The sequence below is a fragment of the Lycium ferocissimum genome, chromosome 9 (assembly GCF_029784015.1).
Source record: "Lycium ferocissimum isolate CSIRO_LF1 chromosome 9, AGI_CSIRO_Lferr_CH_V1, whole genome shotgun sequence".
NCBI lineage: Eukaryota > Viridiplantae > Streptophyta > Magnoliopsida > Solanales > Solanaceae > Lycium > Lycium ferocissimum.
Genome location: NC_081350.1, coordinates 9,232,215 through 9,304,303, shown reverse-complemented (window position 1 = coordinate 9,304,303; position 72,089 = coordinate 9,232,215). Strand labels below are relative to the sequence as shown.

Here is a 72,089-nt window from a genome sequence, read left to right as displayed (position 1 = left end):
AAGTATTATCTTGGAGATTATGTGTGTACAGGTTATGCATGAGAGTAGTATGATGAGTGGTGCTCGGTAGTCATCTCCGGGTACCCATCATGGCCCTATAGTCGCAATAGACTCCGACTTAATGATTCGTCCTTTGGTGTGTTTGTCAGATCATCAAAACTACGACATATCATAACTCATCAATTTCCCCCTTTTTGATGATGACAAACTTGTAATTGATGTTCCCCCTAAGGACGTGAGCATTAACATCAAGTGTGCATCAATTTAACTATATCCCCGTTTCACAAACTCGCAAGACTATGCATTTGGGACTTCCCCCTAAGAATGTGGCATGTTAACATCAAGTGCAGTATAAAATGATAGAGTATCAATATTCCACATCAATATGACAATTTGATATTGTCCTATTTCCCCCTTTTGGCATCATTAAAAAAGATAAGAGAATAGCACAAGCCTGGTTAGTTCGTAGTGATTAACTCCTGCATCACCCGGCAACTCAATGATCGCAAGAATCGTAAACAACTTAACAATATGAAGAGATAACATATGCACAAAATAGAAATTGTCATTGAAATGTAGCAACATTGAAGCATAAATATACAAAATAAAGTTGCCATAGTCATCGACATGCATCTAAAAGAGACTTTATTTAATTAGGACCAGTGGTAGGCAAAGTGACCAAAAAGGATAAGGAGAGATGGGATCATGGTTTGCAGGTTTGATAGTGGTTAAGAGCTTTAAGCATCATGTCCACCTCTAGCATCTCAGCTCGATTTTCCAAGATTTGCTCTTGAAGTCGTTCAACTTTCTGTTGTATATTTTTATTTTCACCTCTTAACTTGGTAACCTCTTCCGTAGCTGCACTTCTCAGACTGTGTCCTCCAACCTTCAACTTAGCATTTTCCTCGCTTTAATGTGCATTTTCAACTCGTAACCTCTCTATGTCAAATATTTTCTCATTTGCGTCAACGAGACTTGAGATTGTAGGTGCTCCCCCTATTCCCCCTTTCTTTCGTACAATGCCACATTCCTCTAGTGCTCAACGAAATATCCGTTTCTTATTCCTTTAGTAAATTTTCGAGCAAACAACTTCTAAAGTTGATCAAAACTTTTGGTGAGAAAGCCATGCAGTGTAGACCATGCTTTCCATCTTTTGTATTTACGACTTTAATCATATACTCAATCATAATGGAGGGTAGACTGACTAAGTGTCCTTCATCCAAGATCTCCATCTAGAACAGATCCCTCTTAGATGCAATGCACCTTTTCTCAGCTCTGGGCAATACCACTTTGTTGATCAACTCAAAAGGAAGCTGATATTGTGGCTTCATTTGATTCTTATACAGAGTGTCAGTGGCCATTTGCTCACCAATCTTGACTATGAAAATTTTGAAGTCATCTGAGGCTTTGATATTTTTGTCATTTCCCAAAGATTTTGATTCCCTCAGTTGGAACACCTAGAATCTCGCCCACCTGAGTTTCATCCAAAGTGAAATCGACTCCTTTTAACTCGTCCGCACACTAAGGTATGGGTTGGCAAGCAGTATTGTAGATTTTGCAAAGAAATCGCTTACCTCTTTTCTCATAAGCAAGAGCAAGTGTGTGCCCTTCAAATAGATGGTGCCATTGTTGGAGCTTTTAAGATTTCCATGAATTCATTCAATCCGATGTCCGCTATTTCAGATCAAACACTCTTCCAAGTAGCACCTTTTGTCCTTCGTATTCTTGATTCTCAACATCTCTTTATTTTTCTTGAGTGCCAGAAAATCCGTAGCCATGACCAGTCCCTTCCTGACTTCCACCTTTTTCATTTTGGATGGACTTGTTTCCTCAATTTCAACGTCCTTCCTTTTCTTAGGAGATTTAGAGATTTTCTGAGACTTGTGCAATTCAGCCATATCTTTCTCACTTCTCAATTTCACCTTCTTTTTAGAGCTTTTTCTCTTCTTCCTTTCCCTGGTTATCAACCACATTCACCTCCACTTCTTTGTCTCTTAGCCTTACGACTCTTCTTCTACTCTTTGGACTCTTCTCCTTGTCAGACTTAGAAGTGGAGTCCGGTTGTGTTTGAGTTCTGAGTTAGATAGTGAAGTGTTTCTTACTAGGCTGTGAGACCACTTTCTTTTTGGCAATATGTTTACTTTTGGTAATGTTTCCTTTTCCAGATGATTTTGAAGCACTAGATTCCTGTTGACACCTAATTTTCACCTCATAAAATGCGTATTCCAATTTTCAAATTTTCCGAGTCCAAGACGGAGTAAGAATGCCTCTTAAAAAGTTTGAAAATTTAAAAATCCCGAGAAAATCGCAAAAATTGACGTTTAATTATTATTTTGTAAAAATTGACAATTACAAGAAATTACGAGTTATTTACTTTCATAAATATAATTCAAAAAGAAAATACATATCCCGCTCCGTCTAAGTCGGAAAAATTGTTAATTAAGATGACGTGTGAATTACGGATCATTTTGACCGCATTTTTCACATTTTTAAATATTCTCCGGAACTATATCAATATTAGGCTCGTTTTGAAGCTAATTTTCTAAATTTGCGAGTGTCAAATTTTAAATTAGCCTAAAATAACTATTTTATTTAGTTATATGTTGTTTATATTATTTAGTTATTAGTTGATTTAAATTAAGAGGGAGGGAGGGGGGGGGAGGGGGTTTAAATTAACTTTTTTAAAAGCTTAAGGGGGAATTTGTTTAAAAAAAGGGGATGAAAGTTTGTAAAATACAAACTTTCACCCCCCCCCCCCCCCCCCGACATCATTTTTCACCGGCTCGACATTACCTTCTTCTCTTTGGCGATTTGAGGCGTCCACTAGGGTTCCACCTCCATGGCTATTTCACGACCATTCTCTCCAAATTTTTGAGGGGTTTGTTTCTAAATCATGAGTACTCGTGATTTAGAGGTTTATTTTCCTTCGAATTTTACTTTTTATGATCAATTGATTCATTTTTCGTGGAAGTTACTCGGGTCTTTGCTGTGATAGAGTTGCCATGGGCGGGACCTCGAGTCCTTAGCCATCTTGTGCACTCTATCACATGGAAGCAAACACCCAGGGGGAATTTCCCGATTTGGGTACGGTTTAAGGGTTTCTATCCTATCCTTGTGCGATTTTACCGTTAAAATTTATTGATATTTGTCCTATTTGATGACTAGGCGTACTATTCTGTTAATTCTTAGTTTTACAAGATTTTCATTTGAATTTTTTGGTACAATTTGCTGTATTTTTGTTGTATTGTGTGATGTGTACCATTTCTGATTGGTCATGGTACTAATTGTGGTAATTTTGTTGAAAATTCCTTTGTCCTTTGCTAAATTTCGAATTTGTTTGAAGTTAAGGTTTAAGATTTAAGGGGGGGAAATCTGTTGGAGGGATTTTTTCCTCTTTTGTCCTTAAACCCTATTCTTAATACTATATATAGAAGGTCTCATGACCATTGGAGGGATCCGGAAAAAAAAATTCTAAAAAAATTCATAACACAAAAATCCTACTAAGTCTTTACCTTCCTACAAAATACTACATCATCAAAATACTACTAAAATATTACTATTATACTACTATTATACCACTGATATATTATTATTATACTATACTATAAAGGTTACACTACTCTAAAGATACCTACATTACAAAAAGAAAAGACTAGGTTGCTTAAGGTTCTTTTGGTTGTTGGCTTGAGGTGTTGATCCAATCTCTAGCCTTTGATCCTTAGGTTGCCCCAACAAAAGGTAACATTCTCATTTTTACCTTATTCACTCTATTTTTGAAGTTGTTTTTATTTAATGAAAATTACTTATTGAATGTTGAATGAACTTATATGTATATGGATGTTGTTGTATTGTTGCTGTTAGCTGATGATAAGGTTTAAAAATAACTAAAAAAAAAAATGGAGTTGTACAACTGGTGTTTACTGTTCCATTGATATTCTTAGTTTCTGGAACTTATTTGAAATTGGTTCTGTGTTTGGAAGTTGTTTAATGGCCATGCTTAACACTGCTTTGATAATAAAAGATTTTAAAACAAGGAAAATAAATAGTGTAGTCCAATGTTGTTGTTTTCAGTATCTCTAAGTTTGTTTTGGTGAATACATTAGTGTAAAAGAGGTTTAAAGAGTCTTTGGAAGGTTCATTATAGGGTAATAAGGCTAAACAAGTAAATGGATGTAGAGTTGAGTGTGTATCTTGCTTGTAATCTCTTATTTTTGGTCAAAAAAAAGTGAAGGTTGAAGTGATACTCCTCTATTTAGCTATTATTTCTTTGAAGAGTTGCTATTTCTGAGTGTTTTTAGTCCTGTCACATGTGCTTAGCTTACACTTAGTCTATTGGATGGTTCTTGGTGAAATTCAGCCTACTTGTTTCCCCTTTTGGGGTTGTCTGCTAGTGTCTCCTACATTTGTAATCTTCCCAGGACAAATATGTGTCCATATCCTTGTTATAGATAGTTGAAAACTTGGCATGATGGAATTCTGTGTTGACCTGAAGATTTATGCTATTATTTTGAGTACTCCATCACCATTCTGTGAACTATGTGCTTATTCTAATCTTTATGGTGATTTGTCTAGGCTTATTCCAAATGGTTAATCCTAAATAAGTCGAGTCTAACTTGATTGAGGCTTTTAAAGTAGTTAAGTTTCTTTTTATAACAAAGGGTTAGTGCAAAAAGTGAAGTTGAACTTGTCTTTTCTTTACAAACAACCTGATGGTGTATCTCACTGAGGATTGTTGAGGTTTGCTTTTGTGTATTGGTCCTATATGGTTGCAGAGGCTTGGTTTAAGTCTGAAAAATGGTTTTTAAAACATAAAATGTGCTGAACCTCTCTGCACTTTCTATAGTCTTGAATCTAGGGTGTTCTAGGACATTGACTCTCAGTGTTGAATTGTTTGAACTTTTGTTCATCCTTTAGGCTAGGTTCCCTTTGTTCCTTCTTGTTTACACTAAGTCTAATAAATGATATGGTAAGGAAATCCCTTTTGTGTCCCTCTTTGACTATCTAGTCTCATTTGAATGTTTCTCTGAGTCCTGTTAAAGTGCTTAAAAGAGAAATAAATGGTACAGCTTCACCTACTTGTGAATTTTAAACTGTCAAACATACATGGAAATTCTCTAAAAACTGGGAAGATTGTTAAAGTAAGACTTTCTTTACAACTTACAACTTGTGTTTTAATTGGTCCTTTCACCTGCACCTTATTCTCATATCTTGTCTGATAAGGTCTTTGAACCATGCTTGCATCACTCTCCATGATAATTCTATCCTTTTTATGCTTAGTGTGTTACTATATTGACTCTTGTCCATTAGCTTATCACCTATATCAAGAACAATCCACTCTAAGCTTGACTAAATCCTGAACCTAGGGCAACTATCATGTACCAAGTGTGACCTTTGTAGACTCTAACTGCATATGTGTTTCCTTTTGTGCTAATTCTGGGAATAAATCAAGGCCAAAATGTCTTGGAAATTCAGTTGTTGACCTGCCTTGTACTGAGGCAGCTTAGAGACTAAAAAATGGTTAATAGTTGATTTTGATTGACCTTGATTGAACCTGTAACACTTGTTGAACTTGCAAGACTGCTCACTTAATATTTTGCACCTGTTTAAGGGACAAAACTAGTTTAAAAATGGCTCAGAACCTTATTGTTTGATCATGTAACTTGTTTGAGTAAAGAATATCATCAAAAATGACTTGCTTGGGATCGATTTGACTTTGTTTAGCTTAAAATGAATCTGGTGACTAAGATAATCTCCACGGTATGGGCTGCTGGCCATTTGAACCTTGTTGAAAGCTGTTTAAAACTAACTAATAGCTGTGTTGATCACCTGTGCATTTTCTGCAACCTATCTATCCTCATTCCTTGCATCTTATATACAAAGAACTTTATTGTTTGATTGTTTGACACTTGAAACATTTCTGAACTAGACCCCTCTTCTCTTAAAATCTGAACCGTGCTAGTATAATGGTGAAAGATAAGCTTGTAACTACCTTTGCTTGTAAAACAAATGACTAATTGAAACTGTGTGTGAAACTTTATGTTCATTTAACTATTCTGTGTTGACTTAACTGCATTGATCAGCTTTGTATTATGTCAAGTATTTGAAGAAGTAAAATATGACATTGTCTACTTGATTATGATCCCTGAAACTGCTTAGTAAGAATTAGAAGCTTTAAAGTAAGAGATAAGGCTAAAAAAGGAACTCTGATGGATCTGCACTCACCTAGTTGACTCATTAGAATAGCTTAAACCTTAAATGACCCTAATCATGTCTGAAATTTGGATGAAACTAAATTTGTGATTCGATCTTCTTGTCTGAGACTAATTATGAAAAATCTGGATGTAAATGAACCTAGAATCATGCTACTTTGAAGCTAAATGGTTTTTTCACACCTATGTCTATCCTAAGGTCTAGTTTTTTATAAACTTTGGAGTTCCTATGCATAATCTCTTGCCACTACTTGCTTTTTTTTTTTAAAGCGAAAATATGTCTATTGTTTTTCTTGTTTGGCCCATAATGAGGGACATGAATACTTTAGGACTTACATTGGGACGCCTTTACTGTATTGTGACATTGCTATAACTGGTCCTCATATATGCTAATTGACATGTACTATGCATTAGAGCATTTATTTTACCTACTGTGTCCAGTGAACTTTGGTCTTGCTGAATCTTTTCTCATTAATCTGATTCCAAGTTGTGTTTATTTGGCTGTGCTTTATTAAGTTTGAGAGTACAAATCTGAGTATAAATGCATGATATAATGTGAGTTTTAGGTGGATATAAGAGGGTATGCTCCTCTTGGTTGTTTTGCCCTCTATATCCTAGGTATATGAGAGGTATATCAGGTATATTAAGTTGCCTATACTTAGTAAATTTCAGAGAAAAGCATTGTATTTAAGTGGTATATTCATTGATGTATATCACAATCTCTATACTTAGAAAATTTTAAAGGGGTTAAGGGAGTATGTCAGTGGTATACCAGTGGTACATCGGTGTATACCATGCTTCTACACTTAGAAAAATTGAAAGATGAAACTGGTGTTGGGCCAATAAATGGGCTTGGCCTTGTGAAACTATTTTCAGTTGATTTATACCTACTTTTGGGCTACTGAATCGTTCAGATTTGGTCTTTTAATTATTGGGCTTAGCCCAAGAGTCGTAATTTATTCTTGGCTTTGTAATAATTAATTATAGTCTAAATTCCGTGCTTAGTTTAAATTATTGAATGCATACTAATGTACTTGTATACCCTTTTGAATTTGACCCCCAAAAACCGTTGGTGGGCTTCTACGAGGCCCACTACGTATCTAGATCGAGTCAACCCAACTTGGAGCAAAAATGGAGCATGCGTTTTGGACCCGAGGATTTCCCCAAAGGCATAACATATTCTTGTTGGGCTTGGTCAGTCCAATATCCCTATCTCTTTATTTATTTATGCATTTAAATATACTTGTGTATTTATCTATAAATTGGAACCCTTAAGGTTATCCCATATTTAAAGTTGCCTAAACCCGATTTCTAAAACTATGTAAAATCAATTTTACAAACTTTAATAAGACTTATGACTTCAAATAGATTGACTTAATATGATTTGGACTAAAAATGACCGATTTCATAAAATTATGGGACTGATTTAGACATTTACGAAACATATGGACTTGAACGTATGGACTGATTTGGACTAAACTTGTGAGACTAATTGTGACTATTTAGACTTAGATTAAAATAAAATTTGGCTAAAACTTGACCAAAACATAGAATAAAAATGGACTATATAGTATACTATTAATATATAAATTATAATAGTATGCCTAAAAATTATTTTTGTTAAAAACTATTTTCTGTACTAAAAATACATATGCATATATATATTTTCAAAACTATTTGGGGTGCACTTACGTAGGGTCCTACGTAGGCTAAGAGCCTTCAGGTATTAGCCTAAGTGTTCTAGTCCGACACCCCAAACGCCCAATTTTGGGCAAAATTTTACCACTTTTGATTCTTGAAATGCACTATTTTTAAATAAATGACTAATATTTATTTGCGAAAATATTAAACAGAAACTATTTTTATCACAAACCAATTTATATCTATATAAACATATTATTAGAACCCGTAGGTAAACCGCAATTGAGCGGATCCTTAATACCGGGTGCCTACACCTTCCCGGGGATCACCGTAACCCTTACCTAGACTCTATGTAGATTAGGCTTTCTTTTAAAATAATCATAAAACAATTGTTTTAAATGAACCCTTTTCGACTCGGTTTTTCCTAATTTCCTAAAAATTAGGTGGCGACTCTAAAAAATAAGCTCATCTAGTGTACCATTACGTAGAAGTATATTTTTTTCCTTTTTTCCGGTACGATTGACAACCGTACTTCCCCGGGACACTTTCTTTTTTAAATGAGGCAAGTGCAAATACAAATCGAAAAAAATATGACACGCTACAATTCCCTTCCTGAGCATCCTTCCAGAGGGACAACAACGGAGGACAGAGGTACAATGTCCAAACAGTGTTCCTCGGGACCAAGTCCCTTATCCATATACTCTGTTTCACCACTGTTCCTCTGTTCCACCTCATTTTCTGCCAACTTTTTCTCAATCTCTCCAGGTTTCTCTTGTGTTTCCATGCTTACTTTTTCAGATTCCTTTTCAACCACTTCTTTCTCAGCAATATCACTCTCCTTATTGATTACAACATCTTCTGCACTTTTACTAGATTTTTCCACTATCTCATTTCCATTTGCTGCATCACCTGACACATCCCTTCCTATTTCAACCTCGGTATCTAAGATAACATCCCTTACAGACAACTTCACCTCTTTCTCACAACTACCAATCACAGTATCGATATTTTTGAAACTTTTTACTTCTTCTGTACTGGTTAAGGGGTTGGAATTTCCTAATTTTTGAGGTTGTACTTCTAAAACCCTTTCCTCATTCTCATGCATCACCTCTGCTTGCCTATAGATTTCAAAGACCTTTGTTTCGACTTGACACCTCTATTTCATCATCATTATCAACTGTTTCTTCTGTAAGACCAAAGAGTTGGGAGGTAGTAACGGTTTTGGCACTGATGTCAGTGTCGGGGTTGTCAGAAAAAGTGGATTTTGTAGATTCAGAGATAAAGTCTTTTGATTTTTGTTTCTCTTGAGTTTTAGAGGGACCGGGAACAGCTAGTTTAGGTGAAGGCACATTAGGTTTTTGGATGGTGGAAATGTGATCTTTTTGAGAAAGGGAGGATGATAGTGGGTCTGTTAGAGTGAGTTCTTTGGGAGGTGAGAGAGTGGGGTTGATTTCTGTTCCAATAGAAAATGAGGACTCAAGGTTAGACATGGTTTATTTTGAGCGAAGAGATGAAGTGTAAGGGTTTGAGAGATTATGTGAGAGAGGAAAGATGAATGTAAAAAGGCTTATATGGGAGGAAGGAATCGATTTCTATTGGTTTGATCAAAAAAGTACTTTTACAGCCTGATCGGTTCAGAGCAAAGAGACGTTTGGCTTACAAGAAGCGGGAACTATTGAAGACATGGCACTTAGGCAAAATTAAAAGGTATGTAAATGCTTAAAAGGACTACTAACCTGAGTCATACGGACCTGATCCCTTGACCTTTATGAGGACAGCTTAGACAAGAACTCTAAAGATTGTAATGTCTCCAATGTTAGGTTGTCGTGGAATTGCCATGTGAGCATGCCTGTAACGGTATAAGAATGAGTTAGATATCTCCAAAAAACACTTCGGCATTGTACATCTTTTCTCAACAAGCTATTTATAGAGGAGCCATTTGATGATTTTGAACACCCACAGCATCACTGACACAATCTATGTAGCTTCAAGCATCGTTTCAAGGATTTAGATGACATCACTAATTGCATATTTAACTCCTCTCCATGAGAGCTCTTTAAATTCATACAAAATTTAGTTCAAAGGACTTCAAAGATATCCAATAGGCTTGTGATATCTTCTGACAAGTGTCTTCCATCCTTTGGGTACAACAAGAATTTGCTTGACACTTCAAGGATTTTAACATCGTCTCTCCTAAACCTTTGTGCAAATCCTTGATTGTACTTGAGTATGGTGCCTTTTTATGGTTTACAAGTTTGCAAACACAGAAGATAATTTTCCCTATTTGTCATCCCTTTTTCAGAACTTTTGTCCATGAGCTGGACATCCCTCTCTTCTCTCCTCTCAAGTCATCTTTGTGAGGAGCTTTTGATGTTCAACGTGCTTGCCTTGAGTAGTGAGCAACCTTATCGAGCTGAAGTGATAGCTTAGGAACTCAGGTCCTATAAACTGAAGGGACTAGGTTCTTTTGTGTTCTTTGGACACCTGGTTGTACCTTCTTCCTTTGCTATCCTCTGCTTGAATTATTATCTCAGCCTTACGCCCTGTCCTCCTCTGCTTTTGGATCTTCGTTCCTTTTCAGAGGACTTTATTAAAAAGTCCAAGGAGGAATTCTTCATACCCTTAGAGTTGAGCTCTTTTCAAGTATTTTTCACGATCATTGAGACAGAAGGATTTGTACTCACATCTCTTTAGACAGTTCAGCTTGATTTTTTATTTTTATTTTTGTACTAACCAGCTCACAATGAATCCTTAGGAACAGGATCTCAAACTTCATTTAGCATAAGCCTAATGAATACCACTTATCATCAAAGACTGCCTTGACAAAGATCTTCACGAGTCTTGTCTTTCTTTTCCCAAAAAGATAGTGAGGAGTTCTAGAGACAGAGCACACACAGATTACCCTTGTCTTATCTTTAGCACACCACTTGTTGTCATTTGCTGTTGATATCATATGAACCTCGTCCTCCAGAATTTGTGCCCTTTTCATTTATATCATTGATAGGGACCAAGCATATATCTGTTGACAATATAAGATTAGCCATATTGAAATCCCTATAGCTGACCCATCTTAGTACACTTGCAATTCAACCCTTCAAAGATGGTTTGCACATTCAAAACCGTGAGAGAGCGTCTTCCCGACTTTTGTTCACATAAAGAGTGCATTATCTCTTCATGTTACCACTCGACACACTCCCACCTTCAAAGCCTTGAGTGAGAGAGGATTAACCATTTCTTCAATTTTTTGCGCTCAGAGCAGTCATATTCACTAACACCTTGTTGACTGCTCCTTTCTCACTCCAGACCATTCTTCCAATTACTTACAGAACTTAGGAACCCAAACCAGCTTGGGTCCCAAGTAATGATAGGATAGATGAACTAGATGTCTTCTTGTCCATGCAGGTAACAAGCTCTTCTTTGTACCTAGTTTAGGGAAATTCGTTGTATTTGAGTGTATTTGACTGTATTTGAATACACTATTCAATTGTATCCAACCTTATTTGAGGTCGCGTGCATTTGAATGTATTTGAATACATGCAATCTTAATTTCTTTGAATACATGTCTATTCAAAATGATTGTATTCCATTTTATTTAAATACACGAAGGAGTTGTGTATTCAAGCGTATTTATATATTGATGTATCCTTTTGTTTTGGCTGTATTTGAATGTATTCGAGCTTCGATCAGCAAGGTCCTAAAATTGGGCAACTTACATAAACCACTACCTTTTAAGAGTGTTTACAATCCGTAGCTACTCCCTCTGTCCTAAAAAGATTGTCCTCCTTTCCTTTTTAGTTTGTCCCTAAAAGATTGTCCACTTTCTATAATTAGAAACAATTTAACTTTATGAGATGATTTACAGCCACACAAATATCTAAGGCTTGTTTTGGACCACACATTTTAAAAGTCTTCCTTTATTTCTTAAACATTGTGCCAAGTCAAAATAGGACAATCTTTTTGGGACGGAGGGAGTACATTTTATGATATTTACATTTCGTGGCTAGTTTAGGGCAATTTATTGTATTTGAATACACCGTTCAGTTATATCCAACCTTATTTGATGTCGCGTGTATTTGAATGTATTTGAATATATGCAATCTTAATTTCTTTAAATAAAATGACTGTATTCCAGTTTTTTAAATACACGAAGGAGCTGTGTATTCAAGCGTATTTATATATTGATGTATCCTTTTATTTTGGCTGTATTTGAATGTATTCGAGCTTCGATCAGCAAGGTCGCCGCCAGATGTCGCAAAGGTTGAATGTATTCGACTATATTTTAATGTGTTTGAGCTGTCGCTGGCTAGTATTTCGCCGCTATAGAGTGTATTCAGGTGTATCAAACAATGACGGGTAAACTTGTGTACAAATAAGAAAAATTCAGATATAAAATTTCAGATACACTATATTTACTCGGAAAAATCGTATACAAACATATGTATATAGATCATTCAAACAACACATACAGTCAAACCATCTAGTTTGCTCAAAAATACAATCAGCCAAATACATTAAACTTATATTTACACCCTAAAAATGACGAATACACTCAGATCTAAGATACAAGAAGGAGAAGAAGCCATGGAATACACTTAAATATACTTAGATCTAAGATACAAGAAGGAGAATGACGAGCAGGTGTATTTACTCAATTTGAGATTGTCTCCACTCCTCAAAAACGAATACAAGCCTCAAATCCAATCCCTCAAAGATTTGCTCGCTGGTGGAAGAATTTCTGTCAGTGACTCGACGGATCCGCCATCGCTTTACGGTTCTCGTCTTCGGGATCTGGTTTTTCTTCGTCTTCTTCATGTACTATTTCTTCTTCTACGACATCATTTCCGTATTCTTCTTATTCAACATCAGGTTCTTGTTTAATGTCTTGTGGTACTTCTACTTCTTGCTATGTAAATTCGGAAGCTTTAGTTTTTCTCTTCTTAGCCCTGGTGAATATTGAGGTAGAGAGAAGAGAGTGAGTGGAAATTAGGGTTTTCTGATTTGGGGGCTAGGGTTTCGAAGGAGAGAGAGGATGATAAAGAGGAGTATTGGGATGAAAAGAGAGAGAAAGGAGAGAGAGGCGAGGGAAAACCTTAATGTAGTGGAATAACTTTATGTATTTGATATAACTACGATATGTAAATTAAAAAATCACTATAGCTACGAAATATAAACAAATTAAATAGTAGTTATTATCAATATACCTCTTAGAGGTAGCTATGGGAAATAAATTTTCCTAAACTTTTTCTCTTCATGCATGACGTGATTTGATCCCATAAATGAATTATGATCTCACAATGTCATATTCTTGAGCCAGAACTTCTGTATTTATTCCGTGGAAAAAAACCTGTGTTTATTTGTTCATCGCAAATATTCTTAAAAAGACAAAATTTGCCGCGTCTATATTAGACCATACCACTCTTAGATTTGAGTAGGAAAAACCAAAAGTAATACTCCCTCCGTTTCAATTTATGTGAACTCATTTGATTGGACACGACATTTAAGAAAGAGTGAAGACTTTTGAAACTTATGGTTCAAAATAAATATTGAGTACAAATTAGGAAAGAGGTCATTCATTTTGGCACGGACTAAAAAGAAATTAGATTCACATAAATTGAAACAGAGTAATAATAATAATAATAACAATAATAACAACAACAAAAAAGGGCTCTTGCCAAGCATGCAACTGTACTAACAGCTAATACCTGTGGAAAAAAAAGATCCGTACACCATATTTCAGCATCATAACAAACCAATATAAAGTATAAATGCTCATTTTGGTCGATGAAAAGGTTCCTGAATCTTGGCAAATATACGAGACGAGAAAACATGCATTCAAGAGTCTCATATAACTCACCACTATTAGGTATACAAGGCTCAGAGTCTCATATAACTCACCACTATTAGGTATACAAGGCTCATTTTGGACAACTAAAACTTCCTGAATCTTGTAAAATTCTGGGACAAGGGAAAGCATGCATCCGAAGAGTAGAATGGTTTCTATAAGAACTTCAACTTCCAAACGACAATAATAGCATATTTAGCTATATTCAAATCAATTTGCATATATAGGAAGGCGCCAACACGAAGCACAGTTTCAATACTTGAAGCCTTGAAGGGTTAAATACTATGAGTGGCAAGAATGCTAGGCAGCTCCAAGAACCAGAACCGAAGAACTCATAACCTGCCATTTCCCCTTTCCCTGGATGAAGATAACAAAATTCCTCCAAGATTTAAACCTACAACTTGTGGAAATAGAGGATATTCAGTGCAGTGGTGGGAACACAAGTTTCAAGTCTGCTTTCGAAGAACCAACTTTGGATTATGTTCTGAAATGTGGTAGTTGAGGTTAGTGCATTAGGCCACCTATCCACCAACCTGAAACCAAATTCAGACGCTGCTGAAAGTATAGATGGTTCATCAACTCTGCGAAAGACATGACAAAGGATTAGAGCTGGTGTACTATCCTCCTTATCGCCACTGCCAGATCGTATCAGCTCTTTTGCAGTCGCAAACAAAGGAGAGATTGCCTCAGCAACATAAGTAACATCTGTGCCTATTATGACATCGAAACCTCTGTCATTTAGCCTCTTGATGGACTCTACATCATCTCTATTTCCCCACTCAAGCTTTTTTGTTATTAGAGTTGGTGGTTGGAGATTCAAAGCGAGATTCTGGTTTAATAGATCAAGTGCTTTTGTGTCTCCGTCAGTGGCAACCACAAGGTTAGCAGATGTAGCAGCAACCATGGAGCAAATGCCAGCACATCCACAACCCAGCTCTAAAACACTTCTCCCTGAAACAATGGTCTGGTCAGCAGCAAGCACGGAAGCCATAAGCCGAGCCGATTCCCATAACATTAATCCAGTTGATTTGCAGGTATGCTGATACTCTTTTGAGAGGACCTTTATCTCGAAAGAATAGTCTCTGGCAGTGACATCAAGAATCTTGTTGACAAAGAAGTATTTAAGTCAGTGATTGGCGGACAAAATTTTGAAACATTTAGAAGTTACTTTATACAAGCTTTTATGGGGGATCCGAGTGACCCCAACTTTATATTTCTGAATCAATTACGACTAACCACCTGGTTCATATTAGAATATACTACCCATTATGGAGGCAAATTGACAACTGCTGTCCTTGGTTCAACTTGACTAGAAGTATCAATCTTTGAATATACGGAAATTACTATTTAATCAGGAACCTGGATTTATAAACTCGGATCAGGCCCAAAAGTAAATATGATGAGATACAACGTGAACATTATTTCATTTGATACTAAAAAGGATGTACATGCCACACCTGGATCAATGAATGAGTACTACATGTATAACATAGGTAAGATTGCTCAACTATAATGTAAGTGCTTATGTATAAAACCATAAATGCTAGTCAAGTTGCCTTCTGGAAATATTAACTCTGTTATTATCCTAACAATTTCTACTTCTTGTGAATGAAAATTCGTACCTCCTCTGTAGGAGATGAAATACCAAACATTTCAAGAGCCATCCCCTCGGAGATGTCAACTTCTGTCTCATTTGCAGAGTCTTCAAGGATAATTTTTTGTATTTCAGGCTGATCATTATTCTTACCAAGGAATTTCACCTTGCTTTCAGTTTTCCCTCCAGATATTCCACTACAAACGCGGAATACAGCTTGAACCCAGCGCCTGAAACCACAGCACTAAAGTATGTCTTTATCTAATAAACCAAAAATACATCAAAAACTGTCTATGAGATGTTAGAGGGAAACCCCAATAGTACAAGATAGCATTAGTAATGATCCTTAAGATCCTTAATAGTGTGTGGCCTAATGAAGTTAGGCTCCAACAAATAACAGTTTTAGGAATTTTGAATCACCTGTTAGTGCATTTGTTCTCCAATCTGTCACCTCTACATCACCCAGACCCGAGTTTGAGTGATAAGCACTTTGTTCAATATTTTGGTTTTCCAGCTTTTGCATTCTAATTGCCTAATTAATAATAATCGTAGTAAGAAAAGTTAGTTTCTAGTGTGTTCAAAAGAAGATCAAATTCAGCTGCGAGTATAATGCATGTAAATAACTAGATATTACTCCTCGTCTATCTTATGACCTACTTCGTAAAATTCAGAGCAACACCAATTAACTCTTTTTCTGTCAGCTCCCATGAGTTTGGATCATATGCTTTCTCATGAACCCTTTAAGTGCATTATGCACCCTGTCCAGGGAAATTTGGTCTTGTCCAAACTATTGTCCAAATCACAGATGTCTTTGCTTCTTCGTGCAAACACCCTTTCCTTGTCTATTCCAAAACGCTAGAGTAATTTTTCTACAACTTCAGCGACAAACCTCTGATCTGTTAAAGTATTTCAATATCCTACCACGGTAGGAGTTGAACCAACGCCACAAACCCAATAAATTTAAGCACTGAAAGAGCCATGTTGCCTTTGTGCAATATCAAGTTCCCATTATAAGGAAGACCTCCACAGTTCCCCTACGTGTTGCCTCTCAGCTCATGGGGAAAAATCCAAAATACTTGAGACGAAGGTCGGAGGGGAAAAGGAAAACCCTCGGAAGAAGTCTGAAATCTTTGAAATTGGAATAAACCTCAATTGGAGAAATTGAACACAAAGGAAAAAGCAATTTACTTGAATAAGCAAGAGTTGAACAATGGCTACTGGGCAGGTAGAGAAGGGTGGAACAAAGGATAACTATGGATTGCTATAAGGGCCAATACACGGCTTAGAGATTTCTTTACTATCAAGAAATGGATCTTGAGACTAACTCAACCCCAAAAGCTAGCTCAAGAGGTGAGGATTGACCAAGCCATATGAGGAGACCAAATCCCTCATCCCTTGGCCGATGTAGGACTCCAACATTTACATGTCCAGCAAAGTTAGGGATTGACCGATCTAAATAAGGATTCTTCAAGCTTGTTCCTTCACATTATGAATCCATTTTAACTTGGTTAAGAAATTGATTTAGGTTTAAATGAGGCCATACCCAGGAAGAGAACCATCACTTTCAATAAGTTAGGAAGAGAACCTCCACAATTTATGTAGCTCAAGATGATCAAGTATTAGCCATCAACAAGTGCCCTGACAAGGCACAACCTAGTCAACTATTTTACATATCTTTCACCATTTAAGAGAATCAAAGGTTCTGTCCAACATAATATGCCATAGCCGAAGAAACTTTCTTTTAACCAAGGAATCTCTAAGGGCCAACTGGCGTGCGGTTTGCAATTGGGTAGATAATGATCAAAGAAACTTTACGTAGGATAAAGTATAACATTAGGATACTAATCAAGCCAAACGTGCAAATATAATAAGATATTCAGCTTGCTATAAGTGTTACTTCCAGTACTTATGCTGATGTTAATTCAAATGGGAAACTGAAGTTCTCAGAACGTCAAACCAAATGTGGAACCATTGTTACATAAAAGCTAAGCAATAAGATGAAAAACTCTCAAATGTCCAATATTTGCATGGCCAGTCTACCTAGAGCTCATAAACAGAAAACACCACAGGTATAATAAAAGCATACAAATCTACCTGAGTATATAGACAACACTTCCTCAGTTCAATTGACATTCTTGTTATTTTGGGATGTTGCAGAAAATTTGACACCATCTTATTTTTCTACGACTTTCATAATATTCAAACTTTCAAATTCATTAATAACAAACAACTATGCTAGTATGCTTCAGTCCCAAACTAGTTGGGTCGGCTCTATGAATCCTCACAGACTATATTTCTCCATTTAAATTCATTACAGGCCAACACTATACAACTTGGTGTCCTGGCCAACTTGCGCGCACCTCGACTAATTCCACTTCTACTAGTATAAAAATATCCAATAGTGCTAAAAGACTCCTAAAAAGCCTATGACCTAATATAAAACATACTAACATGTTTGTTGAGTCCCACCGAGTCCCACATCGGTGGGATGAGGAGAAATTGGTCTCTTTATATGGTCTTCGGCGATCCTCACCTCTTGAGCTAGCTTTTAGGGTTGAGTTAGGCCAACCCAAGGTCCATAACATGATATCAGAGTCAGGCCCATCCACATTCATGGTTTACACATGTTGGACCCCCATATTAAATTGTCCACGCTCTAGATGTCTAGCCTTGGGCATGACGGGGGTGTAAGTCCCGCACCCGTGGGATGAGGAGAAACTGATCTCTTTATATGGTCTTGGGCAATCCTCACCCTTTTAGCTAGCTTTTGGGGTTGATATCCTTTATATCAATTAATTGGTATCTCCTATATAAGTCTTTTTTCTTCCATTGTGTGTTATCTTTGCTAAGTTTGCATAGATTCTAAGAGATGATACGTCCTTCAAGACAATTGTCTTCTATGTGATGTTACGTCTATCTCATCCCCTTTTTAACACCTTTAATAACCATGGTTTCACATCTATGGACCAGTGCACCTAGAAGTCAACGCAAGACAATGACCAAATCATCTACAGCAGCCTTTAAACTGGCTTTCGGGGTTGAGTTAGGCCTATGATCCTTAATAATGTCTAAGAAATATTCTCAATTAATTGGTATCTCCTATATAAATCTTTTTTCTTCCATTGTGTCTTATCTTTTGCAAAGTTTGCATGGATTCTAAGAGATTATACGTCTATCAAGACAACTGTCTTCCATGTGATGTTACATCTTGTTAGCGGAAACGTAAAAGAAAGAACACAAGATTTAACGTGGTTCGCATCAAAATGATCCTACGTCCACCAAAGAACAGTTGCCTTTATATTATTAACAAAGAAAGAGGAGAGATCCCAATTACATCTAAGAGAATTGCTCTCTCAACTCTCTACTCACTACAAAGGATTTATGAATTTTTTGGGATGCTAAACAAAGAAGAATTGCCTCTCATTTTATAGGCATAAAATGACTTGGGCTCCAAGTGTGCTACATGAGCTCTTCAATTCTCCTCCACATCTTAGCATTCTTTGGCTCCACGCAATGCATCCTATGGCTCCAAGGATCCTTTGGCTCTAAGTAATTGAGCATTCTTTGGCTCCAAGGAATAGAAAATCATCCAACACGTGAGTTTTTCTATCACATAACAAAAAACCAACTCTTTCACGTCTATCTCATCCCCTTTTTAACACCTTTACTAACCATGGTTTCACACCTATGGACCAGTGCACCTATAGGTCAACGCAAGACAATGACCAAATCATCTCCAGCAGCCTTCTGTAATTTTATCCTCAATGTGTGTTACTTGCACCTTCTAAAGAATGTGGTACTCCCTCTGTCCTAATTTATACACTTTCCTTTTTAGTCTGTCCCAAAAAGAATAATACAATTCTATATTTAGAAATAATTAACTTGAAACTTCCCCTTTTACTCGACATGATTTGCAGCCACACAAATATATATGGCTTGTTTTAGACCACAAGTTTCAAAAGTTTCTTCATTTCTTTCTTAAACTCCGTGTCTAGTCTTCATTTCTTTCTTAAACTCCGTGTCTAGTCAAACTATATCACATAAATTGGAACGGAGGAAGTAATTTTTAATGTTGTCTATTCTTGTATGACCGCACATCCATATTAGCATCTGCATTTTAGCGACACTCTTGTAGATGTGTTATACTTTTGCGGCGCAACATTCTCTCATATAACATTGCTAGTGTTATAACCGTTCAAATTCATTTATATATTAAAATTTAGACATCGATGCGATATTTTTTGTATCAATTTATATGACAATCTTTCCATTTTGAGACATTAAAAATGTTTGACATCATCTCAATTTTATACAACTGCCACAACTTTCAAAATTTCAAACTAGTTAACCTATTCAAGTTCTAAACTTTGAAGTGATATTTTGTAATTCAAACTATAACTTTTCAACAATTTGATATTCTCTTTCAATATCACTAATGTATATGTAAGTCAAACTAACATCTAATTCTGTATCCAATCAAATACGGTCACGTACGACAGAATGGAGGAAGTAACAAATAAAAAGTATTGATCTATACCTATTCATCACCAACTCCCTTGACCGATTTTCCACTTGCTTGAAACACAAGATGTGCTCCTCAGCATCGAAACCATTTTCATTGAAGAGATTCACTAAAAACTCATCAGAAAAGTAGAAAGCCCGCTGTTGACAGAAATAAGCTGCTATAAGATGCTCATCAACAATATAAGTCTCATTTTATGAGAAATATCAATTTGTAACAGTAGAACTTACAGTCCCATCACCCCGGACATAGAAGTTATCACTGATCTTTTGTTCTTTGGAGGTAAGCCTTTCCTGGTAATACAAACCTTAGCTTAAGTATACATCATTCCCAAATATGCTATATTTTCACTAAGTCTATTACAAAAATAACAAGTTCATGCAATATGGTGAAGAAATAGATAGGATACTATATGGTGAAGTTTAAACCTGAGCAAGGTCACCAGTTGCATAGTCACGAAATAAGACACAGCCATCTTTCTGGGAACCAAAAAAGGTATAAGAGTCAGAATAATGAAATCAAACAGTGCAACCAACGAAATTAAGAACCTGTATCTGACCTTCAGAACTTTTCTGATGTTTTGTAACATCAGAGGCATCTTCTCAGGGGATACTGCAGATAGAACAAATATCTGCTTAACAAGTCAGCTTATTTGTTCAAGTAAAAATATGCTGCAGAGTCTCAGTTTCAAAAAATATGCTGCACAGTCTAACTAAATTTGGAACAAAAACAAACATTCAAGAACAAGGCATGCTTTATGCAAATGAGATTACAGGTCAACATGATTTATTATGCAGTTTGTCAATGCAAATGGCATAGCCCACAAATTATAGAAGAAAACTTTGGTTGAGTACCATGGTAACAACATCCACTGATGAAGGAGAAATATGTGGGATCAGGTCATCCACTGTTGGATCACAGACAAATGCGTTCACCCTAGCATCATCAAAATCCTTGTGCGACTGCAATAAATACAATAAACTTTAGCACTTATTGGTGTCTGTATTTTCACTTTGGCATCACATCCTAAACAGAAACCCACTCTTGGCATATCTTCCTAATTACTAATAGGAATTGTAGATCTTTCCATATTTACATGGTATACACCCTTGTCATATTTACATATTCTTAACAGAATCCAATCAGATGTTCCAAGGAAAACTTTATTTGATATATTATCTTTTGCCTTTATGAAAAAAGATAGTTATATGCTTCTAGCAAGTGTTACAGAAATGTTCTGATGCAGTGATAGCATCAAAAATGAAAGAAATGCAGCATAGGCTTATAAGACCCACATATCAATGACTCTAAGGCATCCTAATGACCCTTGGTTGTACAAACAATATGACATAGCAATGTGAATCATTTTTAAAAAGAAGGAAATTTAAGAAATCTCATATGATAAATATTATTGAAGCAAATATATAGAAGGGCAGCCCGGTGCCCTAAGCTCCCGCTCGCAAAAAAAAAAAAAATTATCCAACACAAGCAACAAGATGAACCAAATTTCGTCGATGACTCTTTAGAAGTATCTTTGCTACAGCTTTTATGAAATAGGCACCCCAGCGAGCTGAAAATTCTCAATCTCCCCTCATTTCAGATCACATTTAAACAAATAAAGGGAAAATACTTTCTGCCAGTGCCACGAACATACCTTAACTAAGTTCACAGCTCGAGGTGAAAAATCGCAGGCATGGACAAATATATTTGGTATTGTAGCAAGCAAAGGAAATATGGTATTTCCAGCCCCGCACCCAACCTGTAATCAGCATTATTCCATCAGTGAAAGTGTAACAAGAGAACAATAGAACCAATTCCTTTAACAATTAATATAACTTCAATATGTGTCAGATTGTGATCCGCATAACAAGCAAGGAAAATTACAGCTTGAAAAAGTTAATGAGCACTTTCAACAGCACCCATTTGATTGCTGGAAGAAGGCAATAAGAAAACTATAATTCTCTTGATGGACCATAATCGCACCAAAGTCCTATGACAGTAGCGAATTGAGCTCTTAAGAAAATACGTGACATACTCACTACATGATGAAAATAGACAGGCAAGTACATAGATGTAAAAAAATATTAACAAGAGAAACATACTGTCACAAAATTGTGCTGAAAGAAATTCTGAGATAATCAGTAGTTACACCTCCTACAAAGATGGGCTCAGAACAGTGGCGGAGCTAGAAATTCAAATAAGGGGACTCCACAAAAAATCTTATGCCAAAGGGCATTCAACAACTTATATATATATATATATTAAAATAAAAAGACCCTTATTTTTGCTCTATTGACATTGCATAATTTTTCAACGAAGGATAAAAAGAACAAGAGCATGACAAACTTGAATTACCTCAAGAATGACTTTTTTCCCGTCAGTCCCCTGCGAAGAGTAAGTACAGGAACATATCATTATTCAATGTACCATTAACTAAACACTTTTTTTAGAACAAAACAACATAAATATCGATTGTGTTGTTCACTCACAGAGAAGTATTGACCCCATTCCTTGTCCAAGTAATGCCTGTCTTTAAAGAACTGAGTCGAATTTCGAATCCACAAGGAAAAACACAACACAAAAAGAAACAAAACAGCATCAGTTGACACTGAGCAAAGCAAGTGAAGAGTAGGCAAAATAAAATGGAAAGTGGATATGTTAGTCACAGAAGCAAATCGAGATGAAAGGGTGTTTATAAGAAACTGACTTTGTCTTGATGGCGCTTGTAAAAGATATCCCAGTACTTCTTTGCATCTCTTTCGTACTTGTCTGTCACATTAAAAAGAAAATGGTACAAATTAAGCAAAAGGGTAATCCAAATAACACTAACCCAATCGAGAGAAGAGAGAGAGAGGGTAAAAAGAAACCTTTCCAGAAGGGAGAAATTTGACCAGTGGAGGTGGGGTATATCTGTATCTTAGATGCTGCTGGCTGCTTCTTTTCCTCCATCACCCTATAACTTAGGACAATACCCTTCTGCCTCGTTAAAGTCAGAGATTTGGGGTTTCGTTCTATAGGGTGGGAGCGAGTTTATTGGTAGCTAACAATGGAGGCAAAAAAACAAAAGCAATGGAGGTTCGAAAAAGCTCCAAATAGGTTATAGGCACGACCGGGGTGTTCAAATGGGACCGGAAAATAAATCTAAATCGGTAAATTGAGTCAAATTGACTTAACAAACCGAAAATCGGTAATTTGATTTGGTTTTAAATTTTAAAAAATCGATAATATTTAGTTTGGTTTGATGTTACACACAAAAAAATTCGAACCAAATTGATTAACACACACACATATATATATATATATATATATATATTTTCTCTTTTTGATGTCTTTTCGTAAACAGCCTTCCTATCTTCCGATAAGGGTAAGGCTCTTACGCGTACTTTACTCTCCCTGCATCTCACATTATGAGTTTCAACTCTGTTTTGTTGTTGTTATATATATTAATTAAATTTTATCTATCTTCTTCATAATTTAGGGCATTCCAAGTTCAATATAATATACGTTATTATATTACTATATATAATAAGTGACAATGTAATGGGTTTTGTAGGCCTTAATTAGTTCTCAGCTTTTTCGTTGGGGAGTTGCTTACCAAATGGTTTGTACTTTCAATTTTGCCCTTATATTTAATATTTATTGAATATATGCCAAAGTAGATTTTCGATAAATCAAGACACTTCCAAACCTATTTTGGTAATACATCATCCCTCAAATTAACTTTTTGCATGTGGATATGAAATTTTGTAGTCCCCACATACTCTTTGATCCAATGAGATTGTGACACGTGGCTATGGCTTTTTCCATACATTTTTTACCTCATTAATTTTCTTATGACTGTTTCCTCCTAGGCCTTTGTTATTTGACTATATTGACATTATATATAGTATTTTTTTTGTGGATTTCTTCTTATCCCTTACTCCCTCGTGATAAAAAAAAAAAAGAACTTAATTTTATTTCAGACACTCTTTAAGAAAACTACTCACTCCAAGAAAAAAAATGTGTAAATTGACTAAATTACCCTTAATTAAATAGGCATTGGGATTTGATCACGTAACACTTAATAGGGGCAAATCTGAAAAGAAAAGGTTAATTGTTTCTTAATTTAATAAGTTGATACTTTTTTTTTACCAAAAAAAAAAGGCTAAGTGGACACTTTTTTAAATCCGGAGAGAGTATTAGATTACTCTTTCCGTCTCCTTTTACTTATTTCTTATACTAAAAATGAATTTTTCTTTTTACTTATTTATTTTAGTAAATTACAAAAGATCTATTAATTTCTTTCTATAGTACTTTTATCATTAAGTAACTTCATAAAGTATTAGTAGTCATGCGCCTTTATTATTTGACTATATTGGCACTATATATAGTAATTTTTTGTGGATTTTCTTGTCCCTTATTAGATTACTCTTTCCGTTTCTTTTTACATTTTTCTTATACTAAAAATGAATTTTTCTTTTTACTTATTTATTTTAGTAAATCACGAAAGATTTATTAATTTCTTCCTATATTACTCTTATCATTAAGTAACTACATAAAGTATTAGTAGTCAAAGTTAAATTTTCGAAGCATAATAAATAAGGGTAATTTAGTATATTTTACTCCTAATAAATAATTTGTTAAGGGAAGTGCAAAGTCAACAAGAGACAAGTAAAAAAGTATCGAGAGTGTACCTTTTACTCCATCCGTTTCATTTTACTTGGCTTTTATATAAAAAGTAGATCTTCCTTTTTACTTGTCCATTTTAGCAAATCAAGACAAATTCATTGTTTTCTTTGAATATTATCCTTTTCATAAGTAACTCTATAGAGTAATAATAATTGAACTTCTGTTTTCAAAGCATAATTAATAAGGATAATTTAATAAAATAAACCCCTAATAAATAGCTTCCTAAGGGAAGTGTCATGTCAACAAGGGCGAAGTAAATAAAATGAAGGAAGTACATTATTTGTTATTATACATTTTGATAAAATTATGCAACTTTGGAATCACAGTTTCATTCACAATCACGAAAAATTATTATTTTAAAAATATTTTCCAGGAAAATAAGTGTGCTTTTAGCTATTTTCTTGTATTTGATACGTAAGCAAAAAATATTATCCTATAATCATTTGTATATAATTTAGACAAGTACTATGGAAGATGGGTGTGAGGGTGGTGGGGTGGTGAGTGGTGAGTGGTGGGGATGGGAGCTATGGATGGGAATGAAGATGAAGTGTATTGGAGGGCTGAAAGGACACAATGAATGTGGAATGCCACTTGTGGAACTTGAATTTCTTACCTCCACTAGAGAATTATTTTTCTTATTTTAAGGAATTTATTTTTCTAAAGAAAATGTTTAACTTGACCAACAAAACATAAGAAAATTGAAAAATATTTTTCAAAAGATGGTTTCCTCCATATCGAACACACAGTTTATTCGTTTTAAACCTCCAAAGTTTTGCTTCTTATGAATATTGAATCTTGTGTTTCTTTGTATTTTCTAACTCTCCTTCCAAAACTTCCTTCCTCGATCATAAATGGTTTGTTCTTTAAAATTTATTCAATTATATGATTAAGAAACTTTAATAATTATGAAGACTTAACAACAAAATATGATTAACACTTCACTAGATTAACTTAATTATGCAATAGAAAAATGTGACATAAGTCATATTTTCTAAATTAAATTTTACTATTTTTGTATCATGATTAAGCCCGAGCCTCATGCAACTAGTACTCAAATAATTAGAGAAGAAAGTCTAGCCCATTGATTCCCCTAACCCATTTATGTTTAAGGTAATATACTATAAAAAGTGCTGAAGGTAAAAGTGAAATTTTCCCTCATTTAGTTTTTTCATCTCAAATTCAAATTTTTCTTAGTTTTCCAATTGTTAATATCAACTTTCAATTATGAATAATACATTATTCACTTCAGTCAAAAGACTTGATTTGATACTTCTAACCAAGAGATTCCCACACAGTAAATACATTGGTAGCTTCAAGAGGTCAATTATTTCCTCTCAGATTTCGTCTCTCAGTTCAAAGATGTTTTGCATATTGTCTCAAGCGTATATCAATTTTTCTTAGGCGTTGGAACTTCATTATAATATGAATTTTTTGTACGTACCTCACTTGTATCAATTGTTTCGCATTATAAATACATTCTTAAAACCCGCAAAAACCAAACCAAACCGATAAAATTTATACTATAATGGTTTGGTTCGGTTTGAATATTTTTTAAAAAAAAACTGACTTGATTGATTTGTTTTGATTTTAACCAAAAACCGAGTCAAACCGGACCATGAACACCCCTAACTATCAGGAAAAAAAAAATGGTATAATTCTAAAAGACACTGAAAAAATGGATACTTTGATTACATTAGTATCTAATTACATAAAAGTTTCACCTATCTAAACAAAGGTAAATTTGGAAGAAAATAATTAATTCCTTCTTGATAATGTAAGTGACACTTAGTTTGAACCAAAATAAAAAGGCTAAATGGTCACTTATTTGAATCGAAGGAGTAACGTTTTTTTTTTTTTTTTTTTTGGTTGGGATGGGGGGGGGGGGGGAGGGGTCGAAAGTCTATTTTATGTTGTAAATATTAGTACTCCAGTCTATAATAAGCGTCATTTTGGGCTTTAACACACCCCTTAAGAAAATACCAACTATTAAAAAAAATTGACTAACTTACCATTAATGGAGTGTTACCTATTTAATAGAGTTTCTTCATTACATAAAACTCACTTATTTAAATAGGGATAAATTTGAAAAAAGAAAAAAAAAATCAATACCTTCTTGATTATGTAAGACGACACTTATTTTGAACCTAAAAAAAAAAAAAAAAAAAGATGCCTATTATGGAGCGGAGTGAGTTATTACTTGTGAAGTCTTTAACTTGTAATTCTCACAATTATATTTACCAAAAGAAAATTCTCACAATTATATTTACCAAAAGAAAATTCTCACAATTATATTAATAACTCTCTCCATAATCTTCCACACATCAATGATCTTCCTCACAATCTTTATGGTTAATGCTCAACTTTCAAACCACTCTCTATGTAATAGTATAAATAGGGGTACAAATTGTGATGTATGGTACACTTGAACATGAAATCCTCTCCGTGTTACTAGTGCACTCATCAACACATACGAGGGTGCCAAAGCCCACTAGCAACTCTGCTCAACGAATTCATTCCCCAGCAATGCAGGGACAGGTTGGGGAGCTTCACCATTAACCATAATGACATTAGTTTCGGAACTTCATCCTTGAAGCTAAAATCAGCAATATATGCTTTAACGATAACTGCCTTATTATTAATCATATGGGTCCGGTAACCAATACTATGGAATTTGAGTACAAAGTACCTATCATTGTGATAATAGATTTTAGGCTTATTAGCAAAATTCTTTTGGCTCCCAATGAATTTGGCTGTTGCAGTAATCGTAGGGGATTCACCAATAAAACATAAGATCATTGCTGCTTTCCAGTTCTCAATTTCCCTATTAATTTCAGCTTTGTCTAGTTGCACTATTTTGATATACCATCTTTAATGACGGGCGACAAATTTGATAAGATCAGACAAGTTTCACCACTATCATGCGCCGAGAGAATATCGCGTAGCTTGATTTAAAAAATTTCAATACACCCACTACAATTTTGGTGTATCCATTTGTTGAAAAAAGAAAGTTAATGAAAAGATTGAATTTCTTAAGTTACTGAGTTTTAAATTGTTAATTTGTACAGACTTAATGGATTTTTTAAGACAAATACATAATTTGGACCAAAACTACACTGTTCGGCAGAATAGGTAAACTACACTCCAACTCCTCCCCTGATCTTACGTAGCAAAAACTTGAAGGAATATCTTTGAAATGATCTCAATGAATAATGTCGGGATTGGTGTCATTTTGAGGTTTTATTTAGATATTGTCGAAAAGAAAATTCTTGAATGCTGTATGGAGGATTTGAACCCATACCCTTTCGTCAGGTTACAAACAAGCTTGACCGCTAGGCTAGAATAACCAATGTTTGGTACGTTATGTACTGTCATCCAAGTAAATTTACCTGTTTTGTAATAATTTTTAATAATTATCTACAGATATATTCCGTCACGTTTTTTTTTTTTTTTTTTTTTTTTTTTTTACCAATGACACCCTTACAGCAGCGTGCATCCACACTGTCTGATGATCATACTCCTATAAGTTAGAGGATTAAGATCCAGACATCTAGATCTTAATGCACATTTTAATATTCAGATATGTATTTAGATTCATAATTCTTAATCTTAATGAAAACAAATGAGACCTTAGAGCCAAATCTTTGTAGTCGTACCTAGTGCGGCATGATTTTCATCTTAGCAATCTTGAAGTTGACAGTAGAGAAATAATCTGATGAACATTGCTTCTATTGATGGTGGTGTACGTGCCCAATTTCAATCAAATTGGAACAAATAAGAAACGCATCAAGAAATATAAGAAAAGGATGCATAACTGTGTTCATTATATAGTGTCATATGAAACTAGTAGATGGATTGAAAAATATGGCATACTAAATACAATTATGATATCAGTTAAGAAAAAAAACCATTGTTCTTTCTAATCCCTAGAATGCAAAATATACAGATAACATTTTGATTTTCAAGAATCCCCTGGTCCTCTTTTCACAAACAAATGCAGATGAAATGGAAGACCACCCAAAGTCCCAGAACAATGGAGCCATGAAGTGAAAGAGAAGCTGCCGCTGAAGAAAAATAATAGTAGTAAGGATAAGTGTTCTGTCCAATGACGGCCGGTGGCACCTGACTTGCTGGTATAACATTGGGAGAATTAGGAGGTGTAGGACAATTAGAAGGACGAGAAGGAGGAGGAGCACCAGTATATATCATGTAAGATGGTGGAGGAGATTTATGCGACGCGGAAGGTTGTGATGGTGAATGTGAGGAAGACTGAGGTGGTGAGGGACGGAGTGGGGCGAAGAGTGGTGGGGGTGGGGGTGGTGTTTGTAGTAGTGATGTTGATGGTGAGGGTGAGGGTGGTGGCTTGGATTTGGTAGGGGAAGGTGGTGGAGAACAAATAACAGGACATGTAGTACAATCACTTATGCAGAGTAAACCTGCATTAGGATCTTGGCAATTTGCAAGAGAAAATGCAACACAAAGGAGCAACAATGAGCATTTTGTTGTCATGATGGGAGCAAGTGAAAGAAATTTGGCATGTTTCATTTTTGTGATTTTAGAAACTTGTAATGCTAAGTGATCTTTGCTTTTATAGAGACCTTTTGAGCCCTTCGAAGAATCTTATTCATGCTTGTTTGAGGCTCTTTCAGAAAATTGAACATGAATATATGCTTCCCTTTTGGATAGAAAAGATATATGTTTGCTTTAATGCTTTGTAATTTACCTCCCTCCATTTGCACCTCTACCACCCTTCTACTTTCAAGTCCATATAAATAAATGTCCCCTAGATACTGTAGAAACTGGTTACTACATATTCAAGTTTTAACAGTATTGGTTTCTTCTGACTTATTTGTCTTGACTTGATTGTCATGTTTGAATTATCTATATATAATCAGTACACTCTTTCCTCTCTAGTCAGTCCAAAAAAAGGATATATTTCTATATTTAGTACTCCATCCGATTCAATTTGTTTGTCTTACTTTTCTTTTTAGACTGTTTAAAAAATAATGTCACTTTCTATATCTAGTAACTCGTTACACCCAACGTCCTACTTAGCATATTTAAGATTACATTTAGATACATCACGTAGCTTTAGTTTAAGTTTTAATAAGTTTACAAGATTCAAAAATCTTCTTTATTTTCTTACAAGTCCATGCGAGAAAGACAAGCAAATTGAAATGGAGTGAGCAACTATTTAACTTTGAACTTTATTTTACCCTTAATGAGATGATTAATATTTATAAAAAAACTCAAATGACTTATTTTGGATCATAAATTCAAAAAAAAATCTTTTTTTCTTAAACTCTATATCCGGTTAAACACCTTTAAAGACCAAGGGAATAATATATTTTCCCACCCAAGACCAGTTTTCTGGAACTCACCTAAGCAAGGATTTGAATCACTGAACATTCCCCACACACCCAATCCCCCTCGCCCACCTCAAGGAAAAGATGATGCAAATCAAAGACACCCCATTTATTCTTTTAGGGGTCGTTTGGTACTTGGTTAGGAACTAAGTTACTCATATAATAAATTCTACATAAGTAATATCGTATTTGGTAGCATTCTTTTGTTATGTATAAAATTCAACAGCAATTTAGAAAGCCACATAACTAATACACATATAAGTTACCAAAGGGAAAAGTGAATGGAGGCCATAAATTTCTTTTCATTATGCCTTTCTCTCGACACAATCTATGGCAATACACACTTTATGCTCTCTCCTCTTTACATATCCTTTTCTTGATGAGATAAACTTTGGGATCCACTCCTTTTTATCTTTATACCAAGTAAAGAATTTTCCATCTGCCATTGCAGAGATTCCAGAAGATTTTCCTGATGGCCCAAGGATTTCTACATTTCTTGAATTGATAAAGTAGGCGTCCTAGTTGGACACTGGACAAATGCGTGAGCGAGTTCAAATTTGATGAATTAACTGGCCACTTTTCTAGTTGAGTTGTCGGATATAATCGAAAACTCAAATGCTATATCTTTGTGTTATGTCGAAGTAATAATCAGTTTAAAGGACAAGTAACTTGAATAGTCACATTACTGTTGCTTTTGTAAGAGTTTGTGTGGAGAAATCTTTTTTGCTGCAGAAGTAGGTGTGTTGAATAAATTATAAAAATTAAAGTGACTACTAAGAATAGTTTTCTCGAGTTGCTTCTATATAACTAAAAAATTTTTTTATTTGCGGCTCCGATGCCCGCCTCCCCCGCTCCCCCCCAACACTTTTTTTATAGTGCGTATTTCCTGAATGTAGTTGTGTTTGGATAGTGTATATATATATATATATATATATATATATATATATATATATATATATTATGTTCAAAAACACGATTAATATAACGTTTGTAGTTTTTTAAAAAAAAGTTTTAAATTTTTTTATTTGCTTTTTTCCCCCCCCCCCCCCCCCCCCCCCGACCTCCTCCCAATTTTTTTTAAAATTTTATTATATTAATGTTTTCTACGAATACAAAATCGGTAAATTTATTAATATTTTTTAAAAGAGAAGACTTGTTTAAAAAGAAACTATTTTCAAAGTCTTTGAGATAAACCAACCCCCCCAACCCAAAAAAATATTTAAAAGAAGTTATTGATACTTTCAATTTTAATTTATTAATTTAAAGGTGTAAAATACTTATTTTTTATCAAATTTTGATTTGGATAATTCTAATTCAAATTATTAAATTAATTTTACTTGTTTAAAACGAAACAAAGTAGAAATTGATTTTCTATTTAAACGAAGAAATACTATTTTTTAATTTTTGGTAAATATTCTCGGTTTAGCTCATTACTAGTCATGTTGTCTTTTGCATGGTTTTTTTCACTTTTTTTTTTAAGCGTTAATTAGAATTATAATTTGACATTTACCTTATTCATTATTTGATCTTCATTTGGTATATATTTTTTTACGACATTAATCTCTTTTCACATTTATTAGAGTAAGAATAAAAATAAAAAAATAATTAAATTCTATCTTATTTTAAAATATAAATATTTTAAGTATATTTATTTATAGTAAACATAACAAATAAATCAATTCTCGTAAAAGAGATGAATAGAAAAAAAAAAAAAAAAAAAAAAGAAAATTGTATGGTTTGACTAATTAACCTTTTGAAGAAAAGTAATTTCATTTGCTCCCACTAATGGATTGATTTGGACGCACGGTGTCTATTGAATCCATCATTATTGACTTAATGAGATACTGTAGAAATTATATGAATATTGTTTGATTTTTTTAATATAGGGTGCACCTTTTTTTTTTTTATTAATTTGCACTATTTTTATGCATATATATATATATATATATATATATATATATATATATATATACTATGTTCAAAACACGATTAATATAACATTGTAGTTTGTCTTTCGTATCTAAAAGTTTATTATATTAGTGTTGTTGCAACAACTACGAATATTCAAAGTCACGCACTTTTTTTTAACATTATATTTTTTTTTAATATGGGGTTCACTTTTTATTTTTATTTTTTATATTTACTATCTAATCCATTGATTTTGTATATATTCATGCTAAATCCAATTATTTTTTTTTTAACATGAGTTCGGAGAATTAAGGTGAGTTCCACTTTTGTTCTTCTTTCTTTTTTTCTTTTTTTTTTTTTTGTATTGCTTGGTGTTATTTAGTATGTGGGCGTACAGTTCCTTTTTTTTAAGGGACGGATTTACGAAGCACAGTCTAAATCTTTCCGTACTTTATATGGTTTCTTCTTGATCCTTTTTTTTTTTTTTTATATTGCTTGGTGTTGTTTCACATCAATGGGGCTCTACTCGATTCATCGTATACCGACTTAGTTTTTTCTGACATTATTAGTTTATACACTATTTTTATGCATATAATATATATATAATCATATATATACATATATATATATATATATATATATATTCAAAACACGATTAATATAACATTGTAGTTTGTTAATTTCGTATCTAAAACTTTATTATATTAGTGTTTGCTACGAATACAAAGTTTACATTTTTATTTTTACATTGTTTGTTTTTTTAATATATTCACTTTTTTTTTTTATATTATCATTGATTTTGTTAATACGGGATGTTCAAAACACGATTAATATAACATTATAGTTATGTCTATCTAAAACTTTATTATATTAGTGTTTCTATGAATACAAAGTCCGCACTTTTTTTTTTAACATTATATTTTTTTTAATATGGGGTTCAACTTTTTTTTTTTTTTATTATATTGTGTGGCTTGATTTTGTTAATATAGGGTTCACAAACTTTTTTTTATTAAAATGAGTTCAAAAAATAAGATTTTTGGTGAGTTCCACTTTTTTCTTCCTTTTTTTTTTTTTTTTGTATTGCCGGTGTTATTTAGTATGGGGCTCTCTCTCTCTTTTTTTTTTTTTTTTTTTAACGGGGGGGGGGGGGGACGTGGGGGGGGGGGTCTAAACCCATGCTTTATATGGTTTTTTTTTTTTTTTTATATTGCTTGGTGTTGTTTAAGATGCCAAAGAAAAAAAAAATTACTTTTCAAGATTTTTTTGGGCATTATTATGTTGCAAAAAATCATTTTTCAAAATTTTTTTCATAAATAATATATATATGTATATTCAAAACACGATTAATATAACAAAAAAAAAAAAAACTTTTCAAAAAATCTTTAAAAAAACAGTTTTGTCTGGGTATCTAAAACTTTATTATATTAAAATTTATTTTTTGGGACGGGGGGTGGGTGGTACAAAGTTTTTCACACTTTTTTTTTACATTGTTTGTTTTTTAATATGGGATTCACTTTTTTTTTTTTTTATATTGCTTGATTTTGTTAATACGGGATCCACTTTTTTTTTTTTTTTTCGTGAGTTTGGAGATGGTGGGTTCCACTTTTTTTTTTTTTTTTTTTTTTTTTTTTAATATTGGTTGGTGTTTTTTTTTTTTAATATTGGTTGGTGGTTTTTTTTTTTTTTTTTTTTTGGGGTGGGGGCAATATTGGTTGGTGTTAATATGGGGACCACACTTTTTTTTTCATTGTTTGTTTTTTTAATATAAAATTCACTTTTTTTTTTTTATATTGTTGGTATTTTGTTAATACAAATCTACTTTTTTTTTTTTAAAAAAGTGAGTTTGGAGATGGTGGGTTCCACTTTTTTTGACTTTTTTTTTTTTTTTTTTTAATATTGGTTGGTGTTTTTTTTTAATATTGGTTGGTGGTTTTTTTCTTTTTTTTTAATATTGGTTGGTGTTAATATGGGGACCATACTTTGCTTTTTTTTGGTGCTTGACGGACGACGAAGCATGGGTTTTAACCCATGCTTCTATATAGTTATATATAACTAGACTTTAAAATGGGGAATCATACCTCGTGTTACAAAAACGTGTTATTTAGCTTTAATTCGGTTTAGTTAAAAAAAGTTTTGTTGCTAGAAGTCAAGTGAAGTTGAGACTCGAGAGATATTTTTACTTTCACAACAATAGATCACCTCGTCATGACCAATGACCAAAGATCAACGCTGACGTGAAAGTAGCTCTATTTTCTGATAACTAACATTTCAAATTAGCAACTTGAACTAATAGCTAATACCCTGATCCGGCACAATTTCAGAAAAGGAAATGCAGTCGCGCACCTACTAGCTAAGGGAGCTCTTTCCCCGTCCAATATAAATAAAGTGTTCTACCTAGTACGGCCTCCACCCTTTGTGGAAAACCAGTTGTGGCAAGATCACAAAGGGTCTGCCTCTTTTGTGAAAGATATCAATGTACTTACTACTAATATGCTTGCTAGTCTTGGAAACTTAAATGTCCTGCATGACATAAGTCCTAGAAACTCTTTTGGTCCTCTGTCTAACGCATCGTCTAGTATTTACGATGCGCCTCCTAGTTCCACTAAGTCCAAGAGGTTAGCCCATGAGGGCTCTACTATGGTTTGTAATATTTTGAATGCTTAATATATAAGTATCCGTATTAGTACTCAAAACAAAAAAACTAATATCAAGGCCGGCTTAACAAGATTGGAGGCTGAAAGCCAAACTTCACAAAGAGGTCCTTTTTTTTTATTGAAAGAAAAGATTGTCATATATATTTTATTTAAAGTCTAATTTTCTAGCCTTTTTAGATGCGAATTCATTAATTACTGTTTTATAATCGATTTGTTCTAACAATATTACTTATGGAAGTAAAAATATTAAAAATGACAAACTTTCAATGAAAAATATAATATAAAGTTAGGATAATAAAATCTGGCTCAAGAATTTGATAAGTTGATATAATGGTATCGAAATAGTGTTATGCTGCTTCAACGTAATGAATGCTTCTTGCAATGCTTGAAATTTTGAAGAACGCACCAAAAAATAAATTTTGATCTTTTGTAAGTTTTGTATTAGAGTGTTTGGGGTTTAGGAGACTTGAGAATATCAAAGATAAGAGAATAAGAATAATGAAAGGGAGAAAGAAAAAGGTAAATATCGAAATAATAATGTGGTTGTTATGAAAAAAGTGAGAAACTATTACATTCTCCAATCCACTCCTCACATTAAAAGGAAAAGTTATTGTTGTACTTTCTCCCTTACCAATACTCCTTAACAATACTCTTCGATATATATAGGATATATACATATATATATATACATATATATACTACATATATATATACATATATATATATATATATATATATATATATATATATATATATATATATATATATATATGTAAGATCTTTAGGAAAAGTGGGCCCTCTCCCTACATTAAATGGAAAAAAAGTTATTGTTGCACTTTCTTTCCAAAAATAACTTCACTTCTTCAATTTAACCGTAGGAGCACTTTTTTTTCTTTTAAATAGTAATATTGATAGGTTACATTGTGACTTTTACTGTTTTGATGATTGACAAATATGTATGAAGAACCAGACACACTAACAGGGGAGTAGAAGGGATATAGTTATCTCAAAATCTGTGAGAGACCAGATAAGGGATCAGATCTCTGCCCGTACGAAGGTCAACATTACAGCTGTAAAGTTGCTGACACAACACAGCGGTAAAGCAACGCACCAACAGAGTTGCTGCGTCCTGTCACTCTCACCTTGTTTCTCTTCCCATATACTTAGCATATCCTAAGGAAGGAAGCATTCTTGCACAATCAAAAATTGCTCCATCCTAAGTGCAAGTCTCCACCCCTAAAGGGGTGTACAAGAACAAGGCTCTACACATCAAAGGACTGTTCTCTCTGTTGAAGATGTGTTAAGTCCTAGGATTGTTAAGTCTTTTGTTCTTCTGTGCTATAAACTGTAAACCTACTCTTCTCTAAAAACAAGTTGGTGTAGGTATTTTGAATTCTCGGTAGTTATAGGAAATTTACCTATTTAATCTATTGAGAGGTACTCTTGGCTAGATTTAGTCAAGGTGTATTAGTTGGTTTGGCTAGAGGTAGTCAAACCGTGTAAAATTCTCAAAGGGTATCCTTGAGTGGTACACTAGGCTAGAGTTAGCTTAGGTGTATTAGTGTCAATAGCTAGAGTTAGTCACGGTGTGGAGGTTGCAATTGGGCTATTGCAAGGGTGAAGGGTTATGAGAGTTAATTCCTAGCTTACAATAGGTTGCAATCTGAAGTTTCTCGGTGTAGTGGAGTTGAAATCCTACTGGAGTAGGTCGTGATTTTTAATCCCTTGAGCAAGGAGTTTTTCACGGTAAAATCTTGCCTTCTTTACTTCTACACTGCATAAGGGAACTGGTAGATAACTAGGTCCCTCCATACATTGTTTAGTGGATGCATAGCCTACAACAATTAGTATCAGAGCAGGTTCTTTCTAAAAGGTTAACACCTAGAAAGGATCGTTCACATGGCTAGTTCATTCAACCAAAAAAAGGGAAAATCTATCTCAATGCTACAAAGATTCAATGCATAATCTCGTGAATAGTGAAAGGATAGTGAGGTCATTTGAGATCCAGAAAGAAGGAAACTAGAAGAGAAGGAGAGTCTAAATTACAAGGCTGCTACTAAAAGTGACTCAGGTGAAAATGAGTCAGATTTGATATATCCAAGTCAAGGATTTGAAAAGAAAACTCGAAGGAATGGTGAGTCTCAGAAGGAAAGCTCTAGCAAGGATCCAAAAGGACACAACTGCTGTGTCGAGTGTGAAAAATCTGGCCATTTTGTTAAAACATGCCCATTTCACAAAAAGGCAAGTTGGGAAGACACTTCCAGTAGATCCAAAGATAAAGATGCCCAAAGTGAAACATCCATGATAGCTGAAAAAACTCAATCTATGCACTGATGGCCGAATCTGACTCGGATAATGAAAAGGTTGATTAGTATTCAAGAACAGAGGGAAAAGTCTGTGAGGCTCAACTTGAGCTAGAAAAGAACAAACAACTTCAGGAGGACCTAAAAGGGATTAAAGATGGTCTGGACAAATCCTTTCACTAATTTTAGTTCAAAGATGAGACTGCTCCTATATGCAAGGTCGATTGTAATGGCAAGCAGGAAATTAGTCTTCAAAAGACTAAGATCCATGTTGACTCCTATGGTAAGAATTCCGCTAAAATTAAGCATCAGTTGAGTGCGCACTATAATGGAAGTGATTGCTACAAAGATATCATCAAACTCAAATATCAGTTTCCTCAGAATAGGAAGAAGTCTATCGAAAGGAAACCCAAAATAAAGGGACCTGGTCCCCTGACAATGAAGAAGGCTTGAAGTGAAAGAAGGAAGGAGGAAATTGTTTGAGAATTCATACGCATGTCTATGTCAGGACAACATAAGTAATGGAGATATTGCATCTCTCAGAATCCTTGTTTGATCCCTTGTCAAGGAACCTGTTCCTGTCGCTTAGGTTAGTAGCTCTTCGGTACTTGTATGTACTTTTTAAATGTGCTTAAACATGCCATGTCATTTAATTCTCCCTCCTTTATTTCAATACCGTTGGTCTGAAATGCTTCATCTATTCTGAACCGACCCAGTTGGTAAAAATAAATTTCTTCAGCCTATTAGAATCGATTCCTTCCTGACCCCTTTAAATTAAAGTCCCTTCCCTCTTTCTCTCTCCGCATCTAAACTCTCAAACTGAGCGCCTCTTCCCTCTCTCTGAACTCATCAATAAAGAACTCTTATTTTTCTATAAATTCCTCTGCTAAGTTCAATCATGTCTCTTCACGAATCCTCAATCATGCCAGAAATGACCACTGCTCTCTCACCCTCCAAAAGCCCAACTCCTTCAAACCAAGACTCCACTGTCACACTTTTGAAACCCTCAACTTCTGATCTCTCTAAGACTCTTAAGGGTGATCTCCTAAGAAATCCATGTCCTCCTTCTCAAAATCCCCTTCTACTGAAGAACTCGATTCAAAGAAGTTGGACAGACTGAGCCAATCTGGGAAACACTTCAAAACATTGAGGATTGCGAGGAAAATGAAGAAACCGATGAGAATGCAGAGGATTAGGCCTTTGCAGATGAGCAAGCTACTGATTTGGTAAAAAGAAAGCCTAAGGAAATCCTAAAAACATCAGGTAACTCTATTTCCTTTGATAACAGTAAAGTAGGAGGGAATTCCTTTAATGATCTTGGAGGATAGCGCTTTTCAAAACTATCAGGTTGTGTCTAATGTGGTGGAGAAGGAGGTGGAAAGTGCGGTCAGTTATGATGATGCACTATTGATGGAAGAACGTAGTGTTAAATGTCATAGGGAAGAATTGACAAGTGTGGATGAAATAGGAAAATCGACAGAGGAACCTGGTTTCTCTACCTAAAGAGAGTCTGAATACATTCCACTCAAGACAACTCTTACCAAGGTCAAGTTATCCGGTCCTTCAAGGGAAAGAGTGGCTACCGAAAACACCCAACAAAATCTATTGACCATTGTTGTTCCATGGAGAGAATCATCTCCGGAGCAGCAACCTGGTTCTTCTAGACCGTCTTTGGAGACTAAAGCTGATGATGATCTTGCCCTGAACCTAGTTTTCAAATGAACTTCTGGCACTGAGAAAAAGGGCACTTCCAAAAGAAGAAGGGTGGCGAAAAGTAAACTCGTTGATAAGGAGATTGATCTACCTGATAATGCAGTGAACTCAGAAGCTGATAAGGAAAAAGAGAAAGGGTCTACCGCCTGAGAAAGAACTCCAAAAGAAGGAAGCATGAAAAAGAAAAGACATCCGTCGAGGAGGAAACCGAGATGGTGGAAGAGGATAAAAAGGAGGAGAATGAATCTCACTCCAAAGAGAAAATGGAGTTTCGAAACCCAAGGAAATGAAAAATGAGTTTAAAGAAGTCCCCTGATTACACTACAAAGAGACGAAAACTCAAGAAACTAGAATTGCAGAGGCAGGAAAACTTGAAGAATCAAAAGGTGTTGCTTGGGAGAGTGTTTGATACAGAGATTGTTGAGCTTTATGAAATGCAAGAACTAGTTGAGATTATTAAGTTCCAAAGGTGGAGCCATCTCTTGGTAGCCCCAACACCAAATGTCTTTAAAAAGGAAGTGGCTGAATTTTACTCAAATCTGTGCTACTCTGATGACTGCCCTACTTTGATCTCCTCCGTGCATGGGTCTGAGATTGAGTTAGATAAGGTTAGGCTGGGCAAGATCCTTGGTGTCCTTACGAATGGGATAAAGACGGTAGAAGGAAAGGCTACTCAAGTCTTTAAGGATCTAATTGTCAAGCGTGAAGGAATAACTACAACGGAAAGGCTCTACAAGAAGGAACTCAAGCCCGAATAACACCTCCTATTTGAGGTTGTTAACAAAGTGTCGCTGCCAAGGACTGAGGGGAGAAGTCGTGCTTCCATCATTGATTTATACCTCCTTGAAGCCTTAGCAAATTATCAGATCATTAGTCTGCCTGCCTTGATGATAGAGCAATGATTAAAGTGGTAAATGCCATAGAAGGTAGACATGGTCTCCCCTATGGGTTCTTCCTAACGAGAATCTTTGAGCACTTTGATGTTAAAACCGGCAAGGCTCCAAAGGGAACCCAAAAGTAGACAGTCTCCATAAGCACATTGGAAGAATGTGAATGTATTCATAAGAAGAGTGGGATTGCAACTTCTTCAACCATATCGAGCCTGATTGATGCTCAAGAAAAGGCGAATGTTGAAATTGCTATACTCAAAGCTTAAAATGCTCTCTTGAAGACTAAGCTTGCTGAGAAAGCAAAGGAACCTGGTCTTTATGGTGAACAGACAACTGAAAATGAGAAGCTAAAGGCTGAAAATGACCCGTTGAAGCAGAAGATTGATGAGCTCAAAGACCAGTTGATTCAAGATAAGCGGGCAGCCAGTGCAAGAGTGGACAATCTCATCAAAGCCTTTTCCCCCGCCTCTTATCTTTATTCATCCCTTGAACTCAGACCCTCGATGCTAAATTCTACCCCTGTTGCCTTCAAATCTCTTTAAAGTCCTCATCATTTCTCTCTGTTACTGACATTGGCACTTTTTAGCTCTTTAAATTAGCATATTTTGTATATGCAAGACTGTTATGACCTATTGTTTTTAAACTTGCTTCCAGTCCTTTTATCTGCTAATGGCAATAGTCTCTATTCTTACTCACACTATGTTCTCGTTCATTGCTTTATTTTTAATGACGCCAAAAGGGGGGAAATTAATGAAGAAAGGGAACAATGTTTGAGGGGGAATAGGCGAGAACAATGTTTGAGGGGGAATAGTCTGTGTGTTTGTCATCATTAAAAAGGTGGGAAACGGACTGACGGAGAAGTGTTGATTAGTTACCAGGTCTTCCATCCTTGGCAATATGTTAACATACTGTGCTAAAATAGTCTGATCTGCATGGGGAACAAGTGGGCTCGGGTTCTCTCAGGGGGAACCTCGTCTACAAGTTTGTCATCATCAAAAAGGGAGAAATTGATAAGTTACGCTGTGACTTTTATTATTTTGATGATTTGACAAATATGTATGAAGAACTAGATAAACTAACAGGGGAGCAGGAGGGATATAGTTATCCCAGAGTCTGTGAGAGACCATGTAAGGGATCATATCTCTGTCCGTACGAAGGTCAACATTACAGCTATAAAGCTGCTGGCACAAGACAGCGGTACAACAATGCAACAACAGAATTGCTGCGTCCTATCACTCTCACCTTGTCTCTCTTCCTATATACTCAACATATCCCAAGGAAGGAAGCATTCTTGCACAATCTAAAATTGCTCCATCCTATGTGCAAGTCTCCACCCCTAAAGGGATGTACAAGAACAAGGCTCTAACAGATCCAAGGACCTATTCTCTACAACTGAAGATGTGTTAAGTCCTAGGATTGTTAAGTCTTTTGTTCTTCTGTGCTATAAACTCAGAAACCTATTTTTCTCTAAAAAGAAGTTGTTGTAGGTATTTTGAATTCTCAGTAGTTATAGGCAGTTTACTATTTAATCTATTGAGTGGTACCCCTGGCTAGATTTAGTCAAGGTGTATTAGTTGGTCTGGCTAGAGGTAGTCAAATCATGTAAAATTCTCAAGGGGTGTCCTTGAGTGGTACACTAGGCTAGAGTTAGCTTAGGTGTATTAGTGTGGGTGGCTAGAGTTAGTCACGATGTGGAGGCTACAATTGGGCTATGGGAGTTAATTCCTAGCTTACAATAGGTTGTAATCTAAAGTTGCTTGGTGTAGTGAAGTTGAAATCCTGCTGGAGTAGGTCGTGATTTTTAATCCCTCGAACAAGGAGTTTTTCACGGTAAAATCTTGCCTTCTTTACTTCTGCACTGCACAAGGGAACTGGTAGACAACCAGGTCCCTCCATACATTGTTTGGTGGACGCATAGCCTGCAAAAAATATATAGTATTACAATAGACCCTTGTGGTCTAGTCCTTCTTCGGGCCTCGCGCATAGCGACAGCTTAATGCACCGGGTTGTCTTTTTTCAGTAGTATATACTATATATGATCTTTAGAAAAGTGAGACCCCCAAAAGATGGGTCCCAAGCAATTGCTTTACTAGCTTTATATTCAAGCCGACACGAGATCAAGGATGATTTATGAATAAAAATTTAAGTCTTGTTGGATTGCCCCTGCAGTCAAACAATTTAAAGAAAAGTATGATGTGGAAATTTTCCAACTGTCATAATGCGTTTCTGATTGCATGTCGGGTCCTACAATGGAGTACTTCAAAATGGTCTTATTTATGAAACTATACAAGGAAATTGATGTAATAAGATGAAAAAGTGAGAGCAAAAACTAATCTGCAAATGTAGAAGTGCACGTGGAAAGAAAATTGGCCTGAAAGTTGGATAGGATGGCCCTTACGTAAGGATTATATTGCCCCCAATTTTTATGAAATACAAGATGCTCATTGAATGATAAGAAAGCTATTTCCACTTAGGCAATTTTAGATATTCAAGGATTCCACGTTCTGTTCTAGATTAAACAGGTCTAATTTAGGGAATTATCGATAAAGACAATTAGGGATTCATTGGAATTATCACATTTATTTGGAAGATACTTATTTCGGATGGGTCACACCAATAAGATGAACCAAAATAAGAAGTACTCCGTAGTGCTTACTAAAGTGAGGGGCAAATGTGAACCTAATAAGGATTCATTTGGTTTTCCGTCAATTGTAAGAAAGATTCAACTTTTTGTGGCTCAGAAGATTCAACTTTTTATGGCTCAGTTTACAACAATACTTAGCAACAACTTTAATTAATTACCATATTACCCTCATGGTCGGTAGGCGTGTTGCCCATAAGTTGTATGGTTATCCCCACTTATATATAAGTAGTAGATAGTAGATATACATCTCTTAAACCAAAGATTTAGTAGGTTTGCATTTTTCAGTAAGTTCTAGCTTCAAAGTATACTTCTTTTTGAACTATAAAGATTTAGTATTCTTTCAATAGGTAGTAAAAATAGAGCATATATCTTGTTAATTAAAGCCTTAGTTAGTTTTAACTTTAAATTTTTATTGTTAATTGTTAATGTGACTGTCACTATTAGTTACAGAAGCTCCAACTGTTTTACCACATCTAGCATCACCATTAGGGTCGACCATGGATAGTCCATTAGTTTCGGCAACCACAAATACTCCAGATGTAGTTGCCCCAACTCCATTAGGGTCGATCGGAGATAGTCTATTGCAAGTTTTAGAAACGACAAATAATCCAGAGGCAATTGCGCCAACTCCATTCGGGTCGATCGAAGATAGGCCATTACAAGTTTCAACAACGAAAAATACTCCAGATGCAGTTGCCCTAATCCCATTCGAGTCGACCGGATATAGTCCATTGCAAGTTTCGACGATCATAAATGCTCCCGAGGTTGTTTCCCCATCTCTATTAGGGTCAACCAATCATAGGCCTTTGGAAGCTCCATCTGATGAAGAGGACACAAAGTTAAATGTAAAGTCATCTCGAGTAATGATGCATCCTCCAAAGACAAATCACACACCCGAGATTCTTGACGAAGAATCGAAGAAAGTAATTGAGTCTTTATTGGTGAAGAAGTTGCTTCTTCTCTTATTCTTCCACATTTATACATATTTACAAAACTAAGAAATACATTTAGTTCGTGAATTAGACTTTATTATTAAGTGATTCAAAGTGGGCTTGTGACAATTTCTTTAGTGGTGTTGTAGAGGCAAAATTCTGCTCTACGGTCAATTAAAAACGAGGCCTGCAGCGGTGTGCCAAGAGTAAGTATGAACAACAAGTAACTGAAAGTTAATAACAAAATAGAGAAAAAGAGGATAGAATTCTTATTGATATCCTTTCAGTCACTTTGGATATGATATAGTGTACGGAGCTAGAGAGCTACGATCTAACACTAGTAATCGTTTTAAGGGCAATGTCAGGGGTACAAATTATCTACTCTACATGAAGCTCTTCAAGAACTAAGTATAATGCTTTTACAAAGAAGGAAATGCAATATCCAGAGAGAAAATACACACTCAAAGACTAAATTTTGTCACACCCCAAACCCTGGGGCATGACGGGCACTCAGCTCTACCGAATGAGCACCACCTGATGTACATTCAACATATTCAACCTAATATAGTTACGAATGATTGTGTGACATACGTAAAGTGTAAAGGAATCACCTGCACGCAGAAAAGGCCCAACAAAAAATATACACATATACATATATATATATGCAAGCCGACAAGGCTGTCACCAAGATCTGCATATGACAATGCGACCGACAAGGCCACAACAACAACACCAGTACCAAACTAAAGCCGACAAGGCCACATATGAAGTCTATACATATGAAATCGGTCTATGAGCCTCTAAGAGTGCATAGCATAACGTAACAGTCGAGATAGGCCCTGCTGTACCCTATACACACACACACACACACGTATGGCATGTACATAATAGCATACCCCAAAACCGAGCAAGTCTGGAACAAATGGAGCTTGGTGACTATATGCTGAACTGTGCGAGCCTAATGTGGAGGTCCTCCAAGCTGACTATCAGGACTTGCAGCATGAAATGTAGTGTCCTAGCAATGGGACGTCAGTAGGGATAAAAGTACTGAGTATGTAAGGCAGAAATATAATACTAAAGGAGTGAAAAAAATATAAGTAGAAGAGGAACCACCTGAAACCTGAACTTGCCACGAAGGGCGTATGATATGCATGTTGTAACTTTGAAATCATAAATATACATAACTATATAAGTAGAACCATCATCATAATGTACCCGGCCATAGTAGGGCTCGGTGGAATCGTACCCGGCCATGTGAGGCTCAGTGGAAGCGTATCCGGCTATGTGAGGCTCGGTGGTAATACCCAACTAACCAGTGGTTGCACAATAGGTGTTGTACCCGGCCGACTATAGCGCTGCTCGGTGTAGTAAAATAAACGTATATGTATCCTTTCAGAATGATGTAAGGTCGGTGACCTCCGAATATCTTTATGTGATTATTCTCGTCAACAAGAACTTCAATAAAACATGGATCATAATGAGATAAAACATCAAATAACCTATTAAATCATGAAACATCAGAAGTGGAAAGCATTAGAATGGAGTGATCTCTTTATGGAACGTTCATTAATGGGTATAGTTGGATTCATGCCAAAGAATAAGGAGAACGAAAACCTTACATACCTTGTATAGCGGGGTGGCTTCATAGTAATCCTTAACCAGATGCTTGACCAACGTGTGGACCTATATTTGCGATTAAATATTTCGTTAGGACAAGATACACTTGTATATCATGTATATACTAGGTATATTGAATGACAATTCGAGTTGTAAGAACTCAGGTAGCATTTCCTCTACTTCTAATACATTCCCGAGTTCATAACAACAACCAATAACCACCTTCAACATAAGCTGACTTAGCTTAACACCCAATTCATCTCTACAACAACAATAACACAATTATACATCAACCTCATCTCAATTTAGCTTAATATGCGTTATTCTCGTAACTACCATGTTGATGAAGCTTAATCTTGTCACAAAGAGGGAGAAACTTACCTTGATTGAGTTTAATTGACCTTGATTTAGCTTAATCCTTGAAATTCCACTTCCTCAACTTGATGTAAGGAAGAATACAAAGGCTACGAAGCTACTACGAAGTTTCTCGAGCTAATTTACATTGAAATCTTGTATAAACTTGTGTAAATAGGTGAAAGGGTTTATAGACGTGTATATGGATGTCTTAGGATCAGATAAGTGTTGAAAAAGAGATGAAATAAATTAAAGTGGGGTATTTATACTTGAGGAGGTCGGCCACCTCCTCAAATTCGACGGTCCAATATACGGACCGTAAAAATTTATACGGTCCGTAAAATTGGACAGTAAAATTGCACCCCAAAAATTAACATTATGTTCCAATTATACAGTTTCTCTCCTCTATTTATATGGTCCGTATAAATTTTTACGGACAGTATATTGGACCGTAAAAATTGGGCAGTTTTTCCAATTTTCGTCGAAATGTATTTCTTCGATTCCTTCAACTTCTATTCTTCCTAAAACTCATCAAACATGACCTTGGCTTCTTGATACTCACTAGTTACAATACATATAACTTGCGACTTTGAGAATACCCTTATTCTACGAGCATATATCGACGAATATACGATGAACGTATCTCCGAAGGACGAGATGTAACAAAAGGCTTCATTTATTTTTAAGATTAATGCGTATGAATCTGAATACACATCCAAATATTCAGATGTGCGTTAAAATTTAGATGTCTAGATTTGAAAACACATCTGAATGTATAAAAATTTTCCTTTATTTAAATGTAATAAATATAAAATTCAATAAAGTACTAAATTAATCTATTACTATATGAACAAACTATTTTTAAAACGGAAAAGGCTCATAAATACCCCTATTCTATTGGAAAAAGATCATAAATACCCTCCTTCCACCTTTGGGTTTAAAAATACCCTTAATGTTTGTTTTTGGCTCAAATATACCCCTCAGACTAACAGATCAAATGTTGATTATTTAAAAAGCCACGTGTCATTTTCTAATTGGTGCCACATTTTAATTTAGAATAATTATATAAAACCCGTCCAAGTTCTATACCCAAACCTATGGCCGACCCGATTTGGAATTAGAGCTCATACTGCAGCTCCTGTGAATTCAAGTAATTTCCTTCTTCTTCGCCTGTGGAAATTACCTGAAAGTTGATGCAAAAAAACTAGCAAAAAATTTGGACTTTTCCTTCAAACTTCTCCCCCATTGATGAAAAATATCTTCCAGCTTTCTTGAAACCAATTGCTTCTCAAAATCCATCAATTGTCACAGACAACCAATAATCCCAAAAAAAAAAATGAAGAAAGATCGCGATTCGGAAGAAACCTAATCTTCTGGAAAAGCTAAAATTTTGAAGAAGAACAAGATGCTGGAATGGATGAACTTGCGGTACATTTTAGGTTATAAAGTAAAATCCTCATATATGGCTGAAGTTGCAGAAAAACTCGAACATCTAGAAATGGCTATGGTTACAAATATGGAAGATAAAATAATTCATCTTTCTACTAATACAGTTCATAACAGTGGGTACAAATTATTGTTCTGATCGTACCTCCAAATCGGGTCGGCCAGAACTTGGGCGGGTTTTATATAATTGTTCTAAATTAAAACGTGGCACCAATTAGAAAATGACACGTGGCTTTTTAAACAATCAAATTTGATCTGTTAGTTTGAGGGGTATATTTGAGCCAAAAACAAACCTTAAGGGTATTTTTAGACCAAAAGGTGGAAGGAGGGTATTTATGAGCCTTTTCCAATAGGTTAGGGGTATTTATGAGCCTTTTCAAATAGGTTAGGGGTATTTATGAGCCTTTTCCCTTTTTAAAATTTTATGTTGGCTAGTGGTGGTGGTGATGATTAGTGGGGTTTTGGATGTTGAATGAGAATGAAGTTGGCTAATGGTGGTATTTTGGGTAGTAGCTAGTGGTGATGGTGGCTGGAAGTAGTGGTTGGTGGTGATAGTTGATGGTGACGGCTGATAGTTGTAGTGATGATAGTGGTAGATAATGATGGTGAATGATGATGGCGGTTAACAATTTATAGTGGTGATTGTCAGTAGTGATTGGTTTTTTCCTGATAATGGTGGTTGGTGGTGATAATTGTAAATGGCGGCTGGTGGTGGTGATGATTATTGACAACGATGGTGGATATGGCTGAAGATGGTGGTTGTGGTGGTGGAAGTTGATAATAGACGATGGCAGCGGTAGTTGACAATGATGGGCGATGACAGTAAGGGTGAATGTATAGCATTGGTGAACTACCATTTTTTAGAAACCTTTAAATAGACATCTTAATGATATTAATCCTGTGTAACAAATCTTAATTATTCAGATTTATTCAAACCCATTAAGTAGCTATAACAAAAAAAAAAAAAAAAAAAAAAAAAACTTAATTGTTAAGATCTTAATGATTAAGGTTCATAACTAAAACAACAGACTTAATGAATGAGATATAAGAGATTATTATTAGGACCTTCATTAAGTGAAAACAAATGAGACCTAAGTGTATTATAGACTTGACTGGAACTGAATGTTCTATGTAACACTCCGTAAATTCTGGTTAAGTGTGAATGTGTAAAACTAGTATTAAGATGATATTTTAGCTATATGGATTCATTCGGGATGAATTCGGGTGATAAACAATTGTTCCGAAGTTAAATGCAAAAAGTGAAGTTCTTAAGGGCTTCTAAATTAGTCTAATTTTGGAAGACTTCTTACCATTTCCAATTTTTTGGATAGTTGCGTTGAGTATATGAGAAAACTCAAAACATGAAAGTTGTAGGCCTTTGAAATGCCTTTCCAAGAAGTGACGGATCTAGGATTTTCGGCTCGTGGGTGCTCATTTCTTTTAATATAAATTTACTATAGATCACATAGTATAAGTGCACAACTACTTAAACATAATAATTTAAAGAGTTAATGAGAAAAATACGATTAATAGTATCATTATACAAAAAATGACATTTCAATTTTTGAAAAAAAAAAGAAAAAGAATTAGCTTGAAGGATTTCTTGGCCAAATTGCCAAAATCTCTCAAGAAAAATAACAGAAGTGATTGGACAATGATTTTTTCTCTTTCTATGTTCACAAGAAATTACATAAATGTTAAAGGAATTTATAAACTAAATGTAAAGTAATCAAAGATAGTAAAAAAGAAGAATAGAGCTCTATAATGGAAAAAAGGAGGAAAATATAAAACGAATAGTCACAAATAGGAATCGAATCCTCGACTTAGACCAAAGATATGTCATTCAGGCCATCCGTCCGACCAAAGCACCTAATAGGCTTTTTGTTCACTGGATGCTATCACATTAATATATCTCTTTTTTGAGCAGTTTCTATATAGATATATTTAATTTACGTCGGAGTTAATGGGTGCTCGAGCACCGGTGGGTTGTATGTGGGTCCGCCCATATTACCAAGTCGCCAAGCTCCAAAGGAGCTACGTATAAAAAGTTATGATAGTTTCTTGAGCAACGATCAGCAGTCGCGTTGCAAGGCTGCCACGATCAAAATGTGGTTCTGACTAAAATATTGCCTTGTGCGGCACCATTGCGTTGCAAGGGTGCCGCAGGTGGTCTGATCCGTGATGTGTCCGTGACACAAGGGTCCCGCGGCCTATTATTTTTTGGTTCCAAATTGTATAAGTTTGCCACTTCGTTTTGGCCGACTTTTTGAAAGGAAACAACCCTAAAACTTCCCCAAAACATCTAAGGTAAGTTCTTGATCAATTACCATCATTCTAACATTAAATTGACACCAGTTCATCTTCCCAAACCCTAGATTCTTGAAAACTCAAGAAATGAGAAGAACGGGGAGTGTGGAATTCTATCTAAAGGGTAAGATTTCTGATTTCTGGGATTATTAATGAGTTTTGGACTCGTATAGAGCATACTACAAGATTAGAATTCACTAATGATTTGCATAATGATTTAAGAACAAGTTTTAAGGCTTGTAAAGCCCTAGTATTTCGAATAAGGGTAGAAATCCCTAGAATGGGCTAAAGTTCTAAACTTTGTTATTAATAACCTATTGTAGAGTGATTGTTGAACCGTGGAAGTTTTGTTGGAACCTTTTTAGCGGGATTGAGGTATGTCTCTTTTTCAAACATACTTTTCAACCTTTAAAGGAAATTCTTTCTTTGCAAGGTTTCATGTGCGAGAGGGACAAGTCCTCATGGAACCTTATGTGTATAATATTATATATATGTGTGCATGATTTTTTTTATTAAAGGGTTATTAAAACTGATTTACAAAGCTTGATGTTTGAGCATGGATTACCCTTTAAGGGATGCTTAAACTTGATTTCAGAAAGCTTGAATGTTTCATGTTTGTTGCCCTATGAACGAATTTTGTTGAAATTGATACTTAATAGACTTGAACATGGTTTCTAAAGCCATAAGTGATTTGATGAACCCCTACTAACGGAATGATGAACATAATCCATAATGAGTGATTCGGCTTCCATGTTATGATTGTGATTCAACTATTTTGCCTTTTATTCTATTGTTTGTGTTTGGCTTAGCTACTCGGGAGAAAGGGCAGTCACTATGGATCCTAGAGTGGTTTACCTAGCAATTCGGGAGGAAGAGTGGCCATCGAGGGTTCATAACTCCGATGTGATTTTGCCTAGCTATTCGGGAGGAAGGATAGCCATCGAGGGTGACAACCCAGATGTGGTGCTTTCATGCAGGTTTAGGGAACCTTAATGCTACACCTAGAAAAAAAATTTCGTTGATGCACATTGAATAGACTAACGAAGGGCACGAAGTATACGATGTTTCGATAAGTAAGAAATAGCATTTGATGATCCTAATTGAGATTTTAAAGACTTTCGAGGTAAGAGAAGAAAGTTGGCCAAGAAAGGCAAGGTATGTGTTATGTATCGGAAGAGATTTATGAGTAAAAAGTTAATGATGACTTATTGATGTCTTGGAGAAGAGTTATAATGTCCCTTAGATTGTTAATGAGGTGTTAAACAAGTGTTAAGAAGGTTCCATAAGGATTGGAGATCAAACGAGTCGACGAGAACGAATTTCGGAAAGCTGGGCAATATACGGTCCAACATACGGACCGTATAAAACATACTGGCCGTATGTTAGGCCGTATGTTCTGCCCAGAATGGCAGCCCTCACTGGACCAAATGGACGGTCAGACATACGGTCCATATAAATTATACGGACCGTATGTTGGTCCGTGAAACTGAGTCGGGACAGATTTTAAGATTAATATAAGGGACCCCAACTTCGTTTAATTCATTTAATTTCTCACTTCACACTTCAAGAACTCTCTAGAAAGATCTCCACACCTCTTCCATAAGAACTCAAGAGAAATTCATGATCAACTTCATCAAACCAAGAGAATCAAGTGTAAGAAACTCATTAGGGTTCATCCAAGTCAAGAAATCCCATTGGAAGTGAACTAGGGTTTTGGCTCAAGTGAAGTATTTCAACTCAAAGCTCATTCCCACATTATCTAAGGTAAGTTTTATGATCATTCCATATTGTTTAAGGTATTGAGGGGTTGAAAGACTTAGATTATGAAAGGAGATAGAAAATGGGTTACAAAGATGAGAATAATGGGATTTGAGTAGTTGTTGGGAATGAGTCATGATTCTTGATATGTTATAAATGACATTAAGAACATGGGATAAGCATTATATGTGGGAAAACGTACTAGTGTACTATGACCATGATTATGGATGAATTGAAGTGAAATTGTGAAATGTGGATAATGTAGATGAATGAAGATTGTTGGTTATAATATTGTGAATGTATTATAGATGTTTGGGAGTTGATATATGATATGGGAAAATTTGCATAAACAAAGGAAATGCTGCCCAATTTTCTCTAGCCTTAGTTGAGCATGTTCATGTGATCGATTAGCTAATGTTAATACGAACTCTCTTGAAGGTAGAAACGTGAGCATTGAAGGAGAACGACCAAGCGGTAGAATAGCTAAATAAAAAGGTATGTAAGGCTAGTCCTTTCCTTCCAAGGCATGACTCCATGGCATGAATCTTCCTATCTTTCTATGACTTCTCTAAATATATGTATACAACGAAAATCATGAGTCTATGCATGAAGAGCCATATATGAGATGAAGTAAGATAATGACGATTTTGAGCTTAAGTCTAAAGATTCTAAAGTTCATGGTATGATGCTTTTATAACGCTAATGATCCAAATTATTATTTATTGATGTTGTTCTTTGTGCCACACTCACCTTATATGCTAATTCCTTCAAGGTGAGGTAGAATGCTTACGAATGCTCTATAATGGAATCGGGGGTTCACGACCTTATGTCACCCCGGTGAAGTATAGTTGTCTTTGAGTTTCTATGCATGCATTATGATGAGTAATAATGATGATATTACATCGCGCCTATATGGTCGGGCCGGCGCTTAGCGGGCGGCGTATACACCATGTCTAGATGGCATGGGCAGACACCACTAGTGGGCGGCATGAGATGGTTACCCCAGACGCGGGAGGCCTGGACGCGGGCTAATAATGATCACACCGTACCTATATGGTCGGGCAGCTTATATATATATATATGCATACATGATATGATGATGATGTTTATGAAGTAAGTCAGCATGCATTATTTCTATTAAAATGACAAATCGATTCTATTGTTCTTCATTTGATATCCCCCTATTTCATTGATGTATTGTTATTGTTTATGCCTTACATACTCAGTACAATATTCGTACTGACGTCCTTTTCTTTGGACGTTGTGTTCATGCCCACAAATAGACAGGGAGGTGATCTAGATTCATAGGAGCTATCAGCAGACTTTGAGAGCACTCCATTGTTTCGGAGGTGCCATTGCTTATTATTTTGTGTACATGTATTTTTGGCACGACGGGGTCCTGTCCCATTCATATGTCTAGCACTCTAGTAGAGGCTCGTAGATACGTATGCGTGGGTAGTATGGTCTCACGATGTCCTTATTGTATGTATATCATTTTGATAGCCGAAGGGCTTATGTATATAAAGGTAAATATGTTTCAAGTGAAAATGGTTCTTCTATGATTACAAGCACGAGATTAATGAATGATCGCATGATGAGTATGATTACTAGTAGTATGAGCGGTGCTCGGTGGTTAGCCCGGGTACCCGTCATGGCCCCTAGTCGGGTCGTGACACTTAATGGTCATCCCTTCATTTCATTAACTTGGCTTATATTGGCATTATTATTATTGTTCGTGAGTGACTTAATGTTGATCTTCAGTTCATAAATGGAGGACTTAATCTTGACAAATGGCATAATTAATTGAAAAGTGATTTAACTCTCTTTTAATGGTTTCTCTAAGTTTGGTGAATGGTTTTATCTCTGGATTTTGAACTGCTTTACTTAGATTGTTGCATCACCTTATATTATATTATTTTACATAAGTTATTGTTCGAGAGACACTCACTGAGTACCTAGTACTCAGGCATACCATTGTTGTTTTTTATGGTGTGTTAGGTAACGTAGAAGAGCAAGTTCGTGATACGCCTACGAATTAGGAGAACTTGCTGCTTTCGAGGTTATTCGGTGAGCCCACATGATTGTTCATGGGGCACCATTATATCTTTAATTTTCATGTTTTAGTTTTCGGGCTGCGTGCCGATGATTTAGACATTTACTCATTATCTTAGAAGCTCCATATATAGTTGTCATATTGTGGGTAGTGTGTTGGAGTCTCGTATAACTCGTTGGGGCATTTTGCCATGTTTATTAACTAAGTATTTGATTTGACTTCCGCTGAATTATCTCTAAGTATGGTTATTCTTTTATCCAATTTATTAGTGACTTGTTTCATATTTATTAAGATAGGTTATTTAATAGAAAGGATTAGATATTTATTGATTCAGAAGGTGCTTCCGGTGTTATCCATAGCATTGGATGCCTATTACGCCTAGAGTGGGTTTCGGGGTGTGACAAGCTTGGTATCAGAGCATATGTTTAGATGTGTGCTAGAAGTTGCCTGTGTCTGTGGAGCTGTGTCTAGTGGAGTCTTCGTTGTGCATCCTGATCACCTGCATGATCGAAAGACTACCAGGACATTTATAGGTGTTTCTCATTCTTCTTCATTCTAGAGTGTCCTACAGCGCTTGAACTTATCTCTAGGATCGTTCTGACCTGTTCGTTAATTCGTGCCTCATAGAAATGGCTTTGACTCGTGCGGGAGCTACTAACCAAGGGAGTAATGGTGCTTCGAATTCATCATCTGGCGAACGAGCCGCTAGGATCACTAATTGCACCACTGCTGAGACAACTGCTGGGGTTGAAAACGGTAATGGGAACTAAGCACCACCGCTAGCACCACCTGCTCCAGCTGCCCCTGCTGCAGGTGTAGGCGATATTGGGTTTATGCAGAATGCGATCCAGATGCTTACCACTCTTGTTGCAGCCCAACAACAACGCGAGGGTGCGGATCCGACACTTGGGGGTGGAGGGAGACTTAAACACTTTTTGGGGCTGAATCCGCCCAAATTATTTGGTTCGCAGGAAGACGATGATCCTCAATATTATATGGATGAGACTTTCACGGCTCTGCGAGCAATGAGTGCCCATGGTTCTGGAGCCTAGGAATTCACGGCCTACCAATTGAAAGATATTGCTCATGCTTAGTTCAAATTATGGGAGGCTGTGTTGGGTAATGATGCTCCGACCTACTTGGGTTGAATTCGAGGAAGCGTTTATGGAGAGGTTCTTGTCTGATGAGGTGCGGTTTGCTATGGCTACTAAGTTTGAGAAGCTTGAGCAGGGCACTATGTCCGTTCGTGAGTATAGTTTGAAGTTTACCCGTCTGACGAGGTATGCAATGTATATGATTCCAACTAAAAAGCACAAGTTGACCCGATTTGCGCATGGGTTAGTACCATATAAAGTTATCATGTACTGCTGCTATGTCTCCTACTTGCACATTGTTGTCTTTGGTTGGGTTTGCTAAACAATAAGAGAATTGGAAAGGTGAGGAGAAATTAGAAAGGGAACAGAGTAAGAAGGTCCGATCTACGGGTGGTTTCAGTGGCTCGCATAATGGAGGGCACAAGCAAGGGTATTCTGCGCCTGCTCAGTCTAGCGCTTATTCTAGTGCCAATGTTACTAGGTTAGAGAAACAACAACCAGAACATATTCTCGCAAGGTAGCAGCCGACATTTATATGGTTAGGAGGGTCGTTTTGTTATCATTGTGGTATAAGGGGTCATATGAAGAGGGAGTGTAGGAAGTGGCTGCGTGAAATGGCTAACTTTTCTGGCCAGGGAAATTATTCATCTGCTCTTGTTGCTGCTAAGACTCCGCCTGCTGGTAATGCTAATAACACTTCTAATGCTTGTGGTACTAGGACTGGTAAAGCGGTTGCTAACACCAGTAATGTGGGACAAGCCCGACTTTATGGTTTGACTCGTAGGGAGGCAGCCATAGCCTCAGATGTTGTGTTCACATGTATTCTCACAATTTTCTCTTTTGATGCGTATTCGTTGGTTGATCCGGGTTCAAATCTGTCTTACGTAACACTATATTTTGCTCTTGATTTTGGGGTTGAGCTCTAACTATTATTAGAACCCTTCTCTGTGGATACCCCTGCTGGTGTTCCCGTTATTGCTTCTAGAGTTTATAAAAAAACTGTGTAGTTGTGAGACTATAGCTGACTTATTCGAACTAGAGATGGTAGATTTTGATGGGATTATGGGGATGGACTGGTTGTCTGAGTGTTAGGCAAATGTGGATTGCCGACATAAATTAGTTCGTTTTGAATTCCCTAATGAACCAGTTATTGTGTGGAAAGGTGAAATTGCTAAGCCTCGAGGTAGGTTTATTTCTTATCTTAAGGCTCATAAAATGATCTCGAAAGGGTGTATTTATCATCTGGTTGCTGTCAACGACACTCAAGCCATAGTACCCGAATTTGCATATGTCCCTATAGTTAATGAATATCCCGAAGTGTTTCCAAAAGATCTTCCGGGTATCCACCTAATAGAGTTATTGATTTTGGGATCGATGTTATTCCCGATACTCAACCTATCTTTATACCACCGTATCATATGGATCCAACAGAGCTACGAGAATTGAAAGACCAATTAAAGGACTTGTTGGATAAAGGCTTTATTCGACCAAGTACCACACCTTGGGGTGCTCTAGTCCTATTCGTCAGAAAGAATGATGGTTCTTTTAGAATATGTGTTAACTATCGTCAACTTGATGAGGTGACTATTAAGAATAAGTATCATTTGCCTAGGATAAAGTGATGTCGCCGACCAACTTCAGGGTGCTAAGTTCTTTTCCAAGATTGACTTGAGGTCTGGGTATCATCAGCTGAAAATAAAGGAGCAGGATATTCCAAAAATAGCTTTTCGTACTCGTTATGGACACTTTGAATTTCTGGTGATGTCCTTTGGCCTAATCAATGCCCATGCTGGATTTATGGATCTGATGAATCGCTGTTCAAACCTTTACTTGATCGTTTCATTATTGTCTTCATTGATGATATTCTGGTGTATTCGAAGAGTCGTGAGGAACATGCAGATCACTTGAGAATAACCTTAACAACGCTTGAGGAGAACAAGCTTTATGCAAAATTTTCTAAGTGTGAGTTCTGGCTTAACTCTGTGGCTTTCTTAGGCCACGTGGTATCTAGCGAAGGTATTAAGGTTGACCCTCAGAAAATTTCGGCAGTCAAGGACTAGCTGAGGCCCACAAGTGCAACGGATATTCATAGCTTCTTGGGTTTAGCAAATTACTATCGAAAGTTTGTGAAAGGTTTCTCATCTATAGCCGCACCACTAAAGAAACTGACGCAGAAGGCTGCTAAATTCCAATGGTTTGAAGCCTGTGAAAGAGATTTCCAGAGCTTAAGGCGAGATTGACTTCGGCTCCTGTTTTGACTCTACCTTCAGGGTCTAGTGGTTATGTAGTTTATTGTGATGCTTCCAAAATTGGGTTGAGTTATGTGTTGATGCAGAATGGTAAGGTGATCGCCTATGCTTCGCGACAGTTGAAAAAGCATGAGAAGAATTACCCGACATATGATTTGGAATTAGCTGTTGTGGTCTTCGCTTTAAAGATTTGGCGTCACTACTTGTACGGCGAGCACTGTGATGTTTTCGCTAATCATAAAAGTCTGCAATATATCTTCAAGTAGCGAGAGTTAAATCTCAGACAGAGAAGGTGATTAGAGTTGTTGAAAGATTACGACTTGAACATCTTGTATCACCCTGGTAAAGAGAATGTTGTTGTTGATGCTTTGAGCCGAAAATCTATAGGCACGTTAGCATATTTGCGTGCTCAGGATATGCCGATGGGCAGGGAAATTCGAAGACTTGCTAGTCTTGGAGTCCGACTCGATGAAACTGAAAATGGGGAGTTAGTGGGAATTACGCAAGCACGATCCGATATTGTGGAGAGAATTAAGTCCAAGCAATATGAAGATGTACTTTTGATGAAGGTGCGAGATGGAGTGGAAAAGGGTGAGTACACTTTATTCACTGTGGGTGCCGATGACGATGTTCTGCTATTGCAAGGACGCTTATGTGTCCCTGATGTTGATGGCCTCCGGCAAAAATGATGATAGAATCGCATAGTTCTAAATATTCTGTGCATCCGGGATCCACCAAGATGTATAAAGATTTGAAACAACACTATTGGTGGAAGAGCATGAAGGTAGATATCCCTAACTTTGTGGTTAAGTGTTTAAAATGTCAGCAAGTAAAGACCGAACACCAAAGACCTGGTGGTTTGGCTTAAAACATTGAGATTCCCCAATGGAAGTGGGAAATGATTAATATGGACGTAGTCGTGGGTTTACCCAGCACAAAGGCCAAGTTTGATTTTATTTGGGCAATCGTGGATAGACTCACCAAGTCTGCTTATTTTCTTCCGGTAAAGATAACGGATATTGCGGCGCATTACGCCAAGATATATTTGAAAGAGATCGTTTGATTACGTGGGATTTCGACATCTATCATATTTGACATAGGTACTCAATTCATTGCTCATTTCTGGAAATCATTCCAAGAAGGTTTGGGAACTCGAGTGAACTTGAGCACTGCCTTTCATCCTCAGATAGACGGACAGGTAGAGAGAACTATGCAAACTCTGAAAGATATGTTACGGACTTGTGCAATTAATTTTAGAGGTAATTGGGATGAACATCTACCTTTTGTAGAATTTTCTTACAATAATAGTTACCAAGCGAGTATTCAGATGGCTCCGAATGAAGCACTATATGGGAGGCGTTGTAGATCTCCAATTGGGTGGTTTGAACCCACCGTAGTGTTATTGGGTCCCGACTCAGTTCATGAAGCAATCGAGAAGGTAAACCTCATTGTGTAACGACTCAAGACAGCTCAGAGTCGATAAAAGTCTTATACGGATATGAGGCGTCGCGAGCTACAGTTTGCTGTTGGTGACAAGGTCTTCTTGAAAGTATCGCCGATGAAGGGAGTGATGTGATTTGGTAGGAAGGGAAATCTTAGCCCTCATTTTATTGGCCCTTATGAGATTGTTAGGAGAATTGGGAAGGTGGCGAGCGCTAGTCGAAGCTACCGTCCGAGCATCTCAAAGAGATTAAGATCGAGGTTGTATAAACCTAATCCTTCTCAGGATGAAAGATTTCTTATCTCATTAAGAGATTAAGATCAACGAAGGGGTTGTCTTATGAAGTGTGAATTTTTTCTTTTTGTGTGCCTACTGAATCGGTTCAAATCTTAGATCGACAAGTTAGAAGGTTGAGGATGAAAAAATTAGCTTCGGTGAAAGTCCTGTGGCAAAATCATAATACTGAAGAAGCAACTTGGAAAGCATAAGAGGGCATGAAGAAGAGAAACCCCCACATATTTCCTATTTGTAGGTCTTTAAAATACATTTCCAAAGGTAGTATGCTCCAAAATAGGTGAACCTTTTACCGATTTATCGGGGTCCTTTGCGGTGTGTAGCTAGAAGTGTGAATTTCTTCTTTTTGCGTGCCGGCTCAAGTAATATGGTTATGGGGAATCCTTGTGAGGATCACATTGTTTTCTTTTTTAAGTTAGTTTCCCAAAACATCTAAGGTCTTTAAGGTATAGGTTTGTCTTTCAAACTCTATTTCATTGTTGGAAGCTCGAGGCTTAGTGAATATCTTAGGTAAGCTATGACTTTCATTCGAGGACGAATGATCCTGAAAGGGGGATAATGTAACACTCCGTAAATTCGGGTTAGGTGTGAATGTGTAAAACTAGTATTAAGATAATATTTTAGCGATATGGATCCATTTGGGTGATAAACAGTCGTTTCAAAGTTAAACCCATAAAGCGAAGTTCTTAAGGGCTTCTAAAATCGTCTAAGTTTGGAGGACTTCCTACTATTCCCCATTTTTCGGATAGTTGTGTTGAGAATATGAGAAGAATCAATACACAAAAATTGTAGGTCTTTAAAATACATTTCCAGTGGTAGGTCTCCTAGCTATTTGGGAGGAAGGATAGCCATCGAGGGTGATAATCTCGATGTGGTGCTTCTATGCGATTTTAAGGAACCTTAATGGTCATCCCTTCGTTTCATTGTCTTGGCCTGTATTGGCATTATTGTTATTGTTCGTGAGTGACTTGATGTTGATCTTCAGTTCATAAATGGCGGACTTAATCTTGATAAGTGGCATAATGAATTGAAAAGTGATTTAACTCTCTCTTAATGGTTTCTAATAATGGTTTCTCTAAGTTTTAAGTGAACGGTTTTATCTCGATTTCGAATCCGTTTATTTACACATTGTCACCGCCTTATACTTTATTATTTTGTTTTATTTTACATTATTTATTGTCCCGGAGACACTCACTGAGTACCCAGTACTCAGGCATACCATTGTTGTTTTTTATGGTGTCAAAATAGAAGAAAGGTGTTCGTGACACGCCTACGACTTAGGAGAACTTGCTGCTTTTGAGGTTATTCGGTGAGCCCACATGATTGTTCGTGGGGCACCATTCTATCTTTACTTTTCGTGTTTTAGTTTTCGGGCTGCGTCCTAAGGATTTAGACATTTACTCATTATCTTAGAAGCTCCATAGATAGTCGTCAGATTGTGGGTAGTGTGTTGGAGTCTCTTATAACTCGTTGGGACATTTTGCCACGTTTATTAACTAAGTATTTGATTTGACTTTCGCTAAATTATCTCTAAGATGGTTATTCTTTTATCTAATTTATTTGTAACTTGTTTCATATTTATTAAGATAGGTTGTTTAACATAAAGGATTAGATGTTTATTGATTCATAAGGTGCTTCCGGTGTTATCCATAAAGATCGGATGCCTGTTACGCTTAGGGCGGATTTTGGGGCGTGACATTCTAAAGCTTGTCCTTCGTCTTCTATTTATAGTCGTTCAGGTGCTTGGGGTCTAAGGCTGACTTTTAGGTCTTCAATTAGTCTTTTGGATTGATTCAACACTTGGGGCCAATATCCTCTCCCTGATCTTTGTAGAGGATGTTTGGTTAGACGTGCAATCTATCCATTAATACTTTGTCAAAGTAGCTAGGCAAGTTTGTAGTGCTGTTTGTTAGACGGATACTTAGTCTATGTGGGCTGATTTGCTGGTTGAGGCCTGCATCTCATTTGGCTCAGGTTTCGTGACCATGGTTAGTTAAAGGGCCAAGGGAACTTGTACTTGATCCTTGAGTGCTTGGTCATTTGGTTAGGGTCGTTTCCTGAGTCTAGTCTGGGATTATACGATCACGACCCGATTAGGGGCCATGACGGGTACCCGGGGCTGACCACCGAACACCACTCATAATACTACTCATCATACTCATCCTGCGTTCTTTCATTATTCTCATGCTTTTAATCATAGGAAAACCCCTTTTTCACTTTGAAACATATTTTCCTTCATATACATAAGCCCTTCGGCTATCAAAATAATATATATACACTGAGGAAATCGTGAGACCATACTACTCACACATACGTAACATCTGGACGGGACAGGACCCCGTCGTGCCTAAAACATATATATACACAAAATAATAAATCAATGGCACCTCCGGAACAATGGAGTGCTCTCAAAGTCTGCTGATAGCTCCTACGAATCTGGATCACCTCCCTATCTACCTGTGGGCATAAACATAATGTCCAAAGAAAAGGACGTCAGTACGAGCATTGTACTGAGTATGTAAGGCATGAATAAAATGAGCATAATAAAGAAGTCATGAAACATAAGGTGAAGATATGACCTGCTTAGCTTTTAAGAGTAAATGCATTTTAAACATATCACATACATCAACATGTCACATATATCATCCTCATTAACCCGCGTTCGGGTACCCTCATACACCGCCCACTAGTGGTGATCATGTCCGGCCTTCTAGGCACGGTGTACTCACAAGCAGCCCACATTAGCGGTGACATGTCCGACCATTCAGGCACGGTGGAACCATATGGCGCCGCTTAGCAGACATGTCCGGCCATCGAGGCACCTGGTGGAATCGTGTCATCATGAATTCATCATAACTTATCATCATCATACATTCGTCATATAATATACATTAGAGCTTAAAGACAATCTATAACTATATCAAGGTGACATAAGGTTGAGAACCCCCGATTACATTATGGAGTGATCATATTTGTCATATCTCACCTTGAAGGAACCAACATTGTATGGTGAGTGTACACAGTGAACAACATCAATGGATCATACTTAGGATCATTAACTTCATGGACATCATATCTTGCTTTAGAATTCCTTAGACTTAAACTCATCATCATCATTATCATGCTCGTAACGTATCTCTTTTCTTTAGCTTATGAAAAGTTCTTCGTAAGCATGGGCTCATGATTTCCGATATGTAGGAAAATCATGGAAAGATAGGAGGATTCATGTCATAGGAGTCATGCCTTAGAAAGAAGGGGCTAGCCTTACATACCTTTTCGTTTAGGTAATCTATCGCTTGAACGTTCTCCTCCAATGCTCACGTTTCTACCTTCAAGAGAGTTCGTATTAACATTAGCTAATCGATCACATGAACATGCTTAACTAAAGCTAGAGAAAGTTGGACATCATTTCCTTTGTTTATACAACTTTCTCCATATCATATATCAACTCTCAAACATCTATAACAACATTCATAATTTCATAAGCAACAATCTTCATTCACCTACGTTATCCACATTTCCCAATTTCACTTCAATCCATCCATAACCATGGTCATAGTACACTATTACATTCACTCATATATGATGTTTATCCCATGTCCTTAATGTCATTTATAACATAACTATAATCACAACATATCAAGAATCATGACTCATTCCAAGCTACTACTAAAAAATGCAACTATTCTTACATTCATGACCCATTTTCTATCTCTTTCTACAATCCAAGTCTTTCAACCTCTCAATACTTTAAACAACATGGAATGATCATAAAAACTTACCTTTGATAGTGTGAATGATCTTTGAGTGGAAATACTTCACTTGAGTAAAACCCTAGTTTCACTTCCAATGAGATTTCTTGTCTTAGATGAACCCTAATGAGTTTCTTGCACTTGATTCTTTTGGTTTGATGAAGTTGATCATGAATTTCTCTTGAGTTATTGTGGAAGAAGTGTGGAGAGTTTTCTAGAGAGTTCTTGAAGTGTGGAGTGAGAAATGAAATGAATTAAATAAGGTTGGGGTCCCTTATATTAATCTTAAAATCTATCCCGACTTAGTTTCACGGACCAACATACGGTCCGTATAATTTATATGGATCGTATGTGTGGCCGTAGATTTGGTCCAGTGAAGGTCCCCATTCTGGGCAGAATAAACGGCCTAACATACGGCCAGTATATTTTATACGGTCAGTATGTTGGACCGTATAATGCCCAGCTTTTCGAAACTCGTTCTCGTCGACTCGTTTGATCTTCAATCCTTATGGAACCTTCTTAACACTTGTTTAACACCTCATTACAATCTAAGGGACATTATAACTCTTCTTTAAGACATTATTAAGCCATCATCAACTTGGTACTTTGTGAATCCTTTCCGATACACCACGTATACCTCGCCTTTCTTGACGAACTTTCTTCTCTTACCTCGAATGTCTCTGAAATCTCAATTAGAACCATTAATTAATATTTCTTACTTATTAAAACATCATGTACTTTGTACCCTTCATTAGTCTATTCACTGTACATCAACAGGAAATTTTTCGAGGTGTAACATATACACCCCGTGCTTTCGAGCGTGTGCAATTTTTGGCCACTATAGGTAGTACCCCCACTTGCTAAGGCTGAACCGAGTTTGCCTTGGAAAGTGCATGCCGCCAAGTGAAAAACTATGCTTCTAGATTCTGAGCATGCATATTGGTTAATCGCGTCTCTCTTGGTCTTCGTGTGTCATGATGACACCTTTGGAAGTTGTGCGTCGTCCGTTCCCTAGGTAAATAGATCACACCATTCCTATGGAGGCAAATCTATGATGTCTGGCATTTTTGCCGAGGTTGATTAGATGAATAGTCTTGATTTTTTGATTTTCTAGGAAATGATAATTACTCTATCCTTTTCCATATATATGTCTTTTTTAGCTATAAATCGAGCATTTTGGGTGTCTTCTTCTTCATAATGGTCCACCTGATGCCTAATCTTTTCATGTTCTTTTCTTCTAGTGGGACGAGTATGAATATTCATTGGCTAGGGAAGATCCTTATGGTTGTATCTTGATGTCCGTAAAAAGTGGGTGCTCAAGTTCCATACTTCATGACATGGAACTAATGCTGCCACTTTCTGGGTGCAGACTGACTTAAACTATCCTTGTTGCACCCTAATTTTTACCAAGGTTAAAACAAAGCACAACTTGTGGGACTCTAAAAGGATTGATTAGAGTGCAGAGTCACCACTTAGTAAATTAAGGTATAGTAGCGTACCTACAAAACATTGATAACTATGACTCATAACTAGTTTGCAAAACCACTGAAATTCCAGGTAAGGGTTCAAGTTATTCCGAAGGGAAGAGGTTAGACATCCTTCAGAATCCACAAAATGTAAAATGCGATACCTTAATCAAATGTGGGGAAGGTAAAAGTCATTTATAAAATATGTACAATGAAATAAAATATGTACAAAAGAGCATTGTTCTTGACAAATGAATATGTAAAGAATGTATGTATAAAAAATGTAAATTTAGCGTATGAAGAATGTATGTAAGAGTATATAAAAACGTATATAGCAAGTATATTTTTGTATACAGGATGTGTAAAGGATGTATATAAGATTGTATAAGAATGTATATAAGAGTGTATATTGACAAAAGAGTTTTGGGGAAAGAATGAAGTCAATTTCGCTTGTGTGTTCCATTTTGAAATATGTAAAAAGAATGTTCTTTTTTGTTTTAAAAACGATTAATGAATGGGGAAAAGAACATTGTTTGCAAAAATGAATTAAGAAGAAAAGTATGTTATTTAATTAAAAAAATGAGCAAAAAATGTAATGTACGACATTTACTAGTCATTAGATACCACATGAATAGCATTAGGTTGCTTCCGATAAAATAGACAATTAGTCGTTCCCAACGTTTAGATTGAGTAGACATCAAAGGCGAGAGAAGACGATAGCCTGCACCAGCGTCGCGTTGTAGAACAGACATTGAAATGCTATATTTACCCGCTAACTGACACATTTGCGAACAAGTTGATCAAGACGCAAAACTAAGGGAGCGAACCTTTTTTTTTTTCCGGTAAGATGGGGGGTCACTGCAATCATTTTTGGCTCATTTGCACAAAATGTCCCTCTTTCAAGGTGGTAATTTAATTTTTGTCCCTCAAATTTATGGTCTTTAATTTTTGTCCTTCGGCACTTTTCGTGCGATGTATGTATAGTTTAGATTTCCCTCAACATATGTATCAGAATACCTGACAAGTTACACAAGACATGACAAAACTTTCAACGATCAGCAAAATGTGAAAAATAATATACAACTTTTGCCGTATAACTTAATTCCTACATAACTTATGTTGAGCCAGACAAAAGTTCAGTTTTTGAAGATAAATATTACAGAACTTATGCCGAGCGAAGCAGGTCTGGATGCTTCTATTAAATGAGCAACATGAGAAAAAAATTAAAGACCACAGATATGAAGGCCAAAAATTGAAGTCCAGTGCATTTCAAGGACAATTTGTGCAAAAACATTATCATTTTTATAGCACTGGACAAAACGGATAATGGGATGAGCAAGATGAGAGTTTAGTCTAAACTTTATTTTTTTTAATTGTGTTCTTTTTACTTTGCTCTCTTAAGTAATTAAAAAATAAGGTTTTTATTAGATTTTATAAGAAAATAAAGAAATTAGAATGCATATTATAAAAAAACAATAAAATAGAGTATAAACTTCAAGAGAACGCATAAGTTAAGGGTGCAAAATGCAAACAATCCTATATTTCCATCATTTAAACCTTAATTAAATAATATGCCTCAAACCTACGTTAAAGGAAAGCAGAAAATTACTTTAAAGTTCGAAGGAAAAAAAAAAAAAATATTTTTAAATTTTTTCCAAAAAGAGAGAGAGAGAGAGAGAACGCATAAGTTAACGGCGCAAATCGGAAAGCAGATAATTTACTGCAAAGTGACAAAAAAAATAAAAAAAAATAAATAAATAAAAGAGAGAAAGGAAATCGGCTCAGCTGCCAAAAAAGGGAAAAAGAAAGGAGTTCCGTTTAGTTTAAGGTCTCCGAACGAAGAAAATTCTGGAAAGGAACAAACGACCTGTATTTGAGCACCCAACAATCAAAAGTTTCTCTTTTAATTTGTCAATTGGTGTGGAAGTAATAATAAAGAGTTGAGAAGAGAGAAAACCTCCAAATAAGCAAATTGTTTTTGCTTAGTGAATAAAGAAATGTCGACAGTGTACGTATTGGAACCGCCAACGAAGGGAAAAGTGGTACTGAATACGACATATGGGCCAATAGATATAGAACTATGGCCGAAAGAAGCACCTAAAGCAGTAAGGAATTTCGTACAATTGTGCCTAGAAGGTTATTATGATAATACAATATTTCATCGTGTTATCAAATCTTTCCTTGTTCAAGGTGGTGACCCTACCGCCACTGGCACTGGTAAACACAACATATAACTCTCTTTTTCAGTGAATTACCTAATATTTGTGTGTAATTACAATTTAGGGCTAAACGGAGCTAAGTTTGTAAGTTAGGCTTCTTGTGAACTTAAACTTTATTCACGCATTTAATTTATTTAGTGGTTGAACTAAAATATAAGGTGTTCTTTTAGTTTCAAGCATAAGGGGGATAATACTATTTCAGTTACCAGTTTGATTTTTTGTTTTGTTTAAATTTGAATTACTTTGAATCTCCTAATTTTTGTGTGTAATTGGACTTTGAAAATTGTGGATGTTTGATTGTAATTGCGATTTAGAGCTAAATGGAACTTAGTTTTGTGATTGGACTTTTAAAAAGTGAAAAATTGATGATAATTAAGTTAGGCTTCTTGGGACTTAGAAAGGCGTTGTGGCCATAGAAACCAAATATTTGGAATTTTTGAAGTTGGAGTTGTGTTTCGTTATATTTTTTGGAAAGAATATTTGGTTGTTTGAATGTACTGAAAGTTAAAATAAGGGTTTAGGTGTTTGAAGTTGTATTTGGAATTTTCATTGCTCATGGCCAAACACCGATTTTCAAATAATTTGAAAAAAAAAATCCGGGGAAAAGTGAATAATTTTCATGGCCAAACGGGTCCTTATTTGTGCATTTAATTTATTTAGTGCTTGAACTAAAATATTAAGTGCTCTTTTGCAACAATAAGGGGGATAATACTATCACAAAGTAATAGCTTAGTAACTAATAAGTATAAACTATAAAGAAAGTTAAGAGCTATATTAAAGACAAATATATTGAAGTTACCTGAAACATACGGGTTTTGCTTGAAGATGTCACCAAACATCAAGTTGATAAATGTGTGGGTTCATCATGTGACCGTTTTAACATTCTCACTTGCGTTATTGGTTACAACTTCTACAACATTTGGTTGTACATTTTGGTGTAATTCGTAGATTCGTTGCTAGCGTCTACGGATCCAAGAAACACACTACCTATTGGAGAATTCGGCAACTGTTTGTTTTTCTTGATCAAAAGAAAAAATCACCAATGATCATTTTTCCATTTCATGCTATCCATTTGTCCATCATAATGGAACATCCAATTTTTTTTTCATTATACTTTATGTTCCTCAACAATCTTGACTATCTTCTTTGCCTTTTTTTAAATGAATAACGATAATCTACTATTTTTCCTTTTAGAAAATCGAAAATACTTTGGCGATGAAGTTGTATTTGGAATTTTCATTGCTCATGGCCAAACACCGATTTTCAAATAATTTGAAAAAAAAAATCCGGGGAAAAGTGAATAATTTTCATGGCCAAACGGGTCCTTATTTGTGCATTTAATTTATTTAGTGCTTGAACTAAAATATTAAGTGCTCTTTTGCAACAATAAGGGGGATAATACTATCACAAAATTCAGCATAAGCAATATAGGGGTCGTTTGGTTTAGAGACAAGTTATGCAGGATTGGAGATGCTCATTTAGAGTTGCTAGTTACAGTGCTAGCGGGAGATAGTAGGTACCTGGTGAAATAGTCGAGTTTCCTGCAAGGTGGTTCAGATACAACCGTTAGAAAAAAAAAAAAAAATCTGCTCTCTTTCAATGAAATCCTCTTTCTTTATCTAAAAGAAGAGAAGATTAAGCTCCAAGAATGGACACTTTGTCCTCACTTATTTGATGATATTAATTCTTTTCTGTTCCTTTTTGGGTAATTGCTTTGATCTTTGATAAAATCTTCTTTCTTCACTGAAATCTTTCACTAATTGAGCTTATCATTAGTTTGGTTTCTTATATCCTGTTTTAGCATGCATTGGTGAAGGTGATTTCCATGGACTCATGCAGGTGGTGAAAGCATATATGGTGGTGTGTTTCCTGATGAATTCCACTCCCGATTAAGATTCAAACATAGAGGTTTGGTGGCATGTGCCGGTGCAGGCTCACCAAATACAAATGCAAGTCAATTCTTTATGACTTTGGATCGTAGTGACTTTCTCGACAAGAAGCATACAATCTTTGGAAAAGTAATCTACTTGTCTACATACAACAGGCACACTACATCTCATCAGAAATTTAACTTGTTTCTGTATATTTAGAGCTTCTTTCCCTTATTTGCAGGTAACTGGGGATTCAATATACAATCTTGTTGCATTGGGTGAAGTTGAAACTGGCAAGGATGATCGGCCTGTGGATCCTCCACCTAAGATACTATCTGTCGAGGTACCTAGATTTCTGTTCGTGCTCTCTTCCACTGCCTGTCTCTGAGATTGTGGCTACTCTTAAATTACATATCTCATGCTTGCCTTTTAAAATCAGTTAATTTACTTACTTTTCATGTGGTTTACCTGATTATATTGTGCACTTTCGACATATCTGTTGCCAGTGCGCTTCTGATTTTCTCGGGGTTTAGCTAATTACATGTGTTCTGTGCTTATGTCAATATCCAAATTTGTAAAGCCAACCTGTGGTCATTGGATAAGGGTGACTGGTGTTTAGTGGTCAAAATTGACATCATTTTCGGGATAATAACTCTGGCTTGGGAAGATTTTGTGCAATTCATGGTCTCAGATTAGAAAGTTTGCATTTACATATTCCTTTCTTCTCCACTTCATTTGGTAATGTAATGCTTGCTATAACAAATTTGAGTGAACTTGGACATGCTACTCTCATGTCTTTATCAGTTGATGATAACCTGGCAACAATCTAGGCCAAAAGAAAGTTTAAGACAGTCAGAAAATTTGTAGGAATTTCATTGCTGGGTTCTGAGAATGAGACACTGGACGTATTGATGAGAATTGAGAAAGAATGTAGGTTGAGAAAGAGATTTAGAATTAAGGCATCTTTGTCTACTGTAAATTATGAAAGAGAATGTGGGAATGAGGGGAGGGCGGAAGGTTAATGCCCGAAAAGTCTTACAGACATGCTTGTAGAAATTATGACATGAATCAGAGGGGGTTGAAGTGTCCCAAGAAGAGGATACATCTTAAAGGAGTAAAATATGTGGAGGTATTCTGCCATTTGTTTGCAGTAAACCAAGATGGCAGGGTAACAGAACAGGTGGCCTGAAGCATATGAGGTAGTAAATGAGTTGAATGGGCGTCTGTAGACTCTCTAGGAACGTAGGACAGAATTTTGATTTGATGAACTAAAAGGGTGATGCCCATCGTTGAGGATACCATAGCGACACGATCATTATCTTGTCATCTAAGAATGACCGAAAAAACTTTGAATGGGATGCTTTTGGGAATCTACGTAGGCTGTAACTTCTTTACAAGATTTATGGGATGAATTGTATGAAATGGGACGAAGTGACAGCTTCTTTGTGTTATTATAGGTAATTTTGTCACCGTCAGATTTGTGAAAGAAAGAAAAAATAACCATAGGTATTTGGAGGAAATGTCAAATGATTTGTCCAGCTTCATGTCTAATTGTGACGTCACTGATTTGCTTTTGGTGCAAAAGTGTACATGGAGCAATAGAAAGCGGCTTCACATCAATAGAATTTTGATTTCTAGGAATTGAGAAGAGAAGTTTCCCGACTATTCAATAGGCATCCGCATTGTCAAAATCTATATCAGATTATTTTCTACCTAGCATTTTTTTTCCTTGTCAAAAAAAATTGCTAGATAGTGGGGGTATGAATTGAGGACTTTATCCCCAAGAACATATGGTTACAACCAGTGTTTTGGAAGGCACGAGGCGACAAAAAGCGTCAAGGGCCTACCTCATTGAGGCAAGAGGCGAGGGGCTCGCCTTTTTTAAGTGAGGCGCCAATTAATACCAAAAAATTAAAATATTTAATTGCATATATAAATAACCAAATTTCATAAATGAAACCCGAAATTTCAATAGCAATAACATATTAGCAAATATTTCAATTCAAAAACTAAAAGTAGATCGTAGATACTAAAAATCTAGAACTTGAATGACTCAACAATTCATAAGACAAGCAATAATGAAAATCTATTCTTCAAGATTTTGAAATTCTTGAAGTCCAAGATTATTGCTCCTCATCTTCTTCCGTCTTGAAGTCTTTATCAATTAGGGACCGACTTGAACTTGTAGTAGCTACTCCTTTGTCCTTGTTATGTGACCTTGAAGAACCCCTCCTAAGACCATAAATATTTTCCTCAACTCCTACCGCCCTAGCAACAGTACCCCAGTCGAGATCACTTCCCTTGCATACTAGTTCATCTTCTTGATTTTCGGGGCATCCAACTAACCGTTCATTTGCCTCATCAATATTATCCAACAAAATTGGATCAATTGTGTCGCTAGCATCATAACGATGCTTCTATGTTCTGTTGTACTTAATGTACACTAGATCATTGAGACGCGATAACTCAAAGCCTATTCCTCTATTTGGAATAAATCTGTGCATAAGTTGTAGAGCGTAGTTGATAGATACTAATAACAATGTAATATAGAAATTAGAATATAATAAATGTTCTTCTCACATGTTCAAACACGCTCCAATCTGTCTCACATCCAGATGCGCTAGAAGTTAAACTTAGTGCTTTCATGGAAAACTTTTGCAAGGTTGGAGTTTGCTACCAATAGCAACCACCACTCAACTATCGAAAAATAAATTTAAAGATTAATAAGTATAAATAAGTCAAAATAACTTAACTAAAGCTATAAAGACAACCAAAACAACTCACCTTGCTTGGTGACCTTTTGTCACTGACTCTAACAGCCTGACCGCAACCAAACATCCCAGCTACTTGTTTTTACTTAGGAAGCTCAACGACTATTACATCTTGTGTTGTATCATCAGGGACCATCTTCTCAACACATTTTTGGTAATCCAGCCAGACTTCTGAATCTAAAGTGTCATTTTCATTGTTAGTATAAACTAGTCCCGGGTTCAAAATATGGTCTGCTGCATGTATAGATCGATGAAGTTGGTCCATCCACCTTGCATCAATGATATCGAAACATTTCTCATATTGCTTGGCATCGCCTTTAAAACCCACTTCAATTGCTTCTTTGGCTCTATCCGTTGCTTCATAAATATGGCCTGTTGGTTGTTTTCTCTCCCCATCCACCAAACGAAGCACTTTAATCAAAGGACCACCAACTTTAAGTGTCCGGACAATATCTTCCAAAAGTATGTAGAAATAAGATGTTTGGCGACTTCTTTTCCCAAAAGTTCCATTGCAAATCTACTTTCTGTCCATTCGGTTGAGAGAACCAGATTTCTCAAATTTTTCTTTTGCATGTAAAATGCTTGCAAAGTTAAGAAAGCCGTTGCAAATCTTGTCTTGGCCGGTTTCACCAAACTTCTTTCGTTTGTAAATTTCCTCATCAAGTTCAACAACAATGACCTCTGACTGATGTAAGAATATATCTTAATGGCCTTCTGGAAAACTGTAAAAGTAATAGCTTAGTAACTAATAAGTATAAACTATAAAGAAAGTTAAGAGCTATATTAAAGACAAATATATTGAAGTTACCTGAAACATACGGGTTTTGCTTGAAGATGTCACCAAACATCAAGTTGATAAATGTGTGGGTACACACCCATCATCATGTGACCGCTTTAACATTCTCACTTGCGTTATTGGTTACAACTTCTACAACATTTTCCAGTCCAATTTTCTTAATAGTTTTCTCAAACAAGTTGTACATTTTGGTGTAATTCGTAGATTCGTTGCTAGCGTCTACGGATCCAAGAAACACACTACCTATTGGAGAATTCGGCAACTGTTTGTTTTTCTTGATCAAAAGAAAAAATCACCAATGATCATTTTTCCATTTCGTGCTATCCATTTGTCCATCATAATGGAACATCCAATTTTTTTCATTATACTTTATGTTCCTCAACAATCTTGACTATCTTCTTTGCCTTTTTTTAAATGAATAACGATAATCTACTATTTTTCCTTTTAGAAAATCGAAAATTCTAGAAAAATCTATAAATAGGAGACTGGAAATGAAAGTCTTTGCCAGGAGGCTTCATTCGTGGGCCATCTTGTCCTATGACCTCAATGAATTTATCCAAAGTTTTGTAAAGAGAAATGTCATCGAATGGATCATCCACGACGCGGACCGTGAGGAAAGGTCCTTGCAATCTTTATTTTCCACAGAAACCGCAGGAAAAGGGAAGCTTAGAAAAGGGAAAAGTTGATGACATTAGGAGGATTTTAAGGGATCGCGCTGTAAGTGCTTTTGCACCACGGATCTACAGTGCATGCTCCCTTTTAATTGTATCAGTTACAAAACTTTTTGATAAATTCATTGAGTAGGACAATGTGGCCTAGGAATGAAGCCTCCTAGCTATCACGAAGCTAGAGTTACTTAAAAAAAAAGGGTGAAAAGATAGACAAGATTATTGAGGAACATAAAGTAGAAAAAAAGCCCGTTTGGCTTAGCTTATAAGTTGCTGAAACAGCTTATAAGCTGTTTTCAACTTTTTTGAGTGTTTGGCTGGCCAGCTTATAAGCCATTTGGGCTTAAAATAAGCCCAAGAAAATAAGTTGGCTCGTTTTGCTTAGCTTAAAAAAAAGGCAGCTTATAAGCTGAAAACAGCTTATCAGCTGCTTTTCTTAAGCCCATCCAAACAGGATCAAAGTTTTGATGTTCCATTATGATGGACATCACAAAATGGAAAAATGATCATGATGAATTCTCCAATAGGTAGTGTGTTTCTTGGATTCGTCGATACTAGCAACGAATCTACGAATTCCACCAAAATGTACTTGTTTGAGAAGACTATTGAGAAAATTGGATCGGAAAATGTTGTACAAGTTGTTAACGATAATGCGAGTGAGAATGTTGAAGTAGGTGACATGATGATGGGTGTGTAACAGTGTTATTAAAAGCGAAAAGCGCAAAAAAGCTCTAAGGTCAGCTGGGGCTTTAAGTGCAAATAAAGCGTGGGCTCTAATGAAAAAAGGCGCAATGGTGAAAAAATACAAATATATATATATATGTTTAGTCCAAGACTAATAATAATAAGATGAACAACAAATATATGGACAAAGAAATTGTAAAAATATTATGATAAAGTGAAATATCAATTATCTAGTGTCACCTCTTTAAGAGAGGCTCATTGTCAAGGAAACATATGTCTTAGAGCCTTGTTGATGACACTGAAGCGCAAATAAAGCTAGGCGAAGCACTCAACATGTTTTGAGCCTCGCTTCAGGGCTTAAGCGCG

General features: G+C 36.0%; 3 protein-coding genes across 7 annotated transcripts in view; 1 reads left to right on the top strand and 2 right to left on the bottom strand.

The window, feature by feature from the left end:
- Positions 1-13,831: 13,831 nt before the first annotated feature.
- LOC132029607 (uncharacterized) lies at positions 13,832-22,943 on the bottom strand. The gene is made up of 12 exons (XM_059418887.1): positions 22,676-22,943; positions 22,516-22,577; positions 22,298-22,348; positions 22,164-22,193; positions 21,463-21,567; positions 20,663-20,770; positions 20,368-20,439; positions 20,237-20,287; positions 20,039-20,101; positions 19,824-19,948; positions 15,315-15,516; positions 13,832-14,794 (listed from the first exon to the last, which is right to left on the bottom strand). The coding sequence occupies exons 1-12, from the start codon at positions 22,755-22,757 to the stop codon at positions 14,087-14,089; spliced, it is 1,659 nt and encodes a 552-aa protein (XP_059274870.1). The 5' UTR covers positions 22,758-22,943; the 3' UTR covers positions 13,832-14,086.
- A 5,369-nt stretch (positions 22,944-28,312) lies between these two features.
- On the bottom strand, positions 28,313-29,048 carry LOC132069208 (proline-rich receptor-like protein kinase PERK2). Its single transcript, XM_059462631.1, has one exon. The coding sequence runs from the start codon at positions 29,016-29,018 to the stop codon at positions 28,458-28,460; it is 561 nt and encodes a 186-aa protein (XP_059318614.1). The 5' UTR covers positions 29,019-29,048; the 3' UTR covers positions 28,313-28,457.
- A 35,438-nt stretch (positions 29,049-64,486) lies between these two features.
- Positions 64,487-72,089, top strand: part of LOC132029605 (peptidyl-prolyl cis-trans isomerase CYP57) — a 24,535-nt gene continuing 16,932 nt past the window's right edge. For 3 of the 5 annotated variants that reach the window (XM_059418883.1, XM_059418882.1, XM_059418881.1), the window contains exons 1-3: positions 64,487-64,931; positions 66,773-66,951; positions 67,046-67,147. In XM_059418883.1, coding sequence (XP_059274866.1) covers positions 64,712-64,931; positions 66,773-66,951; positions 67,046-67,147 — 501 coding nt within the window. In that variant the 5' untranslated portion in view covers positions 64,487-64,711. Of the gene's footprint in view, positions 64,932-66,301; positions 66,639-66,772; positions 66,952-67,045; positions 67,148-72,089 lie in introns of those variants that run through there. The other 2 variants (XM_059418884.1, XM_059418885.1) reach the window with 2 other exon arrangements.

Excerpts from the sequence above, each read along its gene's own strand:
- LOC132069208 (XM_059462631.1), bottom strand. The coding sequence starts at position 29,018 with ATGAAACATGCCAAATTTCTTTCACTTGCTCCCATCATGACAACAAAA.
- LOC132029607 (XM_059418887.1), bottom strand. The coding sequence starts at position 22,757 with ATGGAGGAAAAGAAGCAGCCAGCAGCATCTAAGATACAGATATACCCC. Across the intron at positions 22,349-22,515 it reads ACAAGCGCCATCAAGACAAA|TTCTTTAAAGACAGGCATTA; the intron begins GTCAGTTTCTTA and ends AATTCGACTCAG. Across the intron at positions 20,771-21,462 it reads GAGCTGTGAACTTAGTTAAG|TCGCACAAGGATTTTGATGA; the intron begins GTATGTTCGTGG and ends TATTTATTGCAG.